The 69,186-nt window shown below is 60.6% G+C and overlaps 1 protein-coding gene across 1 annotated transcript; it reads left to right on the top strand.

Moving 5' to 3' along the window:
• The first annotated feature begins 22,913 nt into the window (after positions 1–22,913).
• Positions 22,914–59,810, top strand: FOXO6 (forkhead box O6). The gene is made up of 3 exons (XM_084222866.1): positions 22,914–23,040; positions 23,165–24,152; positions 57,672–59,810. Exons 2-3 carry the CDS (start codon positions 23,724–23,726, stop codon positions 59,082–59,084), a joined length of 1,842 nt encoding a protein of 613 aa, XP_084078992.1. The 5' UTR covers positions 22,914–23,040; positions 23,165–23,723; the 3' UTR covers positions 59,085–59,810.
• The last annotated feature ends 9,376 nt before the right edge of the window (positions 59,811–69,186 follow it).

The raw sequence follows: 69,186 nt of genomic DNA, 5'->3' as shown, positions 1-69,186 counted from the left end.
CTTGCTCTGGGGATCAGCTCCAGCATTGCCACATCAGACCTGTGAATTTTCCAGGGCACATTCTGGTATTAGGGATGAAGCTGCTGAAAGTGGCTCAGTTTTTGGGCAGTGTTTGAGTGTTTTCTGTGTGTGTGGTGAGGTGGCTCTGCATGAGACAGGAGCAGTGCTCTGTGCTCCCACAGCTGCGGGCTCTGATCCCTCCCAGACGTGATGAGGCCTTGGTCCAGCAAGGACAAGGTGATGGAAGATGTGCTTGGCCACTCACCTGCCACAAGACACTTCTGCCAAGCTTCATCTACAAGATGCACCAGCAAAAATCCTTTCCCTTGAGTATAGCCATGATATTTTATGAAAAATCCTTTCCTTAGGATTTTTCCTCCTGAGAAGCTGAGAGGCCTCAGAAACAAAATGTGAACAATGATTGTCTGCTGCTGTGGGATGCAACAGGTGGAGCTGGGATTGGTCTCATGTGGTTGTTTCTAATTAATGGCCAATCCCAGTCCAGCTGTCCAGACTGTCTCAGTCAGAGACAAACCTTTGTTCTTTATTCCTTTTCTATTCTTAGCCAGCCTTCTGATGAAATCCTTTCTTCTATTCTTTTAGTATATTTTTTAACATAATATACATCATAAAATAATAACTCAAGCCTTCTGAACATGGAGTCACCTTTCTTCCCTCATCCTGGCACCCCTGTGATCACTGTCCCCCTCGAGTGTCTTGCAAGCTTTCCCCACATGCCACTGTTTGGGAAGGACCTGGGTGGCCTCAGAAGGATGCTCGTGGTAGTTCCCACATGCACCAGCAAGCACAGGGCTGCCACTCTCCCTCCCTGCTGTGTGGCACTGCTGTCACTCTGCTCGTCCCTACACCCTCAGTGGTGACCCAGGGCATGTCCAGCACCATCCCTGGCCTTCAGAAGGCCATGGCAGGGCTGGGAGATATGTGGGCTGCTGGAGCAGGATGGGCTTTGAGGTTCTTTCTAACCCAACCCACCCAGTGATTCCAGAGTTCAGGGCTCCAAGGGGCTCGGGGCAGCCAGAGCCGCCCTGCAGCTGGCAGTCCTCTGTGCTGCTGGCTCTGTGCACTGGTTTTCTGGGGGTAATTAATGTAATTTGCTGATCCTGGTGGCAATCCATGACTTCTTCATTAATGAGGGGTGAGGACCTGTGAGTCTGTGTCAGTTTTACAAGCAGGAGGGATCAGCTCACCAGCCTGGGGCTGGTATAGAATTTGCAGGGAACCCCGACGAGGGGTGAGAATGATGCATCCGACTCCATTGATATCAGAAGGCAAATTAATTACTTTATTAATCTATATTAGTCTATATTATATTACACTATATTACATTACATCTAAACTGAATCTGCCAAGCACTCAACCCTGCACACACTGCACAGAATCTGTGACTGTCACCCAACAGTCCTGACACACACACACACCTGGCCCTGACAGGCCAAGGAACCAAAGCACCATCACTGTGGGTAAACAATCTCCACATTGCATTCTGCTTTTGCACAAACACAGGCACAGCAAACGAGATAAGAATTGTTTTTCCTTTCTCTGAGGTTCAGAGAATGTGAAACCCAGAAATATTCTTGGGAAGAATTGTGCCTTGCTTTCCTCTGTGAGGAGGAACGTGGGGCTGCAGGCTGGCAGCGTCCCTGCACACACACAGGGGGCTGGCAGTGCCCTTGGGGCTGCCTCTCCCCACTGCCCATCCATGCAGGACACCTTGTTCCTGCCAGCTCTTTGCTTTGCAGGCCAGTCAGAGGTGTCCAAAGCAAGCAGAGATGTTCTCACCTCTGGCACCAACGAGGCTAATTCCTGGGAGATTGTATTTGGCCAGGACTCAGGGGAAACTCCCAACGGGGCAGGTTCTCCATCCTCCTACACTCCCCACACTTCTCCCATGTGCCAAACACCAATGGGCACCCTGACACTGCCCTGTCCTCCTCCAGGCTCTCCTCCCTTCCCCATAACCAGCCTGCAGCCAAACAGCTCCAGGGCTCATCTGTGGCCCTGTGAGCAGTGTTCAGAGACAGCCCTTCTTTCTTTACAAAGTAAGGATATTTCAGCAGGAAAACAGGTTTTCCTGACCTGGCAGAACTAGTGTCCCCAGTCCTGCAGGTGTCTTCAGTCTGGCATGACCCACATGCCACAGGGAGCTGCCAGCAGCAGCCAGGGGTGATGCCCGGGCTTTGGGTTTCGTCAGGGTGGAAAGGGGAGCGGGATGGCACAGGCAGGGCTTGTGCAACCACTGGGAGTTACTCATGGTCAGAGGCAGCATCAAGAACCTGCTTTTCATGAGCAACTTGACTTGCTAATGAGGCCTGAATCTGGGTCAGGCATTTCCCACACTGGGGATGGGTGGACTGGGCACTGGCAGAGCAACCTGGAGATGGGGCAGAGCACTTGGAGATGGGGGCAGAGCACCTGGGCACCTGCAGAGACAGGAGCAGAGCACCTGGAGATGGGGGCAGAGCACCTGGGTACCTGGAGATGGGGCAGAGCACTTGGAGATGGGGGCAGAGCACCTGGGCACCTGCAGAGACGGGGCAGAGCACCTGGAGATGGGGCAGAGCACTTGGAGATGGGGGTAGAGCACCTGGAGATGGGGGAAGAGCACCTGGAGATGGGGCAGAGCACCTGGGAACCTACAGACAGGGCAGAGCACCTGGGAACGTGGAGAACAGGGCAGAGCACCTGGAAATGGGGGCAGACCACATGGAGATGGGGGCAGAGCACCTGGGCACCTGTGGAACAGGGCAGATAATCTCTGGCTGCCACAGCCACGGGTGAATCTCTGCAAGGAGCTCCTGGCTCCTGGCTCCTGCCAGTTTCAGCAGGCTGGGGTGTGTGTCTCTGCTGCTGCTGTGAATCTGGCCCTGAGATCATCACAGAAACTTGGCTTTCAGCTGGAGGTGTCTGATGGGGACAAGTCCCTTCAGGCCCTGGCTCCTCCTGACGACCACGGCCGCCTCTCTCCTGGGAGCAAAGCAAAGTTGCTTTGGAGACGATACATTATTTTCTTTGACACAGATCAGCCAGGCTGGGCGCTGCCCTTCCCTTCCCGAGGTCATCCTGGGGTGGGGAAGAGGCTGACACCAACCAGACCATGCTCCACGCCCCAGAGGTCCTGCCAAGAGCAGGTGCTGCCCCAGGACAAGGGAGCTGACACCTCTGAGGTGGCTGCCTGGGTCACCCCAGTGCTTGTCCATCGCTGCCAGGGTGAGAAATCTTTCCCTGGCACCTACAGATGGCTGCTTTCCACATGCTCCAGAGGATCTGCCATGCTGGGGAGATGCTCCACCACCCAGGTTTGCTGAATTCCCAGTGCTGCACCATGGGGCAAACAGGAGGCTCCTGTGCAGGATATGATCTGGGTGTTTTATTCCAGTGTTGCTCTGTTCTTTGACCAAAATTTCCAAGGCTGGGCCCAGCAGCCTGTTTCATTTGTATGCACACCTGGGCTCTGGATGTGGGTATGAAAATGGTGCAGCAAACAGAGGTGAGAGCCCAGGCAAGTGGCAATCAGCTCTTACCTCCTGTGTGCCAGCTGCGATGCCCTCACCTGATTTGCAGGTTACCCTCGCCTTGCAGTCCTTTAATTCCTTGATCCAAGCAGCCCATTCCATGAAAATCAAGGTAAATAACACTCCTGTGGTCCTGCCTCTCGCCATCAGAGCCCTGCCCTTGAGTCAGATGGTCCAAAAACTGCTCTCAGCCATTTATTTATTTTATAAAATGAATCCAGCCTAGAGCAGGATTACATGGATTAGCAGCTGAGCATTCCCCTGCCTGCAGAACGTGCCCAGCCAGACGGAGCCACGCTGACAGGAATCCTGTCCTGCAAATGTGACAAGGATTTCCGTGCCCTCCTGGCTGCTGCCATCTGAGCCCATCTGCTGGATCTGCTGATCCAGCTCTGCCCAGCCAGCCTGGCCCTGGCCAAGCCTCTGCCTGCAGGGAGCTGGTCCTTGCTGATGGAGCAGAGAGGGGAAGCTCCCTGGGGCAGGGGGTGAGGGCTCTGCCAAGCAGCTGGAGCCTGCACTGGTCAAGGACGTGGCCTCTGTTAGCAGGGAGGTGAAAGCCCTGCAGGTTTGGGGTGGGGGATGAAGCAGGGAGCGACCAGGGCAAATCCCAGGGCAGGAGCGATGGGCTGGGCGACAGAATTGGGCTACAAAATCTGGGTACAGAATTGGGCTGTAAAATTGCTATGGAAAATTGGGCTACAAAATCTGGGTACAAAATTGGGCTATACCATTACTACATAAAATTGGGCTACAAAATCTGGGTACAAAATTGGGCTATAGAATTGCTATGGAAAATTGGGCTACAAAATCTGGGTACAGAATTGGGCTATAATATATATTGTTGTATAAAATTTGGCTATGAAATCTGGGTACAAAACTGGTCTATAGAATTGCTATGGAAAATTGGGCTACAAAATCTGGGTACAGAATTGGGCTGTAAAATTGCTATGGAAAATTGGGCTACAAAATCTGGGTACAAAATTGGGCTATAGAATTGCTATGGAAAATTGGGCTACAAAATCTGGCTACAGAATTGGGCTATAATATATATTGTTGTATAAAATTTGGCTATGAAATCTGGGTACAAAACTGGTCTATAGAATTGCTATGGAAAATTGGGCTACAAAATCTGGGTACGGAACTGGGCTATAAAATTGCTATATAAAATTGGGCTATAAAATCTGGGTACAAAATTGAGCTATAGAATTGCTATGGAAAATCGGGCTACAAAATTGGGCTATGAAATCTGGGTACAAAATTGGGCTATAAAATTGCTATGTAAAATTGGGCTATAAAATTTCTGTATAAAATTGGGCTACAAAACTGAGCTATAGAACTGCTATATAAAATTGGGGCACAAAATCTGGGTACAAAATTGAGCTATAGAATTGCTATGGAAAATTGGGCTACAAAATCTGGGTACAAAATCTGGGTACAAAATTGGGCTGTAGAATTGCTATGGAAAATTTGGCTTCAAAATCGGGCAGGACAGGGTGGGCACACATGACAGGGTGGACACACAGGACAGGACAGGGTGGGCACAGAGAGGGCAGGACAGGGTGGGCACACAGGGCAGGGCAAGGTGGGCACACAGGGCAGGGCAGGGTGGGCACAGAGAGGAAGAAGCTCTTGGGAATGGCCTTCCCCTTCCTCCACCTTTGCTCCCAGGGTGATGCTGAGCACTAGGAAACACTTGCACTTAATAAAAAAGAAATAAAAATCAAGAAGTGGCAGAGCAGGCTGTCCTGTGGCCTGTGGCCCTGTCCCTGCTGTAGGGAGCTGCCTGGATGCCACAGCTCTGCCAGTGCCAGCTCCCTGTGCTCCCTTACTGTGCCTGCCCGCCTGGCACAGGCTGAGCACCCTGGCAAAGTGGGGAGGTGCCCAACCCCAGCCTCGTGCCAGGGAAGCCCGTTTGGCTAAACAAGTTCTCACTGACACCTTTTTTTATTTTTTTTCCCCCTTCAGTGGAAGCCTTCCAGCGATTTTTCAATTGCTCTCTGCCGAGTGGAGTGCAGCCAGCTCCCTGCCCGCTCCTGGCTGGGAGCAGACAGCTGGCTCCTGCCCTGAGCTGGCCTGCCAGGCGCCGTGCCAGCCGGGCAGGACGTGTGTCCCACGCTCCCAGCATGGCCAGCGGGTGCCAGGCAGCTGCACAGCCCTGGCACCACTGCCAGCTCTGCCCCGGGACGGGCTCTGCTCAGGGAGCAGCAGGGTCTGGCTCATACCCTCATCTGCAGCTGCCCTGGGTCCCCTCTGTGAGCCCAGAGGCCAAGAGGTGGCAGTGCCAGGCTGGGCAGGTGCTGGGCACCTCCCTGCTCTGCAGGGCTGACCCTGCATCCCTCTGCCCACTCATCCCCACCCAGCACTGCCCTCCAGCCCTGGCCCTCTCTGCCTGGAGCTTCCCAGGACCTGTCCTGGGGTTAAAGATTCATTTTCCAGGAAGAAAGGTGGGCAGGTGGAGCAGAGGTGGGATGAGCAGAGGCTGCATGGAGGAAGGCAGAAATAACTCTGGCATGTTTGATGGGTTCCCCTGTCAGCACAGAGCTGGGGGTTCCTGCCTTGCTCAGGCCAGGAGTGACACAGGATCCTTCTGCCTGGCTCAGCACAGGGGTGGAATAGAACTGGACAGAAGGAATGGAACACCCTGAGCTGGAAGGACCCCCCGGATCATCCAGTCCAGCCCTGGCCCTGCCCAGACCCCCCAGCACCCCCACCCTGGCCATCCCTGCAGCGCTGCCCAAATTTCTCCCCCATCCTTCATCTCCCCCATCCCTCACTCTCCCAGAATCATGGAATGAGCTGAGCTGGAAGGGACCCACAGGGATGATCAATCCCAAATCCAAAGCCTGCCCAGAGCCCCCCCAAGCCCAGCCTGGGCATCCCTGGAGCTCTGGCAGCCTCGGGGCCGTGCCCATTCCCTGGGCAGCCTGGGCAGTGCCAGCAGCCTCTGGGGGAAGAACCTTGCCCTGATCTCCAGCCTGAGCTGCCCTGGCCCAGCTCCAGCCGTGCCCTGGCTGCTGTCCCTGTCCCAGAGCAGGGATGGGAGCTGCCCCTCCAATGCCCCTCAGGAGGAGCTCTAAGAAAGCTGTCACCTCCTCTGGAAGGGGCGTTGATACCTTTGGTTGCTGCTCTGCCCATCCAGCCTCCAGGACAGTGCTTTTAGCTCTCTCCTGCTGGGATTTCCATCAGTTGCCCTCAGGATCTCCCTTGTGGCTCTCTGTGGCCACATCCTCACCTGCACACGGTGAGAGGCCGCTCCTGGAGACCCAGAGCACAGGGTTGGAGGTGCTGAGCAGAGTTCAAACCTCCCTCCACTCTCACTGATACAGCTGCATACCTCATCTGGGCTTGGGGCTTTCAGCAGAGCAGAGGGAATCCAGAGGAGGCCAGGTGGGCTGGAACGTGTTCCACTGTGTGGAGAGGCTGAGGCAATGAGGTTTGCCCAGACTGGGGACCTCCACAGCCATCTGCAAGGAGATCACCAAGAAGGCAGACCCAGGACCTCCAGAACTGTCCCCAGCAGGAGGATGAAGGCAGCAGACGTGAACCAGAACAACTTTGGACTGGATATGGTGGCAATATTTCACCATGGGGAAGGTCAAACCTGGCAGCAAGTTGCCCAGAGAGGCTGTGCAGCCTCTGTCCTTGGAGGCTTCCAGGACCTGACTGATCATGGGAAAAAATCCCTGAGCAGCCTGGTCTGATCCTGCTTGGAGCAGAAGGTTGGACGAGAGACCTTCAGAGTCCTCCACCCTCAATTTTCCCGTCGTACTGTGCTGCTGCAGGTGGGGTGGTGTTCTCTCTCTGTATCGTTTTCCCCTTATTATATCTTCTGTCTGAATTCCTTAAAAAGCCATTTCACTGTTGAAGGAATGTCTTGGGAATGGCTTTGCGCTTTCACTTCAGGAGCATTCGAGATTGTTTCCATTTTCTGGTGGCTTGGGGGATTTTTCACACCCATGATTGATAGCGTGCCACATGCAGCAGCTACACGAGCACTTAAGTTGCAAAGCAAAGCAACTCCAACCCACAGAAATGCCACAAGTGACACAGTCCACAAAACCATAACTGTGCCTTCTTATCCATATTCAGGCTGCAGGGTATTTAATTACGAGATCCCAGATTATCAGCACGCACTCCTGCCTGGTTCAGTGGAGGAGGAGTGATGTGTCTGGAATGACAAAGCTGTTCAACACTTTCTTTTCCTTGTGCTTCCCAGTGAATCACAGGATCCTGCACGTCCAAACCTTGATAGGATCCAAGCTGGAGCTGGGCCAGGGAGGAGATGAGGGCAAGGTTCTTCCCCCAGAGGCTGCTGGCATTGCCCAGGCTGCCCAGGGAATGGGCACGGCCCCGAGGCTGCCAGAGCTCCAGGGATGCCCAGGCTGGGCTTGGGGGGGCTCTGGGCAGGCTTTGGATTTGGGATTGATCATCCCTGTGGGTCCCTTCCAGCTCAGCTCATTCCATGATTCTGGGAGAGTGAGGGATGGGGGAGATGAAGGATGGGGGAGAAATTTGGGCAGCGCTGCAGAGATGGCCAGGGTGGGGGTGCTGGGGGGTCTGGTCAGGGCCAGGGCTGCAATCCATGATCTCTGTGGGTCCTTTCCATCTCAGGCTGGTCTCTGACAGCCCAAGGAGATCATTTGTCCTCTCTGGGACATCACCAAAACCACAGCACCTGCCACCCCCCTGAAAAAACGCCCTGGGGAGGTGTGAGGAGGCAGCACCATGCAGGGTGGAGATGTCCGTGTGGGGAAATCAGCTTGGCTGCAGCTGCTCTGTGGCAGAGAAAGTGCAGCACCACCCTCCCGTCCCCGGGCGCGGGGCCAGCGCGTCCCGGCACGAACAGGCAGCTCCCGGCCCAGGCTGGGGGTGTTTATGGGGGAAGAGCTACTTGAAGGGCTTCCCAACCCTTCTGTGCCTCCTCAGAGGCGTCTGGCATGTCACCCCAGGGGCTGTGCCCGCGGTGGTGGCCGGGGACTCAAGCTGCAGTGAAAGAGCTTTGGGCAGAGTTTGCTCCGTGGTCCCGCAGGTCCTGCCAGGGCTGTGCCTGAAGCAGCTGAAAGGGATGGGCCAGGGTCACTGAACAGCCTTTGTCATCAATTTAGGGCTAATTTAGAGCTAATTAAAGCTGAGATCTCAGCAGCAGCTGTAGGGGGTGCCCCCTTGCCCCCTCCTCACTGTGCCATGGCTGCTGAGGGAACCCCAGTGCCAAAGTCCCCCTGAACCAGCACAAACTGGGCTCCTGTGGCTCTGCTGGGCCTGGCAGCAAAGCCCTGGCAGTCTGGTGGCCTGGGGGGTCTGTGCAGAGCTCTGCAGGGTGGAGCACAGTGCAGGGCTGTCACTGTCCCTGGCTGGGGGTTTGGATGCCACCTGCAGCAGCTACAACCCCTCGGCGCCTTCCTCTGGTGCTCTACACCTGCCAAAGGCCCCTGGATACCTGTGGAGGTTCCCACTGCTCTCCTGCAGAGCCCTCAGTGTCTCTGTGCTCCCTGGAACCCTCAGACCATGCAGCAGAGGACCTGCAGGACATTTTGCTCCCAGTCTTCACCATCTGGATCCATTTGGTTCCCTGGGATCCTCTGGGAGTGGGGCAGGTCCTGCTGTAGGGACATCACAGAGGTGTGAGATGCAGTGCAAGGGATGAGGACAGTGCCTGTGGTGTGGGGTTCCTCCTTGGCTGGCCCTGTAACCCCAAACAAGGCTGCCCTGGTTCTGTCAGAGCCATCCTATGGTGAGAAATAGGGAAATTAATGGGTTTTTGCTTTGCCTTTTGTGAGAGAAACGTGGCAATTCTCAGGTTATGCCAGAGGACATTCAGGCTGGATACCAGGAGAAGTTTCTCCACTGAAAGAGTGGTCAGGAACTAGCACAGGATGACCAGGGTGGAATCACCACCCCTGGAAGAGCTCGAAAACCCAGCAGACGTGGCTGGGTTACATGGTTCAGTGGCATGGTGGGACTTGATGGTCTTGGAGGTCTTTTCCAGCCTTAATGATTCTGTGGCTGTCCCCTGGCAGGATGAGCGACCTCTTGGCACGTGCTGGGAGCTGCCCATGCCTGAGCCCTGGCTGCTTCCCCTGAGTGAGGAACATGGCACAGCTCCCAGCTCACAGAGAGGGATTTTCCTCTGGATTCCCATTCTGAAGTTGTCTGACACAAATGAGGATCGTGTGGCTGTTGGGGTGGAGGCACAGGACGTGCAGGAGTGGTTCAGCCCGTTTGCTCTCCAGAGTGGGAGTGGGGACGTTGCCCTGCTGTGGAAAGGCATGGCAAGGTTTGGAATGAGGGGTCTGGCAGGATTTGGGTGTTCCTGTTCCTGTGCTCTCTTGGAGCCCAGGGACAGGAGGGTTCTGCTTCCAGAGGGGGCCTGATTCTGCTTCCACTGGGAATCCAGGGCAAGATCACCTGCCCTGCTGCTGGCCCAGGTGCTGGAGAGGGCAGGAAAGGCTGAGGGGGATGCTGGGGCAGGGGTTCTGGGATGTGCCTCACCTGCCAGCTTCCCATCCCAACTGCTGAGCCAGTTTGTCCACAGCAGCCCAGTTCCTTCCTCTTTATCCTGGGGCAGTGGTGCTACAGTGTTTAAATCTGGATTTTCCCTGCATAGAAACAGTTCATCCACACTTGCTGGTGTTTAAAGAGTTCATGGAATCACCGAATCTCAAACTGGGTTGGGTTGAAAGGGATCCCCAACCCCCTGCCATGGCAGGGACACCTTCCAATAAATCAGGTTGTTCCAAGCCCTGTCCAGCCCGGCCTCGGACACTTCCAGGGACGGGACAGCCAGAGCTTCTCTGGGCAGCCTGTGCCAGGGCCTCCCCACCCTCACAATGAAGAATTTCTTCCCAATATCCCATCTAAGCCTACTCTGTCAGCTGGAAGCCGTTCCCCTGTGTGCTGTCACTCCAGGATGATGCTGACCACCTCAGCAGGGCAGTGACTCCATCACCCTCCCAAACCAGGAAGGATTTCCCCAGGGTTACACCGCTGGAAGGAGCCCCAGGCAGGGCAGGAGGTGGTGGCCATGGCACCCACATTTCCTGGCCCTTGGCTGGAGCCCAGAACCCCAGCAAGAGCTGGCCACCAGCCCCGTGCGTGGGAGAAGGGCGGGTGCAGTGAGGAACACGGGCTCAAATCCAACACGGAGGATTCCATCCCAGTCTGGCTGGAGGCAGCACTTCCCAGAGGTTGGGTCAGGAATCCTGGATCCTCCTGACCCTTCCCTGGGCCGTAAGATGCTCAGGGCACATCTCCATGTGCCTCGGTGCCAGGGGGTTGCACGGGGCTGGTGCGTGGGCTGCTGCAGGGTGAGGTGAGGAGGGGCAGAGCCCACCTTACCGTGGCACCCTGCACTCTCTTGTAAACTACCCCAGGGAAACTTAGGGGAAACTGAGGCAGGCACAAAGGGCTGGGCATGGCAGAAGCTTCCAGATAGCTGGAAGAAAAAAGCAAGGAGCAGAAAGGGACCTGGCTGTCCCCTCCCCACAAGACTGTCCAAGGGAGCAGTGAGCACATCCATGAGTCCTTCTGGGCAGGGTGGGAGCTGTCATGAACGAGAGCAGGCTCCTGGTGCTAAAGGATTTCAGCATTTATTATAATAAAAGAGAGGCCCAAAGCAGGGCTGGGCCGGGCAGGAGCGTTCCCTCGAGGATGGAGCAGCCAGCACTGAGTCTCCTTGAGCAGCGATGTCCCTGATGCCTTTCCTGGGTCAGAAGCCCCTTTTTGTCCTGTGTTTTGTCCCTTTGGATTGGTTTCTGTTTGGATCCTTCATTTGCATGAAGGTTTAAGGTGCCTGATTGGCCATGACAGCTCTGTCCAGGCTGGCTTTACTTTGGGGTGTTTTGGTACCTTGAGTGTCGTATTTCTTATAACTCCCCTTTTAACCCCTTTTACCATAACCAAACTAACAGTACATGTTAAAAACGGGACCAGGCTCCCGGTGCTGAAGTGATTTCAGCATTTATTATAATAAAAGAGAGGCCCAAAGCAGGGCTGGGCCGGGCAGGAGCGTTCCCTCGAGGATGGAGCAGCGCCGGCGCTGGGGCTGCTCAGCAGGGATGGCCCCGATGGCCCAGGGGAGCAGCACAGCTTCCCTGGGGCAGGTGCCCCTTTTCATCCTGGTCTTTGTCCCTCTGGATTGGTTTCTGTTTGGATCCTCCATTTACATGAAGGTTTAAGGCCTTGTTTGGCCATGACAGCTCTGTCCAGGCTGGCTCCTGGTGCACTTTACTGAGGTGTGTTATGGTACCTTGAGCACCTTATTTCTTATAACTCTCCTTTTAACCCCTTTTACAATATAACAACCAAACTAACAGTACGTGCTTAACGATCTATCAACTATTTCACAACAGTTTCTAACCTATTTTTAACAGGGCCGGGCTGTTTGCAAAGCTGGGAGAGGAGAGGAGCTGATGCTGAGCGGGGCTCCGGCTCCGAGCCACGATTCGGCCGGGGCGGGCCCCTGGGCTGGCCTTTGGGGATGTCCCGGGGAGGATGCTCCGGGGAGCCGAGCTCTCCTCCGGCACTCTTGGACAGCGCCGAGTTTCCTCCTCCCCGTGGGCAGAGGCCGGGAACGGCACGTCCTGGCTGGCCGCCCTCTCCGGCCGGGTCAGCAGGTCCCTGCTGGCCAGGGAGAGCCGCAGGAATGCCGGAGCAGAGGCCGTCCGCATCCCGCGCTGCTCCACTCCAGCTCGTGTAAAAATATCCTCTGACGAATACCTGCACAAACAAGGGAAAAAAACAAACCCACCTCACCCTTATTAAAAAAAAAAAAAAAAGGATTTGTAATTTTCCACAGCACTGAGCCACAGTTTTTGGCCTCCCCATCCCTTGCCCAGCCCCGCGGGGGTCGCAGCCCCTGTGCCGGTGCCTTTGCTGGGGGATGGAGCGGGGGCGCGTCCTGCCCGGCGGGGCGAGGCTCCGGAGGTGGGAGCAGCCGCCCAAGGCTTCCCGGCAGGCTCTGGCACCGGCTGCGCTGAGCTCAGCCTCGCCCCGCTGCTGCTGCGGCTCCCCGTGCTCCGGGCGGGCCGGCACTGCCAGCCCTGGGCACCTCACCATCATCACCTGGGCACCCCATCATCCTCCCTGGGCACCCCATCATCCTCCCTGGGCACCTCATCATCGTCCCTGGGCACCCCATCATCCTCCCTGGGCACCTCATCTCCCTCCCTGGGCACCTGCCCTCCCTCCCTGGGGATCCCCCTCCCTCCCTGGACACCTGCCCTCCCTCCCTGGGCACCTCATCATCCGCCCTGGGCACCCCATCATCCTCCCTGGGCACCTCATCATCCTCCCTGGACACCTGCCCTCCCTCCCTGGGCATCCCCCTCCCTCCCTGGACACCTGCCCTCCCTGGGATCCTCATCATCCCCCCTGGGCTCCTCATCATCCCCCCATGGCACCTCATCATCCTCCCTGGGCATCCCCTTCCCACCCTGGACATCTCCCTCCCTCCCTGAGCACCTCACCTCCCTCCCTGGGCACCTCTCCTCTATCCCTGGGCACCTGCCCTCCCTCCCTGGGCATCCCCCTCCCTCCCTGGGCATCCCCCTCCCTCCCCGGGCACCTCACTTCCCTCCCATCCCTGCAGGGAGCACCCTGGGAAAGGTGGGCTCCTCTTGGGGGGCATCCCTGACCCCAGGCTGGGGCTTTGGCAGGTGAGGGTTGCTCCCTGGCTGAGCCTCAAGCCCCCAGCCCTCTGTGCCCCCAGCCCTTGGTGTCCCCAGCTCAGGCCTGTCCCCTCTGTGGCCTTTCCTGGTGCCATGGGCTCCCTGGCTGCATCCCTGCCTCTGGAAGGGCTCCCCCATCCCCAGCCTGTCCTGCCAGGAGCTCCTGCTCTCCCAGCAGGGCTGCCCAGGGGCAGTGGAATGCTCAGCACCCACTGGGGATGTGGGCATGGGCATGAACCCACTGCAGGGTGCCAGGGGTGTGGGGCCCTGGCCAACCTCCCCTCTGCTTTCCTGGGTCCTGTGCAGTGCTGGTGCAGGGATGCTGTCAGCTCTCTGTCACCTCAGGGGGGCCAGACCCACCTGGCTCTGGTGCTGTGCTTGGGTGACACTCCCTGGCTCGCTGCAGGAGCCAGGTTGGAGCCTCTGGTGGCAGTGACCTGCCCCTTGCAGCACTGTGTCACTGGGGAATGCCCAGAATGGCCGGACACTGACCGTGCTCCCAGCATCCCCACGCCTTCCCCCAGCCCTCACCCCACACACCGGGGGTCACCACGTTCCCCCAGCATGGAGAGTGGCAGCGCTGCCTTCTGCAGGTGCTGCACCCCTGCCTGGAGCCTTTCTCTCCGAGGGGCACAGGGAGATGGCCGGGCTGTGGCTGGCACAATGTGGCACCTGGCTAGCTCTGAGGAGCAGGGGCAGCCCAGAGCCCTCCTCCAGGGCTCTCCAGGGAAGCATCAGGGAGCTTTGATCCTGCCTGAGTGGCCACAGGGCTGGCTGTCCCCATGCAGTGGTCTGGGAGAAGGTCCTGAGCACTGCAGCTGGAGCTCAGCTTGGGCAGAGGAGGACAAGGCTGGCTGGCCATGGAAAGGCATGGTAAGGTTTGGAATGAGGGGTTTTTGGGGTCTTGAAGGATTTGGGATGTTCCTCTCCTGCTCCTGGCTGCTGTGGGGCCAAAGTGCTCTCTTGGAGCCCAGGGACAGGAGGGCTCTGCTTCCAGAGGGGGCCTGATTCTGCTTCCAGAGGGAATCCAGCTCGTGTCAGAGCTGGGGTGCCTGGGGGTGACAAGCAGGACATCCTGGCTGGGGGATGGAGCCTGTCCCAGGGAGCTGGGAGAGCTCTGTCCTCAGGGCAGGTGTGTGTGAGTGCTTCATGGAGCATCCTGTGTGTGCATGCATGGACAGGTACAGGAGCGTGGGCACACGTGAACCCATGGGTGTCACAAGTGTCCAGGTGTGTCACACTTGTGTCTGTGCCTCTGCCTGTGCTCCTGGGTCCTGCTCTCCTCCCTCTTGGGCAGGGAGGGTGAGATAACCTCCAGATCCTTCCTCCCAGCATGTGCTCCTGCTCCCTCCCTTGGAAATGCCATTATTTACCTTCCCCTGCCGAGGGCACACCTGGAGTGCTGTGTCCCAGTTTGGGAAGGATGTTGGGATGCCTGAGCACATCCAGAGGAGGCAACAAGGCTGGAGAGGGGCTGGGAACACAAACCCTGTGAGGAACCCCTGAGGGAGCAGGTTTATCCTGGAGAAGAGGAGGCTTAGAGGTGCCCTTATTGCTCTCTACACCTCCTCAAGGGAGGTTGTGGACAGGTGGGGTCAGTCTCTGACAGAAGCAGAGGACACAATCTCCAGCTACATCAGGGAAGGTACAGGTTGGATATTAGGAAGAAATTTTTCTCTGAAAGAATAATAAAGCACTGGAATGCTCTTCCCAAGGAGGTGGTGGAATCACCAGATCTGGATGTGTTTAAAAAAAGCCTGGACATGGCATTGGTGCTGTAGTCTAGTTGAGGTGTTAGGGCATGGGCTGGACTCAATGATCTTCGAGGTCTCTTCCAACCTCATTATTCTGTGATTCTGTGATTTATATGAGAAAATATGGAAGTGCCTCCAGTCCCTGCTCAGTGACCTTCAAAACCATCCAGCAAATTGGGCTTGGACGCCGAGCCCGGCCAGATGGCCCCTCTCAAACACTTTGCTGGCCGTGCAAACCGGGCTTCACTCCCGGCTGCTGCTCCAGGCAGCCTCGGGGAGCGCTCGGGCTGAGCTCCGGGCAGGCAGCCACGCCGGGAGGAGCCGCCGGGGCTCTGCCAGGCCGGCCGGGAGGGGCAGGGCCGGCAGCCCGCAGGCTTCGGAAGGGGGGGAAAATGCCTGTTTTATCATTGGCTTTTCGCAAATATTCAAGTGTATATTATATGTGTTATGTTAGAAAGTGATGCTGTATTAATTTTTTCAAGTAGTGTGTTAAATATAGTTTTAGGTTATAACATAATGTTAAAATAGAAACTATGCTATGTAAGATACTTTTTTTAAAGAAAGGACTCACACCAGATAGCAGCCAGAGGACACCTGAATCTTTCAGAGAAAGAGAATTTATTGCTCCTTTATCAGAAGAAACGAACTTCTTCCTGCCTCGCTCAGTCCCGAAGATGCCGTCAGGATTCAGAGGAAGAAGCTGACACTGACCAGACAGAATCCTGTGTGTGAATGGAATTGATGCATCATGGATGAGGTGTATGAATATGCAACAGGCTGTTGCTTTTAAGGGTTAATCTTTTGTTAATGTGGGTCCTTTTTCGGGCTTATTTTGCCCAGAAAAGGTACCCGGACATCTGTAACTCTTTGTTTCTATTGTCTCATATTGTCCTAATCCAAATTGTCCAAATTATTATTACTACTGTAATTATAATACTATTTTTATAACCATTTTATGACTATTAAACTTTGAAAATTTTAAAAACAAGTGATTGATGTTTTTCACAGAGGAGTAATTGAATTGGGAAGGGCAGAGTTAAACGGGGGGGATCCCAAACTGGAGGGGAGGGGGCTGAGTGTGGCCACCTGGGGCTGCCAGTGCTGTGCCCCACTGGGATGGGTGTGGAGGTGGAAGGTGCTGGAAAGCACCTCTGGTGCTGGTGGGGATGGCAGGGAATGGGGTCAGGGCAGCAGGGACTCCTGGAGCTGGGGAGAGCAGAGAGAAAACCAAAATACAGCCAGGGGAGGGAAGGGAAGGGAAGGGAAGGGAAGGGAAGGGAAGGGAAGGGAAGGGAAGGGAAGGGAAGGGAAGGGAAGGGAAGGGAAGGGAAGGGAAGGGAAGGGAAGGGAAGGGAAGGGAAGGGAAGGGAAGGGAAGGGAAGGGAAGGGAAGGGAAGGGAAGGGAAGGGAAGGGAAGGGAAGGGAAGGGAAGGGAAGGGAAGGGAAGGGAAGGGAAGGGAAGGGAAGGGAAGGGAAGGGAAGGGAAGGGAAGGGAAGGGAAGGGAAGGGAAGGGAAGGGAAGGGAAGGGAAGGGAAGGGAAGGGAAGGGAAGGGAAGGGGTTAAAAGACCTGTCAGAGCTGAGCCTCTCTGGAAACATGGGAGACAGCTGGAAAAGATTTAAATATCTCTTTGCTATGTGTCTGGGAGCTGTGGGTGCCAGCGAAAGGTAGTCTTATTTCTGATAATATCTGGTCTGACACACTCAATGTGTTTAACAGTTTTCAGCTCACTCAGGCAGATGAGCCTAACTAGGAAGCGACCACGCAGGGATTCCAGGATGCTTCATTAGCATGCAGGCTGGAGAGGAGGCTCTGCCTCTACATGCAAAGGGAGGCTGAAGCTACTGCAGCAGCTGTGACTGAGGGATCCATCCCCCAGATTCAGGGCTGACCTGAATGCCACCCTGCAGGGACGCTGGGGACCCTGGCGCAGTGCCTGGAGGGGTGCTGGGGCTGAGGGCTCTTTGTCACCCAGCTCCCCAGCACCACCTGCCCAGGCACTCCTGCTCTCTCACCAGTCACCTCCCTCGGCTGTCCTTGGTCAGTGAGAGGCACTGGGGGAGGTGGAGGATGCTGGTGGCTTTGTCTCCAGGTCAGCAGCACCAGGAACATGGGGAAACGCTTCCATACAGACCTGGGAAGTGGAGGGGGGTCCTGACAGAGCTCAGCTGCTGATAAATGCTTCCCAAAGGGGTTGGCATGGCCCTGCTAGTGACCTGAGCCGCATGCCCTCCCCTGTGGGACACCAGTGAGAGGAATCAACCATATCCCCTGAGGTAGAGGAATCAACCATATCCCCTGAGGTATCTTGCCCAGAGGTCCCCCCTTGGCTACTGGGGGGCTCTGCCTGGGGGGACAGGACTGTGACAAGTGCCTGTGAGGTGCCAGGGTGGTGCTGAGTGCCTCAGTTTGGAAAGCCAGGTGTCTGCTGAGGAAGGCAGGAACCTCACCTGAAATGGAAAATGCAAACCCTCCCACTCCCTCCAAATTGCTATAAATTATAAATTAAGGGGCTCTCAGGTAACAAAAAATATGGGAGCAGGAAATAACAGTTCTTTAATAGGGAAGAAAACAAAAGGATAAAATAAACAATGTAGTGAACTAAACCAACAGTGCCAGAGCCAGAGCACAGCCGGACACCCTGTGGGTCAGGGTGCTGCAGCAGGGCCATTGGAATTGTGGCTCAGCCCTCCTGCAGTGCCAGGGGTGGTTCTGCTGGAGCAGGGATCCTGGAGAAAGGTGCAGTCTGCCTCTGGAGATCCAGGGGCAGAGGCAGCTGCTGCTCCTCTGGGAATGCAGTGCAGAAGCCGTGCTGGTGTTCCAGAATCTCCAGATTCTATCCGGGTAGGAATGCTTGGCTCCTCCCTCTGGGCTCACAGCTCCCAGTGGGATGCTGCAGCTCTTATCAGCCATGCAGGGACATTCCATCCCTGTTATCAGCAGGTGTCTCCTCAGGGGGAGGAGTGGGTGTGATCACTCAGAGAGAGATAAGGAAAACTTGACAAAAGACAACTGCAATACAGATGGTGACAGAACACATCTTGCCCTGCAATCTGGAGCACTGAGCCCAGAGGAGCTGCTGCAGCCTGTGGGAGTGCAGACAGGGAATGGTGAGCTGGGCTGCAGATTCCCCTGCCCTCCTGCCTGGCCAGGGTGGCTGTGCCAGAAGGGGAGACTAGAGGGTGAGTGAACTTGTTGCACGACATGCACCATTTTCTATGCAGCAAAGGTATGTTTAATCACATGGAATTGCTGCCAAGAATTAGCATAGAAAACTATTATTAGGCATTGCTATTATTAAAGAACAGATTTCCCCCTAAATGCTGTTTTGGAGCAAAATCCAATACCTGGAGTGAGCACCAAAGGTTGATCAGAAATTTCCTGCCAAAGGCTGGCCAGCAATTTCCCACCCAAATGGTATCGCATGAAAAATGAAGCCATCAGCTACATGAGACTATTCTTACAGTATCTGTCTGTTCTCAGCAAAACATTTCATTCAAAATGAAATTATTTGGGTCTTCAACTAAAAAAAACCAAACAAAACCTCTTGAAATTTCCCCAGATAAAAGTATGAAAATTTAATCCCAGTGTGACGCCCTTGTTTTGACACGATGTGACCTTGAAGAGGGGGGCATGAAGAGGGGAACAAACCCTGCTGCTGTTGGACACCTGTGCCTTGTGCATGGACTGAGGGTTCAGCATCAGTCCTCATGTGTTGGTGGAGAATCCAGCCCCAAGGGGCATCCATCCCAGCCCATCCCTCCCTTTAATAATATAATAATATCAAAAATCAAATAATAAAAATAATGAAAATAAAGGCAGATTGCCTTCCCTGGTACTGTTCAGGGGAGTGAGGCAGGTGCTGGTCTCACCTGGAAATCTGTTTTCTGCACAGGCTGAAGGGCTCCCTGGGGTGGTTTTCCACCAGAAAACAGGGGTTTGTTGGAATCAGATCTTTCCCTGGGAACTTGTCGATCTCGCTGCCATTTTCCCGGGAAGAAGCTTCGCAGAATCACTTTGACTTTCTTGTTTCAGCAGTGTCAAAATGTTTATTCCGCTCATGTCAAAACACGAAGTTCATTTCAGGAAAGTAAAAATATTTCATTTTGACTTCATCATTTCCTTCACTTAACTTCCACTTTATGTTCCATGGGAGTACTTTTGATTAGGTGCTGCCCGAGATCTCCTTGTGCCACCACATCCCAGGGAGGGAGCGTCACACGTGGCTTTTCCACGGCCAAAATTAGTGTCACCCTGGTTTTTTAAAGTTTTTCTAAACCTTCTGATGTTTACATTTTTGTAATGAACTTTCTCACACACTTATATAAATAAATAACTTATATTTTTTGCATTCTTTTGTGGAAGAGAAGAAATTTGATGGGCTGTTGGTTTGTCCAGTGTCATTGGAGAGGTGGCACTGTCACCCTCCAATCCACTGTCACTTTTGGATATCTATAAATGTTGGGGTCAGAAATTAAAAGTTCTCTTTTTTACCTTGGAGAGCTGCATGTCTGCATCATTTTATTTCATGTCCTATAGCGACAAAATCAGCATTTGGGGAAATTTTCATTTCACAGGATGTGCTGCGTGGCTGTGCCTCCCAAAGCAGAGCTTTGCACACTGCTGGGGCTGTCTTGGTGCTTCCTCCCCTCACAACAGCACCCAGGGACTGCTCTGCTGCTTCTTGGGGTTCTGCCCTGGCCCCCAGAGCTGCTGGGAGAGTGAAGGGGATGGGGGCAGCTTCAGGACAGCCCCCAGGTGCCAGTGTAGGGGCTGGCAAGGAGAGAGGGATGCATGGGATGTTGTGGGAAAGAGATACAGATCCTGCTGGTCTGGTGGGATGGGGTGGGGTGGGATGGGATGGGATGGGATGGGATGAGATGGGATGAGATGGGATGAGATGGGATGGGATGGGATGGGATGGGATGGGATGGGGTGGGAGGTGACACCAGCACCAGGTGAGGACACCAAGCCTTGGCTCTGCCCAGAGGTGCTGGGGGAGGTGGGCTCAGTCTGAACTCTGTCAGGCCTGGGACTGTGACCATTCCCAAGGGTGTTGGAGATTTGTGCACCCAGACCCTGCAGCATCAACTGCCCATCACCTCCTGCACTGCTGCTGCAGTGAGTGTTGTGGTTGGACTGCTCTGCTCTGCTCTTTGCCCTGGCCCTCTGTGCCCATCCCAGCCTCTGGAAAAGCAGGGCTGGAGCAGCAGGTGAGAGGTGTAGGAGGGAAAGATCCCTGAAATTCCAGGTGTCACTCCACAGAGCCCCAAATTCCCCAGTGGGCACCTGGCATCTGGGACTAGGCAGCTGGGACCAGGGGGACCCTGGGGTTTGGGGGACACTGGGGACAGCCTGGTGCCCCCCAGCTCTGCCCCCTGACCCGTGTGTGCCCACGGGGGGGTGGCTGAGCAGTGGAGCTGCAGCTCCAAGGGGCAGCTGGCTGATGGAGCTGCTCCTGCCTGCTGCCAGGAGGGTGAGTGATAATTATCCAGGTGTTTGGGAAGGAGGGGGCTGAGCCAGCCCCGTGTTTCTGCCGGGGGCAGAGGATTCACCATCCCCCTGTGGGCATCCCAGAGCTGGGTGTGCCCTGCACGCAGGAATGGGGCCACCTGCACCCAGGAATGTGCTGCTCTGCATCCACGGGGATGGGTGAGGAGGTCAGGGATGAGCCTTGGGCAAGCCAGGGCTGGGATGGGATGGGAGCAGCTTTGGTTGAAAGGAGCCACAAAGCTGTCCAACCTGTCACCTTCCCCACCAGCAGCCATGCCTGCCTGGAGGGGCTGGCCCTGCTGCACAGGTGGGGAAACTGAGGCAGCAGGTGAGTGAGAGCAGCGTGTTTCTGCAGCATTGGGAGCTGCTAAAACTCCAGGGTGAGCTGGCAACGTGGGCAGGGAGCTCACCCAAGGGCTGAGGTGGCTGAGGTGGCAGGAGAAGTGCAGTGGGAGGAACAGAGCAGCAGCAGGAGGGAGAGGCACCCACGGGAAGGGCTCTGCAGGCTGGGACCCTCTGCTCGGCTCAGCCCTGAGGAGCTGGGCTGGGAAAACAAGGCTGGGAGAGAGTGAGAAATGTGGGAGGGTTTTGACTAAGAAAGGCAAGACTGAGGGGAAAAACATCACCGGCTCCAAGTGGGCAAAAGGCTGCGGAGAGAGGAGGGAACGGCGCCCTGGGGCACAGGAAGGAGGTCATGGGTGTAAACCACAGCGAGGGAAATTTGGGATAGATCCCTGGAGAAATGCTCTGGGGAGGAGGGAGGCACAGGGCACCACTCAGGATCAGGGGATTTGGGGTCAGGTCTCTCCTGAGGGTTGCTTGGTGCCAGCCTGGCTGAACCTCCCCGGAGCAGTGACACCAGGAGCTGTGGGGCTTGGCCAGCAGGTCCCCAGCTGCCTGGCAGGGGGTCAGGGGACACAGCCCCCCCAAGCCCCCAGCTGCTGGGATGTGCCTCCAGGGCCAGCTGGAGCCTGTGCAGCCGTCACTGTCACTGTGGGTTGTGAAACAGAGCACTTGTCAAGTCCCGCCTGTATATTGTATTATATTTATTACATTATATTCTATCTATTAGATTATATTATACTTTATTATATTATTAGAGCTGTCAGGCCGAGCACTTCCAGGCTGGAACCATCAGCTCCTTTAGTTGCTTGGGTAACCTCAGGCCGTCCCTTTGGGCCAGGAATGGGGCTGCAGGAACAGGGTTACACGTGACTGTGGCGTGAAAGACCTGTCGCAGGAACAACTGGTGGCACCGAGGGTGACAAAGAGCAGGAGGATGCAGGGAACGCAGTGACAGCGTTACCCAGGCATGGCTGGTGGGAAGGGACAGGGCAGAGAGGGCAGCGTGAGGCAGGAGGGTCCCGAAGGTGGTGGGGAAGGGACAAAGGTAGGGGACACAGTGCAGACAGCTCTGTCCCCAGTGCGTGCAGTGCCAGGGGTGTGTCCCCAGGGGATGGCGAGGAGGGGGATGCTGGGGTGCAGGAAGTGGGGTGGATGCAGGGGGCAGGGGTCAGGCGGGTATCCGCAGTGGGTGCTGGGTGGGTGCACGACGAGGGGTCTGCACCCGCGTGGGTGCCGGGCTGTGTGCGGCTGGAGGAAATAGCGCTGTCCTGTCGTGCCGGGCCAGGCGGGTCCCCGCATGCCGGTGGGGACAGCACCGGGAAGGCACCGGGCTGATGGGCGGTGGGCTGCGGGCAGGACAGGCCCGAGGAGACTGGGATCGGGATCGGGATCGGAACTGGGATCGGGGATGGGATCGGGATCGGGACTGGGATCGGGATCGGGGTCGGGATCTCCCCCAAAGTGGGTGGGGGGCGTGGCCCGCGAGAAGGGGGCGTGCCCCTAGAGGGGCGTGGGTGCACGGCGGTGGGCGGGGCCCACTGGGGGTCTCCCCGACCTCGCTGCGGGGGCGTGGCCGAGGCGGGCGGGGGCGTGTCCGTAGTAAAGGGGCGTGTCCCCCGCGCGGCCGCGTTGCCCGGGGTGACGCGCGGATGCAGCCGGCACCCGTGACGTCACCCACGGGGCGGGGCCGCTCCCCCCATTCATCCCCCCCGCGCGCGGAGCGTCCCGCCGGCTCCCATCCAATCAGCGGGCGGGGGGGCGTGGCCGCCGAGCCCCTCCAGCCAATGAGGCGGCGGCGGCGGCCCGGGGCAACAATGGGGGGCGCCCGGGGCGCACGTGGGGCCGCGGCGGGGCCGGGCGGGGGCCGCGGCCCGGGCCGGGCGGGGGCAGCGCGGTGCCGGAGCGCCGTGCCGGGGCTCTGCGCTCCGCTCCGTCCCGCCCCGCCGCTGCCCCGCCAGGCGCGGGGGCACTCCCCTCCCCCGCCCTTCCTCCGCCCCTCCGGGCCCTCCCCCTGTGTCACGGCGGCGCCCGCATTCGGGAACGGGCACGGCGGAGGGAGGGAAGGAGCGAGCGAGCGAGCGAAGGAGAGAACGAGCGAGCGAGCCGCGGCCGCCCCAGCATGTGGCCCGCCCGCGCCGTGGCGGCAGCGCGGCGGCGGCGGCGGCGGCGGGCAGGTGCGCGGCCGCTGAAGCGGAGCGGGGGGGCGTAGGGGCGGGAGCCGCCCGCCGCCGCCCTCGCCGGCGCTGTCAGGTGCGTGCCGCCCGCCAGCATGGCTCCGCCGCGCCGCCGGACCTAGCGCCGGGCCGCCCGCGGGAGACTGCGCCCGCCGCGCCGAGGGTTCCCCACTATCTCCGTCCCGCTTCTCCCCGCTTAGGTGCCCCGCCGCCCGGCCCCGGAGCCCGCCGGTCCCCGGCCGAGGATGCCGCCCGCCGCCGCTCGCTCCGGTTCATCTGTTGCTGTCTGACCGCGCCGCCAGCCCGATGGATGCGGCCGCCCCCGCGCCCTGCCCGCCCGCAGCCGCCCCGCTGGCTACTGAGCCGGGAACCGCTCCGGAGCTCCGCGGCTGGTAAAAACCAAACCAAAACCAAATCCGAACCAAAAAACAGCCCCCCCGCTTCGGCCCGGACTGGAGAGGCAGCCGAGGACCATGCAGCGTGTCCCCCGGCTCGGCGCTCCCGGCGCGGCGCCGGGCACAGCCGCCTCCTAGAGCCGCCGGAGCCGGGGCTCCCCCGGACTCGGGGCTCCCCCCGCCAGGACCCGCGCACCGAGCGGCTCCTCCTTCCCTTCTCCCCTCCAGCCGGGCAGGGAGCCCGCCTTCGCACTCCTCTCCCTCTCGAGATTTTGGGTTTTTTGTTGTGTGTTTGGGGTTTTTTTTGGGTGGAAACCGCCCGTAACTCCGGGGGGAGCTGTGGGGTGGCAGCGGGGAGGCGACCATGGAAGAAAAGCTCCAGGCGCATCAGGTGGAGATCGACCCGGATTTCGAGCCGCAGAGCCGTCCCCGCTCCTGCACTTGGCCTCTCCCCCACCCCGACTTGGCGGCGGAGGAGGAAGATGGGGGCGCGGGGGGAACCCCGGCGCTGGCGGCCGGCGGGGACGGAGCCGAGAACGCGGCGGCCCCGGTGGAGCGCAGAGTCGCCGCCGCTCCCCCGCCGCCCCCCGGCGCGGATGTGGGGCAGCTCCGCAAGGCCAAGACCTCCCGGCGCAACGCCTGGGGCAACCTCTCCTATGCCGACCTCATCACCAAAGCCATCGAGAGCTCGCCGGAGAAGCGCCTCACCCTCTCCCAGATCTACGACTGGATGGTGCGATACGTCCCCTACTTTAAGGATAAAGGAGACAGCAACAGCTCCGCCGGCTGGAAGGTACCTGACCCCCTGACCCCAACCCCAGCGCAACTTTGCCCTCTCTCCCGAAGGTGTGCCGGAGCCTGGAGCTTTCTCCCGGGGCAGCCGGGGAGGTTGCGGGGATCCCCGCCGTCCTCGCAGTTGGGGAGATAAGGGCTCGGTCAAGTTTTGGGGAGAGCCGGCGCTTCGTGGTGGTGTGTTTTGGAGCCGGGGTGAGCTTGTCCCTGTGTCACCCGCCGGCCTCACCGGGCTGGGGGTCGGAGCGGTGCCGCCGTCCCCCCGGCAGGTCAGGGCGAGGGACGGCGACAGGCAGCGGGGTCGCGGGCGGCTCTCCTGGCTGAGCCAGCCCTGGGGTGCAGGGTGCCAACCCCAAGTACGGGGGTACAGCGGGTGACACCCCCACGGCCGCAGCTCTCCTGGCGCTGCCGGGTCCCCGCGTGGCGGTGGCGTGGCCGGCAGGGCAGCCGGAGGGCGGGCTGTCCCCAGACAGCTGTCCCCAGCCTGGCTTTCACCCAGGGCGTCCCCGCTGGCTCAGCCCCCGCCTTCTCCGCGGCCGCGTCCCCCTCCCGAGGGGCCAGGCAGGCAGCGCACGGTCCCCGCGGCATTCCGAGCTGGCATTCCCCGGCTCTGTGGGCTCGTTAGGATTCCCTGGCGCGGGCTGTATTCCCCGCTCTGTCGCTGCGAGCTGGGCATCCATGGCACCGGCGAGGGCACAGAGGGTGCTGGGTCTGGGGTCACCCCGGCCCCTGCCCCTCTGCTGGGCTCTGCACTGAAAGGGGGAAGAGATCGGCTGTGTCCAGATGGTGTCAGTAAAAAGGAGCCAGTTCCTCTTAAGTCCTCCCCTAAGCCCTGTCACCTCCAGGGTGATTAGTGTGTCACCGGGCTCCGGGGGCTCCCACACCAGCCTGTGGCCCTGGCACGCGTGTCCTGGCTCTGCTGGGGGCAACCAGATCCAGCCCACCTCGGGGGGTCATTCTTGGGTGCAAACTGGGCTCTTTTGGGGCAGGAAGGCTGGACTATGTGGCACCTGTATGCAGGAGCTGCTGTTGTGTGGAGGCTGGCACCCACTCCTGATGGTGGGCTGAGCGGCTGGTGTCTCCCCCGGTGCGGGAGGGGCGTCAGGGCTGTGGAGGTGGTGCCTGTGTGGGGCCTCTCCAACCTCCACCTGGGGTGAGACCTGCTCAGCCCTGGGGGAAAAGGGTCTGCCAATGCCTGCACACCATGGGGACAGCGGGGGACATGCACTGCTGGGGTCTGGAGAGGTGTCAGGGGGGCTGGGGGGGCTGGGATGAGCTGTGAAGGGATTCCCAGGCTGTCACACGTGTCGCTGGGAGCTTCCCGTTGTGTGGTGTGCAAGAGGGGAGGACAGGCTCAGAGTCCAGCTGCTGTTGGGCACCAGGGTCATTTTCAGGGGCTGCTTGCTCCGCTGGGCTCCCCTGGATGCATCCCATCGTGGGGTGCTCTCCCCTTTCCTGGCCCATCTCAAGCTTGGAGCTCCTCTTCTGTGGCTCTGCCTGGGTGGTGGGCAGGTGCCTCTGCTGCCTGGCTGCTTCCCTCCTGGCAGCCTGCCTTGCCCCCTGCTTTGCACTGGTCTTTGAACCCCTAGCTGGACTGAGGAGTGTCCCCTGAAGTGCCCTGCCCACGCAGAGCTGCCCTGGAGCCTCTCCTGGTGCTGCAAGTGCCCAGTGCCCACAGCTGGGGCTGGCGCTGCGAGGGCTGGCAGCAGCCAGAGTGAGAACCAGAGACCCCCTTTGCGTGGTGGTTTCATCAGACACCAGCATGTCAGGGGTTAAACACCTTCCCCCCAGCCTGTGGTCCCTCCTGGCTGTGCCCTGCCCTGTCCCCCTCGTGTCCCCTCCCCTGTGTGCTGGGCAGTTTTCCCTGTGGCCCCAGGCCTGGGAGAAGCATGGCAGGGCTTCAGCTTTTCATTGCCAGAGTCAGAGGGAGGTCTCTGCTTCTTTGGTTGGTTCCTCACAGCCTCTTGGTGCTGGACAGAGCAGGATGGTGGGGTCTGGGTGCCCAGTGTGCCCACGGGCATCGGCTGTGCTGCTGCTCTGGCAGGACTCTGTAGGATCCTGGAATGCTTTGGCTCAGAAGGGACCTTAAAGACCATGGGCAGGGACACCTTCCACTAGACCAGGTTGCCCAGAGCTGTGTTCAGCCTGGCCTTGAACACTTCAAATCCCACCCTTGACTTCTCCAAACCCTCTTTGCCTTGTGCCAGCACTGGGGGGACCTTCACAGGGAGACCCCTCCCTGCATGCCGCTGGCAGTGGGGATGCTGAAGGTGCAGCTGGCTGTGGTGTCTGATGTGTCCATCAGGAATGTGTGCCCCAGGCTGGTGGTTGTCTCTAGAAAGGGAAGGCTGTTGGTAGGAGTTGCATTTTTGGGGTCAGGCCTCTCCTTCCCCACCAGGCTGCGCATTGCATTACATGGTTTTATAAAATCATAGAATCTTGGAATGGTTTGGGTTGGAAGAGACCCCAAAGCTCATCTCCTTCCACCCCCTGCCCTTGCAGGGACACTATCCCAGGGTGCTCCAAGCCCTGTTCAACCTGCCCTTACTCCCTTCCAGGGATCCAGGAGCAGCCACATCACTCAGGGTGAGGCAAACTGAGGGACAGAACCCAAACCCCTCTGCCATGCCCAGCCTCGGGACCAACTCCAGCACCAGGACCTGCCTGGGTCTGCTGGAGAGCACAGTGGGGATGCTGTGGCTGCTGATCCTCAGGAAGTGCATCCCCCAGGGCTGAGCTGGCTTGTTGGGCTGGTGCACCAGGAGCTGCTGCTGCTGCTTCCCAATGCAGGGCAGCGGGCGCCCGCTGACTGACAGTTCTGCTTAATTAGGGAGTTGTTATTTTATCAATTCCAAAGCGCTTGAAGTTTTCTGCTCCAGCTCACGCTTTCCTCTTGTTAATGGGAAACCAACACCCTCCGTCAGAAAGGCAGCGGCGCTGATGCATTTTAAAGGGTTCTGCTTGCTCCGGTTTGACATCCAAAATATAACAATCAAGCCATCAGCTGGTGGATGCCTGTTTGATGCGGCTCTGACAGTGCTGAAAACCTTAATTTCCCAGCCTTCCCTCCTCCTCCTCCTCGTTTATATTGCCGGGTCGGTGGCGTGGCGGCCGTGCCTGGCACCGGGGCCGGGGCTGCCATGCAGAGACACCCCCCTGCCAAGTGCCACGGTCCTCCTGCAGGGCAGAACAGGAATTAATTAGGCAGAAAAAGGTGTGGAAATGGTGTGTGAGTGGTGGTGTGGTCAGGGTTCTCATTGCTGCTCGAGGGTTTGGGGGTTTGGGGTGCCAGGCTGTGTCCCCTCCCTGCTGCTCTGTGAACCCCTGAGCTGTGGGCGAGGGGGAAAGTCCTGCTGGGCACCCCGAGGATCCTTCCAGGGAGCAGCTCCTGGCTCTGTGGCTCACTCCCTGCCCTTCCCCTCTTGGATGGGGACAGTGCCTCTGGAGCCTTGCCCAGCGTGGCTGGAGAGGCTCCAACCCAGCGCCTGGGAGCGATGGGGATGGCTTTGCCCTCAGGAGGGCAGCCCGAGAGCCACGAGGGCGTGGGTGCTGCCCCTGGGGGTGGCACACAGTGAGGGGGGCAGTCACAGGGAGGGTGGGCTGACCTGGCTCTGGGGGTGCGCCCAGGCTGGCTCCCGTTTGTGCTGGGTTAGCAGTGTGGGTAGTGCCCGGCTCGGGGTGGGCACAGCCCGGGGCTGAGTGCGGGCTGGCAGCTCAGGGCTCCCCTTGGGCACTCTGGCTGGGCTCAGCTCGGTCATGGATCCCATCCTCGCCATATAAGGAGATTTTTCCAGCAGCACGGAGAGCCCGATGCTCCCCGATGGGCTGCCCTGAGCTGGAGAGCCCGGCCAGCCCCAGGAGCTGGGGGAACCCCTGTGCTCCAGCTCCTCAGCGCTCCTGGGGAAGCCATTTGGGCTGCCCTGGGCTGGGAGCAGAGGGGCTGGGACAGCCCCAGGAGCATTCAGGGCTGGGGGAGCTGCTGGCTCCTTCACCTGGGGGAACCCCTGTGCTCCAGCTGCTCAGCGCTCCAGGATAAGCCACCCTGGCTCTCCTGTCCCCACAGGTGCAGCACCCCCGGCATCCCCTGGTGTGAGGGGACTCCCCCCACCCTTTCCCATCACAGGCAGGGTTCCTCTGGATGCTGGGGTGTCCCCACCTGTCCCCAGCTTCGCCCAGGGATGGTGGAGCCCACTCACATCCCCCTGATGTGCTGCAGTGCTGCTGCTGGCGTGCCTGTGAGGAATCCCCTTTCCTCCTTCCCACCACCTCATTTTGCTTTCTCCTTTTGGAGATTTTCATCTTCTAATTTTTTTTTTCCTTTTCCCTCTCTCCCTTCTTCTGGAATCGCTTCTCATGCAGCGCTAACTGCTGAAGTAACACAAACCTGCTAAATGGTCCGGCTTTATGATGGCATAAAAATGATACTACAGAAGCGAGTGGGGCTTTATTAAACCCCAGGGAAAGGCTCCAAATGAACAGCTTGCTCTGCTCTTAGCTTCCCCCCCCACTTCCCCCTTTATTTTTAATAACCACTGGAATATAAACTACAGTTAAGATCCTGTGGACTAGAAGAGTGCTTGCAGCCTGGCATTCCCACCATCCTTCCCCCTGGATCCCTGTGCATCCCTCCCTCTGTTTCCTGCTGCTGAGGTGGGAGGAGGATCCGCAGCCTGGGCTAGAAAATGGATTTTATAATTAAAAAGCTTTATAAATATTTTTCAGGGAGGCTGTGGGTCGGGCCAGGTGTGTTTTAGGGGTGAGCTGGGGCTCCTTGTCCAGGCTTCCCATCCCAGTTGGACCTTTACTGGAATGCTGCTGGCAGTGGGAGGCCTTTAAGGAGTGGGGTTGGACAGCTGTCACCTCTGGGTCATTGCAGGGAGTTGACAGGAAGGGGATGAATGTCCCCTCCCCAGGCATCAACAGGCTCTGGGCATGGTTGGACCCCCATCCCCAGGCTGCCCCCTCCATCCTTGGGGCTCATCCCAGCCCTCACAGCCGCTGTGTCCTTGTCCATGGGGATGCTCTGGAGCTGGGTCGGGGTCTCCCCTCACCCTGTGGGGAGACAGCTGCCCCCTGTCCCTGCACCCACCACGGTGGGCTCCCAGCTCAGGTTACTTTTAATTATCCCGACACTTGCCGGCTCCCGGGGAGGGTGCCTGGTTAGTGCCGAGGTGAAAGGCACTTTGGGTTACGGAAGGACACGCGGAGGCTCGCCTGTCTGCCGCTGAGGCTCATTTTGGACAGCATCTGTTCATTATTATGTGGTGCCTTGGCCGGGTGCCAGCCAGGGGAACTGAAAGCCCCGGCACAAAGCTCGCTTTCACCCGCTGCGGGGAGGAGGAGGAGGAGGAGGAGGCAGCCGGCGCTGGGCGGGGAGCCCGGGGACCCCCAAGGCAGGCTGGTTCCTTCCCTCCCAGCAGGGATGCTCCAGCATCCCGGGGCATCCCAGGCTGCTGCCTGCTGGGAGGTGTCATAGAATCATCATCAGACTGGTTTGGGCTTGAAGATCATCTTGTTCCAACCCCTCACCATGAGCAGGGACAACTTCCACTAGGAGATGTCCACCCCTGGGACTGCTGCTGTCCTGTGGGGTGGGTGTCAGCAGCAGAATGTGGCTGGCACTGGGGTCTGTGTGGCTGCTGTCTGCTTTGTCAGCACTGGACTCATTCCTCCCCAGGTCACCTGTGCCACTCTGTGCATCCCTCCATGCCCAGCAGGGCTGGAGTGTGGTGGCCCTTGGGCTTTCCCACGGGGCTTGGTGGCACTTTGTGCACACTGAGCCAGTGATGCAGCAGTGATGCAGCCCAGCCCCTGCTCCCTGGGGCCTGTAGGGCTGAGGAGGTTTCCCAGGATGCTGGCGCTGGGGTGGCTCCACCCGGATCCTCCTGTGGGGCTGGGCAGGTCCCAGGGGTGCAGGCAGCGATGCTGCTGGGCACCTGCAGTCTGGCTGGGCGCGTGTTCCCTGGCGTGTTCCTCGTGTGTTCCTTGTGTGTTCCTCTTATGTTCCCTCATGTGTTCTTATGTGTGTTCTGTCTTCCCTCGTGTGTTCCCATGTGTGTCCCGTCCTGTGTTCCTTGGTGTGTTCCCATGTATATTCCCTGTGTTCCCTCGTGTGTTCCTATGTGTGTTCTCTCACATGTTCCCCATGTGTTCCTTGTTTCTTCCTCCTGTGTTCCCTCGTGTGTTCCCTCGTGTGTTCCCATGTGTGTTCCCATGTGTGTTCCTTCCTGTGTCCCCTCCCCTGTTCCCTGGTGTGTTCCCATGTGTATTCCCCGTGTTCCCTCGTGTGTTCCTCGCGTGTCCCCTCTCGTGTCCCCATGTCCGGGCTGTGCCAGGCTCCCCACACGTGCTCAGCCCACGCCCTGCAGGAGGATGTGTCAGGTGTGCCAGGGCAGCACGGGAGGGACCCTCAAACACCTGGTGACCGCTGCACCTCCCTCCTGGCAGCGTGAGCAGGTGGCAGCGTCCCCCTGTCCTCGGGGACCTTGGGGACACAGGGTGTCTTTGGGGCGCAGGCACTGCGGGCTTTGAAGGCCGTGTGTGGGTGGGTGGGGGTAGCCCAGGCTGGGGCAGTGAGCAGCCACCTTTGATTTACTTGGGATAAGGGGGGAAAAAAAAAGCCCCACCGATTCAAAACCACCCAGAACATCCCCCCAAAAATAAAAGAGGCAGTGGCAGGGAGGAGGAGAAAGGCAGGGGTTGTTGGCAGGCGCCTGGCGCGGTGCCAGCGCGGGGACGCTCCGGAGCAGACATGCCAAGCTGTAATTGCAGACAGGCTCATTTCGAGAGACGAGACGGTTATTTTTAACTCGCGTTAAGGTAATGCACTGATCTCCTGCCTGTGGGTTCAAAAGTTCACCACCCCCCTCTCCCCAAAACCCCCTTTGCTCGCCCGCCCCGTGGGGGTAGCTCTGGTCAGGCTGTGAGTGACCCCTGGGAAGCATGTCCTGGTGCCCACAGCCCCTCGCCCGGGCAGCTGGCACTGCCCACAGCCTCGCCTCGCCCTCCTCGGTGTCTCCCAGGGAGTCTGGCTCATCTCCTGTGGGACTGGGAGGAGGCTGCAGCCAGGCCAGCCCTGGGCTGTGGAGGAGACGGGCATTCCTGGGGCTGTGCCAGCTCCGTGCCCTGCCCTGGTGCTGCTGGGGCCCCCAGGGGATGTGCAGGGGATGGGTGCTGTGTGCCAGGGTGGTGGGTCCTGCTGGGGACAGAAGTGGGGGGAAGCCTGGCACTGCTCTCAGTGGTGGCACTGCCCACGCTCCAGGTGCCCAAACACTTTCCAGTCCTGGCCACAAGCCCTGGTGACTGTGCTGCCCCAGGCATCGCTGGCATCTCCTCCAGCAGCCAGACTCACAGGAGTGACAGGGCAATGGGGGTGCTGGGACGTGGGTTCCCCCCTCCTCAGCCTCGCTGGGTGCCCCACAGGAGGGCTGAGCCTGCAGGCAGCCCTCTGGCTGGAGCAGCCCCTGAGCCCAGTGCTCCCAGTGCCGTTCATTGGCGTGGCCACCTCAGCCCTGGTTTTTTCCAGGAGGGCATTTGGGGCACTCTAGGACAGGGTGCCACGCAGTGCCAGGCTGGGGAGGCTGCAGATGAGCCTGGCACCTGCTCCCCAACCCTCTGCCCAAACCATCTGAAGGGAAAGCAGAGCAGAAACGCCCCAAAATGTGTCAGGTTTGGACTTGTACTGGCTGTGATTAATCCTTTCCCCCTGCCCAGCCTCTCCCAGGAGCTCAGCAGCCGGCGGGGATGCGGCTCCGGGGTGCTCCCGGCGTGTCCGGCCCCTGTCCCCAAACGCCCTCTCGCCCTGCCTGGTGGCGTCAGCGCTTTGCCAGACGGCCGGGAACTCCCTGCGTGCCTGAGATGGCTTTTGTCCTCGCCTGTCGCATGGCCGGGGCCGCCAGCTGCAGGTGCTGCCGGCTCGGCAGTGCCCTCCCCTCGCAGGAGCACCGAGACTGGGGGTTTGGGGGAGCCAGGGGCAGCTCTGGGGGAGCCAGGGGCAGCTTTGGGGGAGCCAGGGGCAGCTCGGGGGGATTCAGGGGCACCTCGGGGGGAGCCAGGGGCAGCTTTGGGGGAGGCAGGGGCAGCTCTGGAGATCCAGGGGCAGCTTAGTAGAATCCAGGGGTAGCCCTGGGGGATCCAGGGGTAGCTCTGGGGGATGCAGGGGCAGCTTAGGGGGAATCCAGGGGCAGCTCTGGGGGAATCTAGGGGCAGCTTAGGGGGATCCGGGGGCAGCTGAGGCTTTGGAGGATGCAGGGGCAGCTCTGGGGGATGCAGGGGCAGCTTTGGGGGGAATCCAAGGGCAGCTCTGGGGATGCAGGGGCAGCTTTGGGGGATCCAAGGGCAGCTCTGGGGGATGCAGGGGCAGCTCCGGGGGGGGATCCAGGGGCAGCTCTGGGGATGCAGGGGCAGCTGAGGCTCTCTGAATGCTCCGTGGCATTTCGCCGCCCGCCCCCGCTGGCTGCTGGCCCCGCCGAGCCAATGAATCAGGGCGGGAGCCCGGCTGTGCGGGGTGGATGGTGCTGCCGTTGTCCCTGATGGGCTCCCTGGGGATGGCACAGCCTGGCACGGCGGGAGCCTGGCCAGGGCATTCCTGGGCTGGGACCCCGGGCATCCCCCGGCCCGGTGGGGATGTGGGGGCACACACGGCCGCGGTTTTGGGCAGTGCCCGCAGATGGGAAGGGCTGCCCCGCACAGGGAGGGGCAGTGGGGGTGTGGGGATGCCCCACTGGCTCCAGACTGGCACCTGGGGATGCCGGGAGAGGGGGCACCGCTCCATGGCACCGTGAGGATTGGAGCATCCCCAGAGCTCGCCAGGGCTGCTGGATGTGTCTGACAGTGCAGGGCTGGAAACATCCAGGGAGGTGGGAGAGCCAGGGGCACTGGGACTGCGAGCCTGCTTAGACCCTGCCTAGGACCCTGCTTAGGGCCCTGCTTAGGACCCTGCTTAGGGCCCTGCTTAGGAAGGACCGTGCTTAGGGCCCTGCCTAGGACTCTGCTTAGGAACGACCGTGCTTAGGGCCCTGCCTGGGACCCTGCTTAGGGCCCTGCTTAGGACCCTGCTTAGGAAGGACCTTGCTTAGGACCCTGCTTAGGACCCTGCCTAGGACCCTGCTTAGGGCCCTGGCTAGGACCCGGCTTAGGAAGGATGCTGCTTAGGACCCTACTTAGGACCCTGCCTAGGACTGTGCTTAGGACCTTGCCTAGGACGCTGCTTAGGAAGGACCCTGCCTAGGACCCTGCCTAGGACCCTGCTTAGGACCCTGCTTAGGGCCCTGCCTAGAACCCTGCCTAGAACCCTGCCTAGGACCCTGCTTAGGACCCTGCCTAGACCCTGCCTAGGACCCTGCCTAGGACCCTGCCTAGACCCTGCTTAGGACCTTGCCTCAGACCCTGCCTAGGACCCTGCTTGGAACCCTGCTTAGCACCCTGCCTAGGACCCTGCTTAGGACCCTGCCCGGACCCTGCCTAGGACCCTGCCTAGGACCCTGCCTAGGACCCTGCCCGGACCCTGCCTAGGACCCTGCCTAGGACCCTGCCTAGGACCCTGCCTAGGACCCTGCCTGTACCCTGCCCGGACCCTGCCCGGACCCTGCCGTGCCCTCCTTTGGCAGGGGCTCCTTCCTGCGGCGCTTGCAGGGCCCTGGGAGCCCTCCCATCCCTCGGCACAGCTGCTTGGGGCTCTGCTGGCTGCTGGGACTGGGTGCCAGCAGGGTGAAGATGGGCAATGCCCGTCTGTGCCCAGCCTCACCACCGGGTTTGGGCAGCCAGCATCTCCTCCCTGCATCCTCCTCGCCTCCCTGCCCCAGGTGCAGTGGGTGTGCAGGATGCAGGGGAGGGAGGGATTCACAAGCTCTCAAGTGGTGAGACAGACTTATAAATTTTGGCTTTTTTTTCCAGACTGTCAAACCTATGCCTGTCCCAGGGATGTAAGACAGCATTTTATTGCTGCCTGCTTGATGGTTGTTCCCTTCTCCTCCGTGGCTGTGATTTATCTCTGCACTTTGCGCTGATTGGATTAGAAGTTTAAATGCTAAGGGTGCATAACAATATATTTTTCTTATTAATATTAAAAAATCATTATTGGATTTTTTATAGTTCTGTTTTGAATTGAATCCCCTTGCTTGATTTATTCTCTCTCCCAGAGTAGAATTTAATGCTAATAGGAACAATCATTGCTTTGTTTTGAATCTTTGACTGTTTGGAAAACTTTCCGTGCAAAGGGAAATTACAGCATTATTAAGAGTCCATTAAAAGAGGGTTTGCCCATTCCTGGCTATTACCTGTGAGCTAGAGGGAAAACAGAAAAGCCAAGACAAGGAGTCTCTTTTCCAGGGTTCCTGCTCACACCCTTGCTGAGGTGTAAGGCAGTGATGGCAGTGATGGTTGTTAAATCAGCTCTGTTCTGTCACAGGGATTAATTTTGGGTCCTGTAGGGCTGGCGCTGGGTGGTGAAGGTGTGTGTGGCACTGGAGTTCACAGGTGAAAGGCAGGAGCTGACTGTGAGCCTGGGGTAGCTCCTCTTCCCTCTGGATTTCATGTTTTTAAGGAAAATAGGAGAAGCAGGATGGCAGCTCCCGGCTGACGTGTGGCAGCGTGTCCCCAGCACTGCGGGCACCAGGCAGAGGATGCTGAGCTCCTCCCTGTGCTGCCCTTTCCCTGGGGATGCCAAACCCTCTGCCCATGTGTGGGGACCACCCAGTGCCCACCCAAGCCCTGGGACCCCCCGTGTCCTCGTGGCTGTCCCCATTGTGCCTCAGGTTCCTGCAGCAGCGCTGGGCAGAGTCCCAGGGGCAGCCCTGGGGAGCAGGACCAGGCAGGTGGCATGGGGCAGGGGCTGGGGACATAGTGCCAGGCAGGTGGCAGGGGCTGGGGACATGGTGCCAGGCAGGTGGGATGGGGCAGGGGCTGGGGACACAGTGCCAGGCAGGGGGCATGGGGCAGGGGCTGAGGACAGGGTGCCAGGCAGGTGGGATGGGGCTTGGGCTGGAGAGACAGTGCCAGGCAGGTGGGATGGGGCAGGGGATATGGTGCCAGGCAGGTGGGATGGGAAAGGGGCTGAGGAGAGGGTGCCAGGCAGGTGGCATGGGGCTGGGGACACAGTCCCAGGCAGGTGGGATGGGAAAGGGGCTGGGGACATGGTGCCAGGCAGGTGGCATGGGGCAGGGGACACAGTGCCAGGCAGGTGGCATGGGGCAGGGGACACAGTGCCAGGCAGGTGGCATGGGGCAGGGGTTAGGGACAGGGTGCCAGGCAGGTGGCATGGAGCTGGGGACAGGGCACCAGAGCTGGAGATGTGGCTGGGGCGGGTGCAGCAGCAGCAGGGAGCTGTGCCAGGCTTGGCACACAGCAGCAGGGCTGGCAGGGCACCACAGCCTGCCCGGGCATGGCAGGGCAGGTCTGGGCACCCCGGCCCTGCAGCAGTGGGGGAGCAGCAGGGTGGGGTGTGGGGTGTGGGGGGCACAGCTGGGAGCGGCAGGAATGTCTGCAGGATTGGCATGAGCTGCTGTGCCAGGCCACCACCTTGCATCCCAAAAACTGCACCTGGCACCCCCCAGTCTGCTCCCCAAAATCTGCACCCACTGTCCTGCACCTGCTCCCCATGCCATGCACCCCAAATCTGTGCCCCTAATCCTGCACCCTGCACTCTGCACCCCAAATCTGTGCCCCTAATCCTGCACTCTGCACTCTGTGCCTTGCTCTGCACATTCTGCACCCCAAATCTGTGCCCCTAATCCTGCACCCTGCACTCTGCACCCCAAATCTGTGCCCCTAATGCTGCACCCTGCACTCTGTGCCTTGCTCTGCACATTCTGCACCCCGAATCTGTGCCCTTAATCCTGCCCCCTGCACTCTGTGCCTTGCTCCCCACACTCTGCACCCCAAATTTGTGCCTCTAATCCTGCACCCTGCACTCTGCACCCCAAACCTGCAGCCCTAATCCTGCACCCTGCACTCTGTGCCTTGCTCCCCTCACTCTGCACCCCAAATTTGTGCCTCTAATCCTGCACCCTGCACTCTGTGCCTTGCTCCCCACACTCTGCACCCCAGAATGTGCATCCTGCACCTCTCCTTGTGCTCCCCAAAGCCTGCACCCAGTCCTGCACCTGCTCCCCAATCTTTGCACCCCACGCTCTGCTCCCCAAACCTTCACTTGTGCACCCCAGAGCTGCACTCTCCTCCCTTCTGCATGCAGTGTGCTCCCCAATCTCTGCTCCCTGCTCCCCAAAACCTGCCTGCTGCCCCCCAAACCCTGCCTGGACTCCCTCCCACGTGCACTTCCTGCCACCTGCCCCTGGTGACACTGCCACCTGTCCCTGGGAGGGCACTGCCACCTGCCCCTGGTGACACTGCCACCTGTCCCTGGGGGGGGCACTGCCACCTGTCCCTGGGGGGCACTGCCACCTGCCCCTGGTGACACTGCCACCTGGCCCTGAGGGGCACTGCCACCTGGCCCTGAGGGGCACTGTCACCTGCCCCTGGGGCACTGTCACCTGCCCCTGGGGACACTGCCACCTGCCCCTGGGGACACTGCCACCTGTCCCTGGGATACTGCCACCTGGCCCTGGGGGTTTCCCAGTCAGCCCAGTGCCCTGGGACGCTGGGACACTCTTGCTGGGACTCTGTGCCCACCAGTCCTGATGTGCTTGGCTCTGCCCCGGCCCCTCGTGCTCTCTGGGCTCTGGGGTGTCACAGGGGGAAGCCCTGAGCCCCTGGCCCCGTGGCACCCCGTGGCCTGGATGGATCCCAGACGGCTCTGGGGGTGCCGTGCTGCTCCTTGCTGCCCTGGGGGGAGGATTCCCGCATTGCCGCCTTCCTGCATTCCCAGATTCCCAGCAGGGTGTTCTCAGGTGTCCTCCCACGTGCCAGCGCTTCCTGGCTGAGCTTTCCCGCTGCCCATTCCAGGCCAGGCAGTTCTGGGATCCCGGCAGGATCCGCTCACCCCCCGTGCAGATTTTTTTGGCTGAGCCTCTCCTGTTTTCCCTCTGTCCTGGAGCCTGAGTGCAGCAGCCAAGGAACAGGAGGCTCCTGCCAGTGCTGAGGCTGTCCCTGACTGGGGGGCTTTGAGCTGGGGACACACTGTGGGGGGACATGGGGTTACCACCAGGATGGGCTCTGTGCCCGTCCCCGAGGTCAGGGACAGCTCTCTGTGCCCATGTGGGACCCAGGGGACGACCCCAGGGCTGGGGATGGAGCAGTGAGCTGGGGAGATGTGGGGTGGAGGGCTGTGGGAAGGCTGGGCTGTAGGGCTGAGAGATTTGGGGTGTGGACTGTGCAATGTGGGGTGCAGGGCTGCGAAGGGGCTGCTTGCAGGGAGCCAGTCTGGCTCCCCAAAGCTCCCAGTTTAACCAACAAGGTCCCAGTAAGGTCCCCAGTTGCAGGGGTCTGGGGCAGGACCCCCCAGCCAAGATGCTGAGGTGGCTCCTCAGCAGGGGACAGATGCCTGGGGTCTCCTCCTGCCTCACTGAGGCACCCCCATGGTGACACAACCCCGGGGGGACAGGGCCAGCAGTGCTCCCTGGGACTCCCCTCCCTGTCCCCAGCCCTCCCCAGAGCCCACATCCTGCTCCTGCCTGGGGACAGTGACCCGGGGGCTGCAGCAATTCTCCCGGTTTAATTCCTGGCAGCAGACTCCAGCAGAGCCTCTCCCCACCCTGCTGGCCCCAGCTCCTCCCAGCACGGCTTTGGGGGTGCTGTGGGTACCACAGAGGAGGGTTTGTCACCTGCAATCTGCTGCCAGGGTGGGGGTGGCACGGGCAGGGCATGGAGGGCAGGTCCCCCAGCAGCACTGCCCTGCTGCTCCCCCACCCTGTGCCTCAGTGTCCCCCTTGTCACTGTGCCAGGGATGGGGGACTGAGCTGGTTTTGCTGCCTGGCTCAGGACACCCCATTTTTTAGGGGGTCTCTGCACAAGAGCAGCTCTTCCTGCAGGGCTGGGTTTGCTCCGGGGCGGGTCCCAGGCGGGTCCCACCCTGCCGGGGAGCAGCGAGGGGTTAAACGCGCTAAAGCCGGTGTGAAACTTTTGGCCGGGGAGCTGCAGGCAGAAAGTGCATTTGTAGCCGCAAGTGGCTGCCTTGAAGACGATCCAGATTTGTCTGGGAGCCGTCTGCTGCTAAAACCCTTTGATCCACTTACTTCTCCCCGGGGAGCTCCCTGCAGCTCTGGTGCTAATGCCCCCCTGGCGACAGGGGCTGGGCTGCCAGACGGATGCAGGGGAGACCCCCCTCCCGCTGCCAGGGAAGAGAGCAGCCGCTAAAAAAATGAGGGGGGGCAAAAATAGAGGGGTTTGGGGATACAGGAGTGATGCCACCAGGCTTAATCTGTGGTGTGCAGGGAGTGGGAGAGGGTTTGGCTGCTCCTGGGCTGTGGGGAGGGATGGATGGGAGCTTGGAGAGTGAAGGGATGCAGGGATGGAGGGATGGAGGAATGGAGGAGGTTTGGCTGTTCTCAGGCTGTGGGGAGGGATGGAGGATTGAGGGATGAGGGCTTGGAGAGTGAAGGGATTCAGGGAGAGAGGGATGGAGGGATTCAGGGATGGAGGATGTTTGGGTGTTCTCACACTGTGGGGAGGGTTGAGGGATAGAGGGATGGGGGCTTGGAGAGTGAAGGGATTCAGGGATGGAGGAGGTTTGGCTGTTCCTGGGCTGTGGGGAGGGGTGGATGGGGGCTTGGAGAGTGAAGGGATTCAGGGAGTGAGGCATGGAGGGATGGAGAGGTTTAGCTGTTGTCAGGCTGTGGGGAGGGATAGGGGCTTGGAGAGTGGAGGGATTCAGGGATGGAGGAGGTTTGGTTGTTCTCAGGCTGTGGGGAGGGATGGGGCATGGAGAGTGGAGGGATTCAGGGAGGGAGGGATGGAGGGATGGAGGAGGTTTGGCTGTTCTCAGGCTGTGGGCAGGGATGGAGGGAGCATTGCCAGGTGATTCCCAGGATGCCAGGGCTCGGGGGGATGGTGGTGGTGTGGTGGGCAGGGTTTGAATCGTTGGTGTCTCCCCAGAAGTGCTGATCTGGGGGGTCCCAGCCCCAGGGCTGCCTGCCCCAGTGCTCAGTGGGCAGATCCCACTCAGCAGCCAGACCTGCTGGGCTGTGGGACTCAGGGGTGAAGTGGCTGAAAGGGGAAGCAGGAGAAGGGCAGGCAGAGGCAAATCCAGTGGGTTAAATGGGATACTGGCAGTCTGGGATCATAGGGACTCTTTTGCTTTTACCACAGGAAATGTACAAAGATTGGGAAGCTGAAATCAGCTTCTGTACTGGACCTCAAATCACAGAATTCCAAACTGGTTTAGGGTGGAAGGGACCTTAAAGCTCATCCTGTCCCACCCCTTTCCATGGCAGGGACACCCTCCACTGTCCCAGGCTGCTCCCAGCCCTGTCCAGCCTGGCCTTGGGCACTGCCAGGGATCCAGGGGCAGCCACAGCTGCTCTGGGCTCCCTGTGCCAGGGCCTGCCCACCCTTACAGGGAGGAATTTCTTCCCAATATCCCATCTAACCCTGCCCCCTGGCAGTTTAGTGGGAAATTCCCATTTTCCAGTGGGTGTCAGGGTTGCAGGTTGTACTCAGCTCTCCCATGTTGGCAGCTCCATCTCCCACCCTGCCCAGAGCCCGCTGTGGATGGTGTCACCCTGTGCCTGTGTCACCCTGCAGGTCCTGGCAGGGCAGCAGTGCTGGGGCTGGCACCGTTGGGGGGGACACCCCCTGCACCCCCATAACACCCCTGGGTGAGTTAGGGATGGAGCATCACCACAGTGTGTGCCCACAGCAGGGTGGGGCGGGGGGCAGCATGGGGGACAGTGACCCTGGGGCCAGGATGGGGGGGACAGTGACCCTGTGGGGCAGAATGAGGGGGACAGTGACCGATTGGGCAGCATGAGGGGGACAGTGACCTCTTCCCTCCTAGGGCTGGCACTGGGATCTGTGCTCAGGAAGGGTTCAGGGGGCGCTGCCAGCAGCCGTGACCGAGCTCGTGGGGAGGGGAAAATCCCATCGAGGCGCCGGTGGAGCCGCAGGAGAGGCCAGGGGACGGTCACGGCCGGGGACAGCCGGGGCTGGGGACGGTCACGGCCGGGGACAGCCGGGGCTGGGGACGGTCACGGCGGGGTGCAGAGGGCTCCGGGAGGGCTGCAGGGCTGGGATGGAGGTGTGAAGGGAGGCGAGCGGGGAGCGAACAAAAGCTGCATTGAGTGACAGAGCCCGGCCGCCAGCGGAGCAGGAGCCCGGCCAGGAAAAACAGCCCTGGAGCGGGGAGCACATCGTGTCCCTGGCCGCGGCCGCCGCGCTCGGGACATTCTGTAGCGGGGGAAGCTGGCGCAGGCAGCGGCTGGCTCGGGCTGACCCCGGGGACAGCGCGGGGGGCTCCGGCAGCGCTGCCCCGGCCCGGCAGAACCGCGGTACCGAGCCCGGTACCGGCTCTGGGACCCTGCTGGCTCGGGGTGCTGCGGTACCGAGCCCGGTACCGGCACTGGGCCCCTGCTGGCTCTGGGTACCGCGGTACCGAGCCCGGTACCGGCTCTGGGACCCTGCTGGCTCTGGGTACCGCGGTACCGAGCCCGGTACTGGCACTGAGACCCTGTTGGCTCGGGGTACTGCGGTACCGAGCCCGGTACCGGCACTGGGACCCTGCAGTACCGAGCCCGGTACCGGCACTGGGACCCTGCTGGCTCTGGGTACCGCGGTACCGAGCCCGGTACCGGCACTCGGACCCTGCGGTACCGAGCCCGGTACCGGCACTGGGACCCTGCTGGCTCTGGGTACCGCGGTACCGAGCCCGGTACCGGCACTCGGCACTCGGACCCTGCTGGCTCTCTGGGTACCACGGTACCGAGCCCCGGTACCGGCACTCGGCACTGGGACCCTGCTGGCTCTGGGTACCGCAGTACCGAGCCCGGTACCGGCACTCGGACCCTGCCGGCCCGGGGTCGGCGCTGGAGGAGGCGCGGGGCGGGGATGCAGACGGGGAGCGGGCGCCGTGCCCAGGAATTCGAGGATGGTTTGCAGGCGGCGCTGCCCGGGCAGCAGCGGCTAATTCAGGCTAATTCAATTACAGCTCCGTGTCACGAAGCCGGGGCCGGCGGCTGGGGGCCCCGCGGGCAGGGGTGGCCTCTGAAGGGCTGCCCGGTCCCCCGGACATCGGGATGGGCTGTGCCGTCACCCCCAGCTCTGCGAGGAGACCCTCAGGCAGGGTGCTGTACCCAGACTGGCACCACAGGCAGGTGCCCACAGCCTGGGGGGCTGAGGTGTGACCCCGAGTGCTCAGACCCCTCAGGGGGGGCTTCCAGAGGGAAAGAGTCGTGAGGAGCTGCTTTCCTGCAGGGAGGTGTGACTTCCCGTTCCTTCCACACCTCCTCCCTGTGCCTTCTCATCCTGGCATCCACCCCAGCCTTGCTGCAACCCCCACCTCCCAGGAACACCCTAAAATTAACAGCCAGGGGGCTGTGGATGGGTTCAAGCTGCTGGTCCAGGTTCAGGGCGCTGTCAGTGCAGTCCAGAGCTGCTTTGTTCTGGTGCTCTGGTTCCTTCTGCCCGTTTTTGGGCATTTTGTGACACCCTCCCGCTCAGACACCTTTTTTTGGTCGGTTTATTTCCAAGTGTCTGATTCCTCTGACTGCCACACAAACCCCACCGGCAGTGTGGAGCTGGGGAAGGTCCTGGGGCTGATCCCGAGGCACTCCTGTCAGTTTGTAGGGGACAGGTTACTGTGGGCTCTTGCTCCAGAGAGACCCATCAGCAATAAAAAACACTCCTGAGGGTGCTGCAGGGCCCGGCCCAGAGCGTCTCCTCTTCCTCCTGGCTGCAGGAGGGCCCATGGCCCGAGGGGCCGTGGCAGTGCGGGGTGGATCCCGATCCTCCTCGGGCGGCACCGGGGCCGGCTGCCTCGGCAGCTCTGGCTGATGTAATTTTTGCCATTACAGATAAAACTGCTCCGCCTCGGGTGGCAAACTCCCCCAAGGCAGGCAGGAGGGGGTTGTTGTGTTCCTGTTGCTTTGCAGCAGCCTACAGGGATCCCGCTGCCTCCCCGGGGTGGCTGCCTGCTTCCCCTCCTCCTCCTCCTCCTCCTCGGGCTGCCTGTGCTGCCTGAGTCTTTCCCAGAGCCGTGCTTTGGGGGCAGAGGCTGCACCATGAATTGCCCCAGAGCCCCTGGCTCGTTGTTCCCCCTGGTGCTGCTGGTTTGTACCTGCTGTGGCAGCATCCCCTCATCCTGCAGTCTGCCCCGGGGGAGAATCCCTGTATCCTGCCAGGGACCCCTGCAGTGGCCGTGGCTGTGGCTTTCCTGCCACCCCCTGCGATCAAACCGCGCTCAGAGCGGGGAGACACCCTGCCCGGGGGAATGGAGCATCCCTGGGGGCAGAGCTGGGAAAAATCCTGAGCATCCCTGGTGCTTCCAACCCTGGGAGGGAACAGCAGAGGCTGTGATGGAGCTGGAGGTGGCTCGGGGATGCAGAGCTCCCTAGGAAGGAACAGCAGAGGCTGTGGTGGAGCTGGAGGTGGCTCAGGGATGCAGAGCTCCTGGGAGGGAACAGCAGAGGCTGTGAGGGAGCTGGAGGTGGCTCAGAGATGCAGAGCTCCCTGGGAGGGAACAGCAGAGGCTGTGATGGAGCTGGAGGTGGCTCAGGGGTGCAGAGCTCCTGGGAACAGCAGAGGCTGTGATGGAGCTGGAGGTAGCTCAGGGGTGCAGAGCTCCTGGGAACAGCAGAGGCTGTGATGGAGCTGGAGGTAGCTCAGGGATGCAGAGCTCCCGGGAACAGCAGAGGCTGTGATGGAGCTGGAGGTAGCTCAGGGATGCAGAGCTCCCGGGAACAGCAGAGGCTGTGATGGAGTTGGAGGTGGCTCAGGGGTGCAGAGCTCCAAGGAACAGCAGAGGCTGTGATGGAGCTGGAGGTGGCTCAGGGATGCAGAGCTCCCTGGGAGGGAACAGCAGAGGCTGTGATGGAGCTGAAGGTTGCTCAGGGGTGCAGAGCTCCCTGGGAGGGAACAGCAGAGGCTGTGATGGAGCTGGAGGTGGCTGGGGGATGCAGAGCTCCCTGGGAGGGAACAGCAGAGGCTGTGATGGAGCTGGAGGTGGCTCAGGGATGCAGAGCTCCCCCTCCGTGCTGTGGGCTCGCTGCCAGCCCCTGCCCATGCACTGCAGGGGGGAGCTGCAGCATCCAGCCTGGGGCACCTCCTGCATCCCTGCTGGGTGCTGGGTGTCCCTGGGGTGCCTGGGCAGGATTTGGTGGGCCTTGCCTCGGGCTGGGAGCAGGGGAATGTGTCCCAGGTGTTGTTTTTTGGAGAACCAGGAGTGGGGGGCAAGGAGAGAGTGCCCAGCCAGAGCTGGGGCACAGTGGCTTCTCTGTCCCAGCTGCAGCAGCCCGGCAGGGCAGCCCAGGCAGGGTGGCACTGTCCCCAAGGGGAATGTCCCCTCTTGTCACCTCACCAGTGCTCCAGGGGGCTGGCAATGGGAGAGCCAACCTCAGGGCAGCCCAGGTGGGGTGGCACTGTCCCCAAAGGGAATGTCCCCTCCTCGTTGTTGCCCCAGGGGGCTGGCAATGGGAGAGCCAACCTCAGTGCCCCCAGGGCGTGTGCCACAGGGCACCAGCCCCTCTGGACTGCAGGCTGGGCTGCAGTGCCAGGCCCCCAGCCCAGCACCCCCCTCACCTGCAGGATGTCGCCTGCTGTTTCCCTGGCAACGGCGGCGATGGCATCCCGCACACCTCGGGCAGAGTTTCCCTGCCTCCCCTGCGATGTCATCGCTGTTTCCCGGGTAACCCAGCAGCCGGGAGCTCCAGGCAGGTACTGGGGGTCCCCAGCTGCCTCCTGCTGTGCCCAGCCTCTCACCAGGGAGCCCTGCTGGAAGGGCCCTGCTGCTGGGGTGGCCTTGGGTGCTGGGCACAGGTTGGCAAGTCCCAGAGCTGCTCTTTCCAAGCAGGGATGGAAGGATGAGGCACCAGCCTGGCAGGAAGCGTCCCCATTTGTTAGGGCTTAACCCCTGTGGCACCAAATACCCCACAGTCACCAGCTCATCCCTCTCCCTGGGAGGATGGGGAGAGAGCTGTGAGCAGGTAAAAAAAACCATAGTTGAGAAAAGAACAGTTTAATAAATGAAATAATGGAATGAAATGAGAGAGGGGGGAGAGAGAAAAATAAACAAACTCCAATTAAAACAATAAACACAAGGTCCCCCTCCAGCTGCTGCCCTGAAATTGGTGCCTCAATCCCCCAATTTAAATATTGCATACATCTTCCTACAGGATGGGATGTCCCTTTGGCCATGGTCAGCTGTCCTGGCGTCCTCCCTCAGGGCTTGGGAGCCCTGCCTGTGACAGAGCTCAGCCCCACTCTGCTCACTGCAGGTGCCTCGTGGGTCTGCTGAGTGTGGGGAGCTCAGGGATGGAGGAAAAGCAAGGCCTGGGGCCCTGTGCCTGCACACAGGGCTGGGCACTGTGCCTGGGCTTGTGGGCACTCGGTGTTCCCAAGGGAAGAGCAGCCAAGGGATGCTGGCAAGGCTCCAGGGCATTCTGGGCTCTGCTGGTCACCTCGGGGTGACTGCTTTGGGCAGGAGGGCACTGGGGAGGTGGGCAAAGCGCCCAGGACAGGCTGCAGCTGGGGTCTTTGAGGGTGCCCTTCATGCCATGAGCCCATGCCAGCCCAGTGGGCAGCTTTGCCCTGTCCCACCCCATGTGGCATGTCCCCTGCTCCCAGCACACACCAGACACCCCCTAAACCCCCACGGCATCGGGGTTCAGACCCCCGGGCAGGGCAGGGCAGGGCAGGCTGGGAGCCTCCCAGGAGGAGCAGCTCCAACTGCTGTCTCCAGCCGTGGCTGCAGAGCCAGGAAATTCCCGTGTGCTCAGCCCTGCCCAGGGAATGTGTTTGGGTGAAACCCGAGCCTGCAGCGCCGCTGGCCAGCGCTTCCCCGTGGATCCTCTGCTGTGCCCCGTGGGCTGGGCTGGGAAATGCTTTGGGCTGGTTTTGGGGAGCCCTGCTGGCAGCCCCTCTCCTGCACAGACCCCCTTGGGAGCAGCACCCAGGGCATCCAGCCCCCTCTCCCACTGAGCCCCCGGGGCAGGGGGGTGTCCTGGGGGTCCCCCTTTTCCCACCCGTCAGTGGGGCTGTGCCCACGAGCAGGAGGGAGTTTGTTGGTGATATCAGGGCTCTGTGGGGTGACACCAGAGATCCATGAGGTGACACCAGGGCTCAGCCAGCATCGTGGGCAGAGCTGTGCCCAGTGGGTGCCCAGAGGCTGCTGGGTCCTGGCAGTGCCTGGGGGGCACTGGGGTGTGTGGGAGGGCTTTGTCCCTGGCACAAGGACATTCTGGGGCACAGGGGGGCTTTGAGCCCACCCTTGGGCAGCTGCTGAGCATGGGGGAAGGCTCCCCTCCTCTTCCTCATCCTGTCCTCCTCTCCTGGCTCTCTGTGCTGGGAGCGGGCACAGGTTGCTGGGACCCACCCGGGGCTGTCATTAGCAGGTGCAGAGCAAATGGACAAAAAGGCGTCAGCTGAGCCAGCAGGGTGGCAGGGGGCACGGGAGGGGCTGTGACTGTAGGGGACTGTAGGTGTCCCTGTGCAGCGTGGTGCCCGTTGTGCCATGGGGGTGTGACGGGAGCAGTGTGTGACACCCCTCGGCAGGCTGGGGACATCCCCGGCAGGGCTCTGACCCACCCGGGCTGCTGCAGGGCTGGGGGCTGTTCCTTCAGCCCCATGGGATGGTTTTCACATGTCCCCTTACCACACCTTTGCCTTTGGCTCCTGCCCAGCACCCAACAGTGGCTGAGAACCCCCCGAGCTGTGGCTGCCACCCATGGGGGCTCCTCAGGGTACAGCTCCATCCCTCTGCACCCCCTGGACCCTACACAGGAGCCACTCCAGCTGTGAGCCCCTCACCCCTGAGAGCATCCCCCTTGAGGAGACCCCCAGGGCACCCCAGGGTTGTGTGGGCTGCTCACAGAACCATGGTTTGGGTTTGAGGGGACCTCAAAGCCCACCCAGTGCCACCCCTGCCACAGCAGGGACACCTCCCACTGTCCCAGGTGCTCCCAGCCCTGTCCAGGCTGGCCTTGGGCACTGCCAGGGATGCTTTGGAGGATTTTGGAGGCTTTCAGTGTGTGCTGGCAGGGGGGCTCTGCCTCGAGAGCTGCCTGGGGACAGCAGGGACAGCCCAGAGCCTGCCAGGGTGCCGTGGGCTCAACCAGATGGACTCAACCCCACCACTGGCTGGAAAGTGCTCCTTGTTTTCAGAGGTGTTTTTTAAATAGTGCTTCTTGCCACGTTTCTGCACAGCAAGTCCCCGTGGTGAGGATTTTCTCCCTTAGAGGCATCACTGAACCCTCCCCTGCTCCACCCTCTGGGCCTGAAACCTGCAAACTGCTACAAACATTTGTTTGCTTCAGCAGCTGGGATTTTACTTTTTTTTTTTTAATAAAACTGTTCCAATGAAGAATCTCCCAGCCAAGGACAGTTGGTGGCAGGGATGTCCCTGCTGTCCTGGCCACCCCTCTTGTCCCCATCCCCTCAGGGCTGAGAGCCCCGAGTTCGAGTTCTCCCATGCCTTTGCCATCTGTGCTTGCTGGTGGTGGGGTGAAATCTCTTGCAGGAGGAAATTCCTCTCTGGGAGGGTGGTGAGGCCCTGGCACAGAGCAGCTGTGGCTGCCCCTGGATCCCTGGCAGCACCCAAGGCCAGGCTGGGAGAGACCTGGGACAGTGGGAGGTGTCCCTGCCATGGCAGGGGTGGAAAGGGATGGGCTTTGAGGTCCCTTCCAAACCGGTTTGGCATTCTCTGACTCTATTTGAGAAGCAAAGGCCCCTTTCCATGCATGGCCAGAGCAGCTCCTTGTCTCCAGGAGCTGCCCTGGAGCTCGGGGAGCCTGTCCCTGCTGGGGGAGCCTGTCCCTGTCCCTGTCCCTGTCCCTGTCCCTGTCCCTGTCCCTGTCCCTGCTGGGGGAGCCTGTCCCTGCTCCAGCAGCCCCCTGGGGGTCCTGGTGTGACACAGGTGTTGGACAGGGCCTGACAGCACAGAGGGACTTGGGGCACCCCTGGGGGGCTGCTCCCCTGGGGAGGGGATGGGGGCAGGCGGGGAACGCCCGGAGCAGAGTGGGGGGAATGGGGGGGGAACACGGGGGGACACAGGGTGGCCCAGGGGACACACGGGGGGACATGGGGGGAATATGGGGCGAATATGGGGGGATATGGGGGACCAGGGGGACATGGGGGACACAGGGGGGACACATGTGTCCCGGTACTGGGTCCCTGTCCTGTCCTCCCCGGCTTGCTGGGAACAGCCCAGCTCGAAGGCGGCTCCAGGCTGGAAATCCAGCCAGCCCTGGTGGCACAGGCAAGGCAGGATGAGGATGAGGATGAGGATGAGGATGAGGATGAGGATGAGGATGAGGATGAGGATGAGGATGAGGATGAGGATGGAGATGGAGCTGGACTCCCTGCCCTGGCTCTGGGGCTCCTGCTGCTGCCCAGCTCGGGGGGCTGTGGTGCTCAGAGAGCTGGGCAGGATGGTGACACGGGGATGACATGTGGCTGTGTCCCTGCCAGGTGACCCAGAGGCGATGTTTCATGGCACCACACCCTCCCACGGGTGTCTGAGCGTCGCTGTGGGTCACGGGGTGGTGCGGGCTGAGCGCTGCTGCTCCCCCCTTCCTCCCGCAGGCGGTGAGGAGGAGGAGGAGGAAGAGTGGGCGGTTTCCTCCTGGGAACAGCCAGCTCCTCTGCCTGCTGGGGCTGGACCCCCCCGCGGGGGCTCAGCATCCTGCTTGGGGCACCTCCGGCATCCCTGCTGGGTGCTGGCTGTCCCCGGGCTCTCAGCAGGGTTTGATGTGCCTCGCCTCGGGCTGGGAGCGGCTCGGGGCTCTCTGAGCACAGGCAGGAGTGCCTGGGGGCACTGGGGCCCCGCTGTCCCCAGCCAGCCTCGGTGCCAGCAGGGACATCAAGTGGTACCCGAGGAAAAGGGAGTGCTGCTGCTTTAATGATTTGGCTGCGGTGAGAACTTGGTGTGGAGGAAATTGAACCCAGGGGAAAAAATCCTGTAATTTCATGCAAAAATGACACGGCAGCTCGGGGTGATTTACTGCAGCTATTTTGGTGGCCAGCTCTGGGGTGTCATTAGAGCATTACAGGGTAACAGAGGGTCCCCCGAGGGTCTGAGCTGGCCTCACCTGCTGCAGGGGGGTCTGGGTGGGCAGGGAGTGCTCTGGGTGGGTTTTGTCCCCAAAGGCAGGGCGCTGATGTCCCTTAGCTGGATGTGGGCACCCTGCAGAGCACCCCTGGCTGTGCTGGCACCTCTGTGAGCTCAGCTGCTGGGGCTGGAGCCCAACCCTGGGCAAGTCCAACCCTGTGGTCCCCCCTCACTCAGCACCCCCTGCCCCACAGCATCCCCTGGGGCTGGCTGAGAGCTGGGTGGGCACAGGTCCACCTGGGTGGGCAGTGGGGGCTGGCACAGGTCCCCAGGGCAGTGCTGTGCCCTGTGGCACTGCCAGCTGCCCAGGGCAGGTGGCTCAGCTGCTTCCAGCTGGGAGGGTGAGCAGGGGCCCATGGCAGGGTCACAGAGCTGAGGTGGGCAGCACACCAGCTCAGCTGGCCCCAGCCCCCTCCCCTCTGGAATATTCCAGGCAGGGATACAGGACAGGCAGGAGGTGGGCAGGGGTCCTGGCTGTCCCCTGCCAGCCCTGCAGTGGTACCTGCAGTGACCCCACACCAGGGAGGGTGTGGGGCCAGCCCAGCACCGTGGGGCTGTGCCCCTGGCAGGTACCTGGTGCCAGGGCAGCTGCAGCTGGGTGCTGTGTGTGCACAGCTCTGTGGGGCTCCTGCAGGAACTGGGGAAGGCTGGGCTCTCCCAAACATCCCCCAGTCCCATAGGGGGGGTCCCCAGCTCCCCAAACATCCCCCAGTCCCATAGAGGGGTCCCCAGCTCCCCAGCCCTGCCCGTGGCCCCAGAGGGGAGCGTGTGCCTGCTCGTTATCCTCAGCCCTGCTCTGATCTAATGAGGCCTCTGGGGAGCCTGTGGGGCACGAGGGGGTGCTGGGGGATTGGCAGGGGTGTGGTTCTGCCCACAGGCTGCACAGGGATTACTGCCTTCCTCATCATCACCTCCAGGCTCCTCTTCTGCCCCTCAGGTCACCCCTTGGAGGGTGGGCAGCACAAACCCTCGGGGTGGTGGGGTAGGACAGGGCTTGGGCAGAGACTGTGGGGTGATGGGACCTCTCCCAGCTGTGCTGGACAGCTCTGGTGGTCCCCCCTGTGCTGAGCCAGCCTGGGAACTGCTGTGGCTGGAGGACAGGGTGTCCCTCCGAGCCCCAGCACTGCCAGGGCGGCTTTGGGGCTGCTCTGGCTCCACCAGGAGAGGCCCAGGGCAAGGGGGGCATTTGTGCTGGCTGTGGTAGCTGGATTGACCATGCAGGTGTTCCCCCAGCACTGAAATCACTCAATACCAGTCCTAGTTCTGTCTCCATCCATCCATCCATCCATCCATCCATCCATCCATCCATCCATCCATCCATCATCCATCCATCATCCATCCATCCATCCATCCATCCATCCATCCATCCATCCATCCATCCATCATCCATCCATCCATGATCCATTCATCCATGATCCATCCATCATCCATCCATCCATCCATCCATCCATCCATCCATCCATCCATCCATCCCTCCATCCATCCATCTCTCCATCCATCCATCCATCCATCCATCCATCCATCCATCATCCATCCATCCATCCATCCATCCATCCATCCATCCATCCATCCATCCCTCCATCCATCCATCTCTTCATCCATCCATCCATCCATCCATCATCCATCCATCCATCCATCCATCCATCCATCCATCCATCCATCCCCCATCCATCCATCCATCATCCATCCATCCCTCCATCCATCCATCCATCCATCCATCCATCCATCCATCCATCCCCCATCCATCCATCCATCATCCATCCATCCATCCATCATCCATCCATCATCCATCCATCCATCCATCATCCATCCATCCCTCCATCCATCCATCCATCCATCCATCCATCCATCCATCCATCCATCCATCCCCCATCCATCCATCCATCATCCATCCATCCATCCATCATCCATCCATCATCCATCCATCCATCCATCATCCATCCATCCCTCCATCCATCCATCCATCCATCCATCCACCCCCCATCCCTCCATCCATCCATCCATCCATCCATCCATCCATCCATCCATCCATCCATCTCTCCATCCATCCATCCATCCATGATCCATCCCTCCATCCATCCATGATCCATCCCTCCATCCATCCATGATCCATCCATCCATCCATCATCCATCCATCCATCCATCCATCCATCCATCCATCCATCCATCCATCCATCCATCCATCCTCTTCCCCCCAGGCTGAGGTGCCCAGAGCTCTGGGAGTGTTTGGACAAGGCTCTGCGGGATGCACAGGCCGGGATTGTTGTGGTTTGTTGGGTTTTTTTGGGTTGTTGGGGTTTTTTGGTTGTTGGGTTTTTTTGGGTTGTTGGAGTTTTTTGGTTGTTGGGGTTTTTTGGGTTGTTGGGGTTTTTTGGGTTGTTGGGGTGTCTGTGCAGGGCCAGGAGCTGCACTGTTGATCTTGGTGGGTCCCTCCCACCTTGGGGGATTCTGTGGCTCTCTGGCCCATCCCCTGACCCACCTCTGTGGGACCTGCTGGCCGAGCTGGTGTGACCCCACTGCCCACAGCGGTCAGTGGTGCTCAGCTGGTGCTGTGTGTGTCCCCCTGGGCTCAGCAAAAGCCATTCCCCAGGGCTGGGCTCTGCAGGGGCTCCCCGGGCTCTCCCAGGGCAGGGAGGACACTCCTGGCTCTGAAGGGGACACGGACTGATGGCAGCTGGCTAAAATAAAGCGGCTGCCATGGCAACAGCAACAGTCCCAGGGCTGGGAGAGGCATGCTGGGCTGTGTGTGCCACCTCTGCCACACACACTGGCATCTGACCCCCCCTCTGTGCCAGGCCAGGGGCTGCAGTGCCCTGGTGGCCCTGGTGGCACGGGGGGCTACTGGGGGGTGTGGGGAGCTGGGGGTGGTTGATGGGTGTCAGTTGTGTCTCTAGTGGGTTTGGGAGCTGCTCATGGTCAGCAGGGGAAGGGAGGCACTGGGGCAGCTGTGGAACAGCCTCAGCTGCCAGGTGCACACAGGGCTGAGGGGCAGCTCCGTGCCAGGGGGGCTGCACTGGGGGGTGCACTGGGGGGTGCACTGGGGTCAGACCCTCTGAGAACCAGCTGGATGTGTGGGAGAGATGGGCCAGGAGCAGCACGGGGCCAGGCAGGGGATGGTCACCACCCCAGGGACCCGTCCAGCTGCACCCACCCTTGTTCTGAAAGCAGCCCCAGCTGGGCACTGCCTGGGTTTGGGGGTGGGGATGGGGCTGCTGAGCCCTGGCACAGGGGCAGGGTGCTGGTTTCCTCCCTGGACCCTCTCTTCCAGGGGAGGCTGCTGTGGGACATGCCACCCCCAGCCCTGGAGTAATTTTCTTAATTTTCTTAAGATTCTTTATAAAAAAATTAAGATTCTTAATTTTATTAAGATTTATTAGAAATAAAAATTCTAACTCAGAAGAGAGTACCATTCCAAAGAGGCAGTTTACACACAGGTTTCTTTTTCTGCAACTTTGCTAATGCCCTGCAAATTCTTAGTTTTCCATTAGTTTGAGTCTGTGTTCTTCAGCACACCCATATAATTGAGTTTATCCTGAACTAAGATGAAAATTAAGAATAATTTTAAGAAGGACGTGGGCAGGGGGTGGCACAGCCTGGCCCCACGATGGGGTGACCCCAGCCCTGCTCCCACATTCCCGAGTGTGGAGCTTGTCTGGAGCCACACACGGCACCGTGGGGTGGGGGTGTGTGCCCCAGGGGGCGAGGCTGGACCCCTGCCCGCTCCCGGACGGGGGTGGCACAGGGCTGGCACAGGGATGGCACACAGAGGGGCCGGGATGGCACAGGGGTGGCACACAGAGGGGCCGGGGGTGGCACAGGGGTGGCACACAGGGGCCGGGGGTGGCACAGGGGTGGCACACAGGGGCCGGGGGATGTTCGGTGAGTTTTCAGGCTGCAGCACGCCATGCCCAGCTGTCCTGGGCTGAGCGCACACCTCGGGGGTGATTAGCGGTCCCCTAATGAGCTGTCGGCGGCGCTGGGAGTGCAGGGGGGGGAGGCGGGGATGCTCCGGCCGTGCCGCCCCGGGCTCCTCGCGTGTCAGCCACCTGCCCCTCGCAGCTCTAATGGGCATTTGGTTCAATTAGCAGCGCGTCAGCCCCGCTCTGCTCAGCCGGAGCGCTGACCCGAACGCGCCGCCGCCGGCGAGACCCCCGCGGCGGGGGGCGGCTGCTCGCCCTGCCCCTGCCTCCCCCTGCCTCCCCCTGCCCTGCCTCCCCCTGCCCTGCCTCCCCCTGCTCTGCCTCCCCCTGCTCTGCCTCCCCCTGCCCCTGCCCTGCTCCTGGCCCTGCTTCCCCCTGCCTCCCCCTGCTTCCCCCTGCCTCCCCCTGCCCCTTCTCCTGCCCTCCCCCTGCCCCTGCCACCCCTTCCTGGCTCCACGTTCTTCCCCTTGCTGGGTTCACCCACCCAGGGAGAGCTGGTGTGGGGCTGTGCTCAGCCACCGGCTGCTCCAGGCAGGATGGTGACACCAATGCAGGGAGCAGGGCTGCCCGTGCCCAGGGGATGGTGCCAGGAGGTGGCTGAACCATTTTTTGGGTGAATGTGATGCTATGGCAGTGCCACCATTGCGTGTCCCATGCCACCACCCTCCCTGCGGGATGAAGCCCCTGGCTGAGGCTGTTGGCAGCCTGTGCCCTCTGCAATATTTCCTCCAGCAGTGGTAATTTTGTTGGGCAAGGAGTGAAAAAGGATCAGTTAACCCCTGGAGCCGTCCTTGTGCTGCTGGCAGAGCTCTTGTTAGCATCCCTGTCCCTGTCCTTGTCCCTGTCCCTGTCCCTGTTACTGTCCCTTTCCCTGTCCCTGTCCCTGTTACTGTCCCTATTCCTTTCCCTGTCCCTATCCTTGTCCCTGTCCCCATCCCTGTCCCCATCCCTGTCCCTTTCCCTTTCCCTTTCCCTTTCCCTTTCCCTTTCCCTTTCCCTTTCCCTTTCCCTGTCCTTGTCCCTGTCCCTATTCCTTTCCCTGTCCCTATCCCTGTTCCTGTCCCTGCCTCTATCCCTGTTCCTGTCCCTGTCCCTGTCCCTGTCCCTGCTCCTCCTGCCAGCCGTGCCGAACCCGCACCAGGTAACAACCAGCGGGCTCCTTGGCTGTGTGGCCCAGCAGCCTGGACAGACAGACAGACAAACAGAGAGCAGGTGTGGGGTGTGTGGGGAGCAGCTGGGGTTGGGGTTTGCTTGGAAACCGCGTGGTGCTGGGCAGAGGGGAGGGGGGCACAGCTCAGGGGCAGCGGGGGGCAGAGCAGAGGGGTGCAGGGGATGTGCCAGGGATGGGGAGGACCCCAGAGCGCCTGGTTTGCTCTCCCCTCGCTGCCAGGGGCTGCTCTTGCTCTTGCACTCGTTTCCCCCCACCCTGCTCTCCCCGGGGCACGCAGAGGGAGCTCAGCCCCACTCCCTGCACCCCGACACTCGTGGGCACCCCAGGCTGGGGTGGGGATGGGCAGCGCTGCCCGAATTGGGCTCGGTACCCGTGTGGGTGGCTCATTTCGGGGCCTGGGGTTCATCTCGGGGGTCGATGCTCATGTCGGGAGTCCGGGGGTGGCTTCCGGCTCCCCCGCACCGTCGTTGTCATCCTCAGCACCACTGCCAGCTGCCCATTGACAGTCAAGGCACTCTCCCGAACAATGGGTCCGGCTAATCCCGTTACAATGGCACTAATTGCTAATCAGACCGATTTCACACTGCCGGCTCCCCTGACAATGAGGCTCGCCGGAGGAGGGCTCCTGGGGGGGTGAGGGGCTCTGTGGGTGCCCGCAGCCCCCCCTCCGGCCCCGCAGCAGGGCCAGACCCGGCAGACGGGCACCGCCGTGGCACCGGGGTCTTCCAGCTTGGCAAAGCCTCCGGCAGCTGGCGTGGGCTGGCACGGGCTCAGCCTCGTCCTGCCCGTGTGCCAGCCAGGCTGGGCAGGGGGTCCGATGCACCTGCAGCCCTGGTGCCACCTCCAGCCCGTCCTTGTGCTCCCCGGAGCATCCCGGACCCCTCGGCAGAGCTGCGGGGCCGGGCTGGGGCCCGCGGTGCCGGTGTCACCCCTGGCACGGGCTGGGTGTCACCCCTGTCACAGGCTGGGTGTCACCCCTGGCACAGGCTGGGTGTCACCCCTGTCACAGGCTGGGTGTCACTCCTAGCACTGGCTGGGTGTCACCCCTGGCACGGGCTGGGTGTCACCCCTAATACGGGCTGGGTGTCACCCCTAGCACGGGCTGTGTGTCATCCCCGGCATGGGCTGAGTGTCACCCCTAGCACGGGCTGAGTGTCACCCCTGTCAGCAGTGGGTGTCACCCCCGGCACGGGCTGGCTGTGACCCCCAATACGGGCTGGGTGTCGCCCTGGCACGGGCTCTGTGTCACCCCCGGCACAGGCTGGGTGTCACCCCTTGCACGGGCTGAGTGTCACCCCTGTCACCAGTGGGTGTCACCCCCGGCAGGGCTGGCTGTGAGCCCGCACCGATGCCCTTGCCCGGTGCTGTTTGGGGTTTGGGCATCGGGGGCAGCGGGGCCCGGTTACCGGTGAGGGGCTGAACCATCGGGACAGGCAGGGGGACAGGGTGACAGGGGGACAGGGGGGACGGGCAGAGGGACACAGCACGGGCACAGGGCACCGGCAGCCCTGCAGCGATGCTGCCAGAAGCGGTGCAGGGCAGGGAGCGGTGCCAAAGGCGCCGTGGGGGCCCTGGGGCTGGCACCATCCTCTCCTGACCCCAGGACATCCCCTGCCAAGGCAGCTGCTGTCCCCTGTGTACCAGGGGGACACTGCCAGGGGGCTGCGGGCCGCTGGATGCCCGGGGGCTGCCCGGTGGCCGCGGGTGAGGCAGGTCCTGCTGTTAATCAGCTCCCGGCTGCCCCTGCCCTGCTCCGTGCGCCCCGAGCCGCGGGCAGCCGAGCGTGCCGGGGTGCTAATGAGGAGAGAGCCGGGTGTGCTGCACCTTGCACTTAATTGCTGCTGGCTTCTGGCTCTTAATGAAGCTCGGCTGCGGGAGAAGCGGGAGAAGCGGCAGCCTCTCCTCGTCTCCTCTCCCTCGGGCAGCCTGACCCTGCCAGCCCTGTCCCCTGCCTCGGGGGTGTGGGGTGCCCTGTGCTCCCTCTGGGGTGGGAGGGGCCGTAGCAGAGGATCTGAATGTCACCCCCATGCAGCTGTGACATGCCCAAAGCCCATCCCCTGTCCACCCTGTCTGCATGGCAGCTCCAGCCCTGCTGCACAGGCTGCAGCATCTCCTGCCTCCTGTGCTGGGCAGGCCTGGCAGTGCTGGCAGGGAGGGACCCTGTCTGTGGCAGGTTCCCCACTCCTGCCAGGGGCTCAGCAGTGACAGGGATCACTCCTGCAAGCCCAGCTTTGGCATCCCCAGCTCCCCACTGTCTGGGGTGCAGGGCAGTGCCGTGGGGCTGAGCTGGCTGGTGGCCCTGGCCCTGCCAGGCAGTGACAACCACGTGCTGTGCTTCTGTCCCTGCTGCTGGATGGGAGCTTGGATCATCCATCATGGGGCTTAAGGAAAGGTGCTGGAAGGGTCAGGGGGACTCTCCCTGCCAGGAAGGCTGGCCAGGGCTTGACTTGCTCTGCTTGAATGTGGTGAGCATTGGTTGGGCAGCTGTGGCCCAACCACCCCCTTGGCCCCCTCCCCAGCCGTGCAGGAAGGGGTTAATGGCTGGCCCATACCTGCAGTTGCATTTTAAAGATGTGAAATTAAAGCCCGTAATTTATTCTCCCCACACACGAAGGAGCAATTAGTTCTAAACACGGCTTAATCAGTCAGTGCGAGATTGATTTCTGTAGACTTGGATTTGGTGGCTGCTGGCGAGGAGCCAGCCTGGGAGCAATCTCCAAATAAATGAAGTGCAGAGAAGTAAGCCATTACATAATATGATAGATGAGGCTGGAGCTCACTTGCCTCTTCATTAGTATTCCACTGTACACCACAACAGCACCAAACTTTCTCCCCTCCGCCGTGGGTTCCTCCCCCTCCTCGTCCTTCTGCCCCTCCTGCAGCTGGGAAGGGGCTGGGGAGGTGCCTCCCCTCTCCAGCAGCCCCTGGCCAGCCCCAAGCCTTTGGGCAGAGCTGGGGAAGGGTCTCTGTGCTGCACACTCTTCCCTGGGCTCTGCACCTTGCCCTTTTCCTCTGGGGAAACTGAGGCACAGGGAGCTGGGGTGGCATCCCTTGAGATGCATGTCAGCAGGGAGAGGCAGGTGTCAGAGAATCCAGGATGGTTTGGGTTGAGAGGGACCTCAAAGCTCATCCCATCCCACCCCTGCCATGGCAGGGACACCTCCCCCTGTGCCAGGTGCTCCAGCCCCAATGTCCAGCCTGGCCTTGGGCACTGCCAGGGATCCAGGGGCAGCCACAGCTGCTCTGGCAATTCCAGCCCAGCCCCTGCCCACCCTGCCAGGGAACAATTCCCAATTCCCAAGATCCCATCCAGCCCTGCCCTCTGGCACTGGCAGCCATTCCCTGGCTCCTGTCCCTCCATCCTTGTCCCCAGTCCCTCTGCAGCTCTCCTGGAGCCCCTTCAGGCCCTGCCAGGGCTCTGAGCTCTCCCTGGAGCCTTCTCCTCTCCAGGGGAGCCCCCCCAGCTCTCCAGCCTGGCTCCAGAGGGGCTCCAGCCCTGCAGCAGCTCCGTGGGCTCCTCTGGACCAGGTCCATGTCCTTGCTGTGCTGGGGATTGCAGGGCTGGGGGCAGCTCTGCAGATGGGGTCTCACAAGAGCCAAGGGGAGGAATCTCCCCCCTTGCCCTGCTGGCCTGACAGGCATTTGGGGACAAGGTCTACATGGTGCCACCAGGTTGTTTAGGGCTGTGGTGGTGCTGATGTGCCCTGCACAGGGCATGTGTCAGGGCTGAGGGTGGAGAGGAGCACATCCTGAGTGGTGCCAGGCGGGGGAAGGGGCTTGGGGTCCCCTCCAAAGGGATCCCCTCTGCCTGTGGAGCTGGTGGGGAGCAGGCTGGGATCTCCACAGAGGGGCTGGCTGTGCTGGGAGCATCCTGTGGGATGTGCTGGCTACGTGGTGGCCTTGGGCTGGGAGGGATGGACAGAGGAGCCCTGGGCCTGTGCATGGTCCTGATCTGTTACTGCATTTGTTGCCTCTTCGCCTTGTCCCTCTGCAGGCTCCTGCCAGGGAAGGAGGTCCCCTGGCAGCTGCAGGTCCCTGGGACCTGCCATGACAGGAATTGTGCCACAGACAGAGCTGGGAGTGGCAGCAAAGGGCTGTGACCCGCGGGAAGTGGGAGGGACTCGCTAGCCGAGCTCTCCCAGCCCCAAACCCTCGGCTCAGGGGGATGGAGCCCAGGTGTCCCACGGTGCCCCACGTCCCCCCCAGCCCCGTGGGCCTCCCTTTCCTTCGGGGGTGCCGTCCCCGCTGCTGACCCTGCCCCTGTCCTTGCTGTCCCCGCAGAACTCCATCCGGCACAACCTGTCCCTGCACACGCGCTTCATCCGCGTGCAGAACGAGGGCACCGGCAAGAGCTCCTGGTGGATGCTGAACCCCGAGGGCGGCAAGACGGGCAAGACGCCGCGGCGGCGCGCCGTGTCCATGGACAACAACAGCAAGTTCCTGCGCATCAAGGGCAAGGCCAGCAAGAAGAAGCAGCTGCAGGTGACGCAGGAGCGCGGCGAGGACAGCCCGTCCTCCCAGCAAGCCAAGTGGTCGGAGAGCCCCGCGTCCCACGCCAGCGACGAGTACGACGCCTGGGCGGACTTCCGGACGCGGGCCAGCTCCACGGCCAGCACGCTGAGCGGGCGCCTCTCGCCCATCATGGCCAACCACGAGCCGGACGAGCTGGAGGAGGACGACGGAACCCCCTCGTCCCCGCTGATGTACCCCAGCCCTTCCAGCACCATGTCTCCTTCCCTCAGCGCCCGCTGCTCCGTGGAGCTGCCCCGGCTGACCGACCTGACCGGCACCATCAGCCTGAACGAGAGCCTGGGGGAGAGCATGCTGGAGGACCTGCAGGACGGCTACAACATGAGCCCCTCCCAGCAGCTCCCCCCGGCCGCCCTGCGGCAGCGGAGCTCCAGTTTCACCTTCAACTCCAAGTGCTCCAGCATGGGGGCCGCCTCCAACACCTACTGCGGGACCATCTACAGCCAGCCGGCCATGAGCCTCATGCGCCGCCTGCCCATGCAGACCATCCAGGAGAACAAGCAGGCCACCTTCTCGCCCGTCAGCTCCTACAGGAACGCCTCGCTGCAGGACCTGCTCTCCTCCATCTCCTACGCGCACAAGGAGAGCATGGTCCCGGGGGAGCTGCCCCTGCCGCAGGCCAGCCCCATGGTGCCGGCCCGTGGCCACAGACACAACCCGCTGCTGTGCGGGGCCGGGGAGCAGGCCTTGTCCTCCTACCCGCCCCACCCGGGCTCTCTCATGAAGAGCAACGCGTTGTACCACCCGTCACCAGCCGGCCACCACCCTGCGGTCAACACCAGTGCCTTAGCCAATCCTGTCAGCCTTATGAGCCTGCCCAGTGACTCGTGCAGCATGACGGCCGTGCCGCACCACGGGCACCTGCATCCCTACGCTAATAACCAAGGGGCACACATGAGCTTGCTGGATTCGCTGCAGGGCCCCTACCCGGGGGCCGTCCACCCCCCCGTGTTGGGCCAAGACAGGTTCCCAGCAGATCTGGACCTGGACATGTTCAACGGGAGCCTGGAGTGCGACGTGGAGTCGATCATCCTCAATGACTTTATGGACAGTGACGAGATGGACTTCAACTTCGACTCGGCGCTCCCGCCGCAGAACGGGCTCAACGTGCCCGCGCTGCCCGGGGGCCCACAGCCCACGAACCAGAGCTGGGTGCCCGGGTGAGCCCTGCCCCAGCACGGGCTCGCCACTGGGAAGCCACAAGGGGAACATTGAAACTAACTTTTTTTTTTTTCCTTTCTCTTCTGCCTTTGTTTGTTAAGATAGGCGAGAGCCATCGGTCTGAGCTTAAGGTCGAACGCGAAACACAAACCCGAGGGTCAAATATTGAGATGGGGGAGGACGCCCAGCCCCAGGTGTGCCCGGTCTGCAGGTCCTGCCAGCATCCTCTGGAGGACACAGGGCAGGTGGGTGGGAGAGGCAGCCGGAGCCAGGCAGATCCAGGGGGGTAGCGGGAAGGGAAAGCCTTTCCAGACGGTCCCAGTGCCCTGTGGTAATGGTGCCAGTTTGATCTGCCCTTGGGCTGGGGACAGAGTGGTGACAGCTGGTGGTGTGGGACACCCCCAGCACGGGCATCCCCCCCGGGGAAGAACTCTTCTCTGAGCCACCTTGGGAAGTGAGTCCTCTGGGCAGAAGTGTCAGGAGTGGGGACCCTGCCCCAGGGCAAGGCGGGGCTCACGACCCCTCAGTCCTGGTGGAGATGGGAGCTCTGCTGAGCCCACGCCCCCAGGCCAGCTCTGCAGGGTGTCCTGGTGGCTCCAGGCAGGTTTCCTTACCGAGCAGTGAGGAGAGGGTGGTGATGGTGTGCAGCCAGCAGCCCTGGGAGCAGCATCTCAGCAGCCCCTGGGGCCCGAGGGTGCAGGGGAAGCTGCAGCCCCTGCCCGGAGCAGGCTGGGCACGCTCCAGGGGGGTCCTGCTGGCAGTGAGGGTCCCCTGGGCTGGAGGCTCAGGGGCAGCTCGCAGGGGAGGGGAGGGGGGCGTATTTATTTGATTTCATGCACTCTTTAGCCATTGAGTTTTTGCATTGGAAGGAAGAAAGGGTCGAGCTTAGGGAGAGGAGAGAGAGGCCATGGGCAATGTGTCCCATCACATGCCTCATCTTGGCTGGGCTGGTGGCTGTGTCCCATCACATGGCTCATCTTGGCTTGGCCATGGGGGGTGTTGGATGTTGGGGTGAAAGTTTGGGGGCTGTGATGTGGGCCATGCTCCAGGAGGGGCTGTGTGTGTGGGGAGGGGAGGGATCTGCTGGCCAGGCCTCTGGACGCAGCGTGGGGTCCATCCTGCTCCAAGCTTGGGTGACCCACATTGCTCAGGGAGGGGCCACAGGGGCCCCAGCCAGGGCTGTGGGGCTCCTGAGGGGTCAGTGCCACCATGCCTGTCCCAGTGTCTCATTGCCCACCCCTGGGGTGCCAGGAGAGCTGATCCAGGAGCTGTCAGCAAGAGGGGTGCACCCACCTGCCAGGGGCTGGGACTCCATGGGGGTGGGGACCACGGACTCATGCTGTGTGTCAGGACCCCAGGCTGACCCCACTCCATGGGGCAGGAGAGGGCCAGGGATGTCCCAGCCATTCCACACAGCTGCCAGGAGCAGCAGGGTTCGGAGGGGTTCAGGCTGGTGGCCAGCAGGAGCAACTGGTCTGGAGATGATGGAGGGGCTGGGAGGAGGTGCTGGGAGCTGCTGCCGTGTCCTGTGGGGTCTCTGCTCAGCCATTCTTCCTCCTGGGCACCACAGGCTCCCTGTGACCCCCAGGCCCTAGCTTGCAGCGGGGTCAGTGCACAGAACCAGCACATTTTCCCAGCCCAGCTCTTCCCTTCCTGCCCCAGCTCCAGCTCTTCTGCCATGGAGCTGGGGCCCAGCCAGCCACAGGGACAGCGTGGCTGCCCCGAGTCAAGGCAGAGGGACCCATGGGTGGCACCTCCTGCTCCTCTCCTGACCCACATGGCTGTGACAGAGGAGCCCTGTGTGCCACTGCCCACCTTCACCCGGGGCACGTGGCAGGCACGGTCTCTAAAGACATCCTTACAAGTTAATTAATTATGTTTACATTATTTGATCATGTACAGAATTTAATATATTCTATTATATATAATCTTTCTTGAATGCTTTTTTAAAAAGGATTATTCTTTGGTCAGGATCATTACCGCATTCCTTTTGTACACCACCTCTCCTTGCAGGCATCTTTCAAAATCCTTGGAAACCGATTGCAAATGGCTCTTTAACCCCCAATCCCCCAGTCCAGCACGTGGTGTGAGGGACCCAGAGGCAGGAGGAGAGGGCAGCTCTGGCTGCCCTGGAGCAAACAGGGGCCTCTGCCCTCCAGGAATGGGAGAAAGGGAAGGAATCCTGGCTCCTCCAGGGATCTGACCTCCAGGAATGGGAGAAAGGGAAGGAATCCTGGCTCCTCCAGGGATCTGACCTCCAGGAATGGGAGAAAGGGAAGGAATCCTGGCTCCTCCAGGGATCTGACCTCCAGGAATGGGAGAAAGGGAAGGAATCCTGGCTCCTCCAGGGATCTGACCTCCAGAAATGGGAGAAAGGGAAGGAATCCTGGCTCCTCCAGGGATCTGACCTCCAGGAATGGGAGAAAGGGAAGGAGTCCTGGCTCCTCCAGGGATCTGACCTCCAGGAATGGGAGAAAGGGAAGGAATCCTGGCTCCTCCAGGGATCTGACCTCCAGGCACAGCTCCAGCAGCACACCAGCATGCCGGGCAGCAGTCAGGCAGATGGAGATGGGATTGTCCCACGCTGGGGTCCCCGAGCCCCCTCTGGTGTCACAGACACTGGCTGGCCATCAGTGTGATGGGGGAGCTGCCCCAGTAGCAGGAGGGAAGCGTCCCCAGCACAGGAGGGGGGTGTCCCCGTGTCCCCAGCACAGGAGGGGAGTGTCCCCGTGTCCCCAGCACAGGAGGGGGGTGTCCCGTGCCCGTGCCCGCCGTGCCGCCCCGTGCCCCTGCCCCGCTGCGTGGGCACGGCCCCTGGCCCAGCTGTGTCGTGGTTCGTGACCGTGGGGTTGTCGTGTGTGCGGTGCAGTCGTGTTGGTAACGTCGTGTGTTCAGTCGTGCTGCGGGGCGAGGGGCGGCGGGGCCCGGGCACGGGCAGCCCTGGGGCGGTGGCATCCCGGGGGACAGGGTGGCCGCAGGGCTGGGTGGCACAGCCGGCCCTGCCAGGGGACCAAAGGGCCAGGGCAGGTGGGGCCGTGGTGTCCGGGTGGGTGGTGGTGAGGGGTTGGGGGCGTTGGGGCTGGCGTGTCCTGGGGGTGGCCGGCGTGGCTGTGCCCCCCCTGTGACTGTCACTGTGGGGAAGGGGACACCAGGGCTTTGTGCCACTGCCTGAGGCTCCGGGTTCCCTCTCTGCAGTCAGCGAGGCCACCTCAGGTCCCACCTCACTGAGCTCCATCCTCCCCTCTCCATCAGCCCGTTCCCCCTCTGGGACCAGGAGCTCCCTCCCTGCCCTGCTTGGAGCCGCTGGGGGGGACACCCAGGACCCCCCGTTTGCTTCCCCTGGTGGTTTTGGGTCCGTTTCCCTCGTATTTATAACTGTACAGACTGGGGGGGAGGGTCTCATCTCTCACACACATTTATTGTAGGCAATGGTAACTTTCTTGGTTGTGCTATTAGAGTTTGTGTATGTGGCAATGTAAAGAACTGTGTATAGTGCATTGTACAGCATATTTTCATGAATAAAATTGTTTTAAATATTACAAGGTGGGGCTGCTGCTGCTGTCAGTGCTTGTGTGTCTGGCTGAGAGGGGGGATGGTTCCCCCAGGGAAGATGAGAAAGGGGGAATGGTGCCCCCAAGGATGATGGGGAACGTGGGAGAGGGACCAAGGGGGAAATGGGATTTTGGTGACACTGAGCTTGTACCCAGAGCATGGGGGTGGTTGGGCTGTGGAGGTCATAGAACCATAGGAAAGGAGACTCAGGGGTGCCCTCATCACTCTCACAGCTCCTGAAAGGTGCCTGTGCTCAGCTGGGCTGGGCTCTGTCTGCAGGAACTGACAGACCCAGAGCACACAGCCTGAGCTGCACCAAGGGAAATACAGGCTGGAGAGCAGGGAGAAGCTTTTTACAGAAAGGTGATAAAGTTCTGGAATGTTCTGCCCGGGGAGGTGGTGCAGTCACCATCCCTGGGGGTGTTTAACAAAGCCTGGATGTGGCACTGGGTGCCAGAGATAAGCTGAGGTGTTGGGGCTGGGTTGGAGTTGATGATCTTGAAGGTCTCTTCCAACCCAGTGACTCTGGGAATTCTGGGCAGAACATTCCAGAAATTTATCACCCTTTGTCTAAAAAACTTCTCCCTGCTATCCAGCCTGTATTTCCCTTGGTGCAGCTCAGGCTGTGTGCTCTGGGTCTGTCAGTCCCTGCAGACAGAGCCCAGCCCCAGCTGAGCACAGGCACCTTCCAGGAGCTCCAGAGTGATGAGGGCACCCCTGAGTGTCTGTCTGTCCAGGCTGAGCACCCCCAGCTCCCTCAGGGGCTCCTCTCAGGGTTTGTGCCCCCAGCCCCTCTCCAGCCTCGCTGCCCCCTCTGGATGCCCTCAAACATCCCAAGGTCCTTCCCAAACTGAGGGGCAGAACTGGGCACAGCACTCCAGGATGCTCTCCTGGCTCTCCTGGCTCTCCTGGCTCTCCTCCCTGCACTGCAGCCCCCCCGTGCCAGGCACCCCCAGGCAGCTCCTGAGCACAGCCCCATCTCTGCATCCCTGCTGTCCCCGTGCAGAGGCTCAGCAGAGCCCAGTGCTGACAGCCTGTGCCTGCTCTGCACGCTCTGACCTTCTCCCAGAGCCATCTCTGAATGCCACCACGTCACCAGCAACCCACAGCCCTCGTGCAAGCCTGCTGCCAGGGTGGGATCTGATCTGTGCCACAGGTTGGGCAGGAGAGGTCAGAGGCTGGGCTGGGCTGAGCTGGGGATGCAGCCTGGATCAGGGACACCCTTCCAAAGAGGGGCTGACGTGGGGCTTGGAGCGCTCTGGTTCAGTGGAATGTAGCAGTCAGGATAGCTGCTAGTACAGGCCAGGGTAAGGAAGCAAAAAGGATCTTTGCATAATTCCCACAGAGGTTTTATCCAGCCATGCAGTCCTGACACCCACACACATAGGGTCTGGCCTTCCCTCTGCAGGGGCCTGGGGGCTGACCCTGGTCTGGGGCAGCACAAAGGTGAGGGCTAATCAGGGAATAGGGAAGGAGTGGCTCAGGAACGTGGGAACAGACACAGGAACAGGGGAAGGAGCCAATGGGCTCCAACAGCTTTTTGAGGGAAGCTTCTTGTGTCTCCTAAAAAACAGGGAATGCCCCCCTAGGGTCTCCACAGGGGAAGGAAGGTGTCCCTGCCTGTTGTCTTCAGGGCCCTTCCAAGCCAGACCATTCTGAGATGCTGTGATTTGCATCCCCCAGTCAGCCACGGCACACACACACTCAGGATACAGCCAGCCTGTCCTTCAAACTGAGGGATCCTGGCTGCTGGGGAAGCCCTGCTGCCCTGCCCTTTGGGAATGCCCAATTTAGGCATCCTGGGGAAGCCCTGCTGCCCTGCCCTTTGGGAATGCCTAGTTTAGGGATCCTGGGGAAGCCCTGCTGCCCTGCCCTTTGGGAATGCCCAATTTGGGGATCCTGGGCTTTGGGGAAGCCCTGCTGCCCTGCCCTTTGGGAATGCCCAATTTGGGGATCCTGGGGAAGCCCTGCTGCCCTGCCCTTTGGGAATGCCCAATTTGGGGATCCTGGGGAAGCCCTGCTGCCCTGCCCTTTGGAAATGCCCAATTTGGGGATCCTGGGGAAGCCCTGCTGCCCTGCCCTTTGGAAGTGCCCCCACAGCCACCCTGCAGACAGCCAGGCCAGCAGGCAGGCACAGTCCCAGCAGGGCTGGTTTCGTGTGGCTGCAGGGATGGCTGCTCTGCACATGTCCCACCCTGAGTCCTGCTCTGCACATGTCCCCCCCTGAGTCCTGCTCTGGGCTTTGGCAGGAAATGGGGGAGCAGCTGCGAGGTCCTGAGCCAGGAACAGCTGCACACAAGGTGCTGGCAGTGCCCCATGGCCACAGAGGTGCTGGTGGCTGCCACTCTGCCAGCTCTGCTGGTGTCCCACGTTGCCAGGATGCGCTGGGAGCTGCTCAGGGGATGGACACCAGCTGGAGGAGGCAGAGCTGGGCAGAGACCTGGGCTCCTGTGCAGGAGTGACAGGGGGTGGGATGGTGGGGATGGGCAGAGAGCAGAGATCTCTGCAGGCAGGGCTTGGAACTTGTGGGTTATTGCAAAGGGCCAAGTGCAGGGCCCTGCTGGGAGCTGCCAGACACAGCCCAGAGCAGCCCCAGAGAGGAGAGGGGTAGAGAGGATGAGAGTAAAGAGGGTAAAAGAGAGAGTAAAAGAGGGGATAAGAGAGCAAGGTTCCCCTTACAATCCCATAAATCTTCTTCTGTGCTGAATATTCTAATTCTCACTCACCAATCTAGCCCAAGATACAAATCCTACAGCATTTACATTCAGCCTATAAGAATCATTACATTGCCATGCTGTGTCACATTTTAAACCCTAAAAACTCCTCTCTGGGCCCCTTCTGCCAAGCCAGCAGGGTCTGCTCTGCCCCTTGGAGCTGCCTGCAAGCAGAGGGCATTGTCTGATCCAAAGGGGATCACCTTCAGCTGGCCATGCCATTGTTTTCCAGGTGTTCAGTAACTGAGGGATCTCAGAGCTGCTTTCATTTCAATCTCACTTAGAGTTTCCATATTCCCAAAATCTTTTGCCAGGCAATCATATTGATCAGGCCACTGACCCTTCACACCCCATCCCACTGGCTCATCCCACGGGCTGTGGGCTCATCTTGAGAGCATCACACAGAATCACAGAATTCCCAGAATTCACAGGATCTCTGGGTTGGAAGAGACCTTCCAAACCATCCAGTCCAACCCAGCCCCAACAGCTCAACCCAACCCTGGCACCCAGTGCCACATCCAGGCTTTGTTAAACACTCCCAGGGATGGTGACTGCACCACCTCCCCGGGCAGAACATTCCAGAATTTTATCACTCTTTTTTCCTAATATCCAACCTGTATTTCCCTTGGTGCAGCTTGAGGCTGTGTCCTCTGGGTCTGCCAGTTGCTGCCTGACATATTTCTCTGTTCTGGGAGATAACCCTTGAGAGGTTTAACTGCAGTGTGCAGCTTTCTGCCCCTTTGGAGAGAGCAGCCCCTGTGTGGCCACCAATGCTCTCTGTGCTGCATCAGCTCCCCCTGCACATCCCCTTTGCTCCATTAGCTCTGGGATCAGCTGGAGGGATGCAGCCCACAGGCATTGAGTTATCCCCCAGCTGCAGCCAGGCCCTGAGGGGATGATGCCTTGGGAAGGCTGCCCCAGAACAGAGACCAGACAGAGCTAAAGAATAAAGCAGGGATTTATTCAAAGGATCTCCTCCATGGATCCACCCTGGGCAGCACCAGAGCTCAGCCAAGATGAACCAAAATGGCCCCAAAATGCCCGGCCGGGCACGGGGTCTCTCCCTGGGATCAGCTCTGCTCCATTTGCACCTTGCAGTTCATTGTCCCATCCCAGCCCCAGCCCCTGCAGTCCCACCCTGCTTGTTTTTCTCTCTCCAGCCCACGGGGTTTGTGCTCCTGGCCTGAGATTTGGGTCATTTGTCCTTGGTGCCCAGCTGGAGCAGGGATTGTTTTGTCTCCCTGCTCTGTGCACAGAGCTCACCATCCCATAATGTGAAACCCAGACCCACACACCAAAGCAGAATCTGAAAAATAGAAAAGCCAAACCTGAGGCATCAGGGGCAGGAGCTGCTGGGCTGGGAGCCAAGGCAGGGTGCAGCATCCCCCTCCCAAGAACCCCACGGGCAGATGTCCCCACAGCTGCCCCTGGAGCATCAGGAAGGGGACAGGGACAGAAGGGTGCAGATAAATCAGGAGGAAAGCCTTCAGGAGCATGTGTCTGTCATAAGATAGTCCCTTGCAGAAATCTTGGAAACCTTAGAAAGAGTTTTTGCTCAATGTTATTAATTAAGGCAAAAGAATCCCCATATGGAAAGAGAAACAGTCAAGTTATATTTTTGCTAAATACTTGGCACCATATGGTAACATACAGAGAATTGGCCACATAGGCAGCCTGGAATATATGTTACCATATGTTCATATGTACTTTATAATTTCTTTGTTTTTGAAAAAGGGCATTGTCTTATGGGGCAAAAATGAGCAGCCCACCCCAGGGAGGAGGAGAAACAGCACAAGCTGCTCGTGCTGAATGAAGCCCAAGGAAGCAACCCAGCCACCTGGCCTGGGGGCTGCCAGGAGGAGCAGCACCAGGGCAGGCAGAGCTGCTGGAGGATGCTCCTCATCCTCCCTGGGCATGTGCTGCAGGGCTGACACAGCGAGAGCAGGCTGGGGCAGGAGGGGCTGTCCCCAGGGAGCCTTCACTCCCTGCAGGAACAGAGAGAAAAGGTCTGCTGGGGGAGCGTGGGGACCTTGGGGAAGTGCCAAGATCCTCCCTCCCCAGCCTGGGAGCACCTGGGTGTGCCAGGGGTGTGCCAGGGGTGGGCAGAGCCAGGTGTTCCCGGGAGGTGGCTGTGTGTGTGTTCTGCACACACAAGGTTTCCTGTCCCTAGGGAACCTTCGCTCCCTGCTGCAAAAAAGAGAGAAAAGGTCTGCTGGGGGAGCGTGGAGACCTTGGGGAAGTGCCAAGATCCTCCATCCCCAGCCTGGGAGCACCTGGGTGTGCCAGGGGTGTGCCAGGGGTGTGCCAGGGTGTGCCCGGCCCCGTGTCCCCGGAGGTGACTGTGTGTGTGTTCTGCACACACAAGGTTTCCTGTCCCCAGGGAACCTTCACTCCCTGCAGCAAAAAAGAGAGAAAAGGTCTGCTGGGGGAGCATGGAGACCTTGGGGAAGTGCAAAGATCCTCCATCCCAGCCTGTGAGAGCAGCACTGCACCCTGGGTGTGCCAGGGGTGTGCCAGGGTGTGCCCAGCCCGGTGTCCCCGCAGGTGGCTCTCTGTGTGTGTGTGTGTTCTGCTCAGGTGTGGCTCAGCGTGCCCCGCACACCCCGCGGGTGATTTCAGCTCGCTCGGCTGCTCCTCCCAGCCCCCGAGGGGTTTGGTGAGCTGCCAGCTCAGGAGGAGCTCACAGGGAATGCGGCTCCAGCTGGAGCCCCTGGTGCCAGGTGCTGGTGCCTGAGCGTGCCACAGCAGCAGGGGTGGGTACCGGGGGCTCTGGGGCTGTGCCCACCTCTGCTGAGCTCTCCCTGAGCTTGTCCCCCCGGTCATTTCCTGCTCGGGGAGGCTGGCAGGTTGTCCCCAGAGAACGGGTCCTGACAGAGCAGAGTGCCCCAGGTGTCCCTGGGGGTGGAGGGCCAGGTGCTGCCTCCCTCCAAGGCACTGGGGGCACCTGGGCAAAGGTGTCCCTGCATTTGGCCCTGCTCAGGACAGCCCTAATCACTGAGCTGGGGAATGGTCTGGGGTGGGAGAGGCCTTAAAGGTCATCCATTGCACCCCTGCCATGGCAGGGACACCTCCCCCTGTCCCAGGTGCTCCCATCCCCAGGGATCCAGGGGCAGCCACAGCTGGATGTCCCACCTAACCCTGCCCCCTGGCAGTGGGATGTGCTGCCACTCCAGCTCCTTGTCTCAAGTCCCCTCTAACTGCCTTTTCCCCTGCTCCATTTCCCCTCCATCTGCCCTTCATCCTCCCCCAAGGACAGGCTGGAGCTTTGTCCTTCCCTCCCCTTGCCCAGCCCCAGCCCCAGCCGCAGCTCCTGGGGAATCCAGGATTTAATCCCAGCCCCAGGGCAGGGATTTGGGGCTTGTGGCTGCTGATTAATTCCATGATTCTGGGGGATCCTGGGGGATCCTGCTTTTCTGGGGTTCTGCAGGAAGCTCTGCCAGGCTGGGACTGTGCCTGAGCACTGCAGGTGATGCCCTCTGAGTCCTCCTCCCCAAAGCCATCAGCACCATCTGAACCCTCAAAAATCATTCCCTGGCAGGACCTGTGGGGCCACAGCCAGGTGGGCAAGGCAGAGATCTCTGCCAGCAGACACCTTGGCTCCTGTCACTGCCCTTGGTGCCAGGTGCCATGCCAGGCTGGGCTCTGCTGCAGACACAGCTGGCAGCTGCTCAGCCCCTGCTGGGAACACAGAGCCCCCTCCCTGCTGAGGAGCTCCTGTCCTGGGTGTTCTTGGCTCTCCTGGGCATTCTTGGCTCTCCTGCCCTGTGCACTCGGTGCCAATCGTGGCTCTTGGTCCTGGGAGGTGAAGGCTGCAGGGGAATTGTGTGTCCAGCAGGGAG

This window comes from Fringilla coelebs, assembly GCF_963513975.1.
Source record: "Fringilla coelebs genome assembly, chromosome: 28".
NCBI classification, from domain to species: domain Eukaryota; kingdom Metazoa; phylum Chordata; class Aves; order Passeriformes; family Fringillidae; genus Fringilla; species Fringilla coelebs.
This window is presented reverse-complemented; position numbering and strand designations above follow the sequence as displayed.

Coding starts and splice junctions, on each gene's coding strand:
- FOXO6 (XM_084222866.1), top strand. CDS start 23,724: ATGGAAGAAAAGCTCCAGGCGCATCAGGTGGAGATCGACCCGGATTTC. Junction 24,153..57,671: donor ACAGCTCCGCCGGCTGGAAG/GTACCTGACCCC, acceptor CTGTCCCCGCAG/AACTCCATCCGGCACAACCT.